We start from the raw sequence: 60,948 nt of genomic DNA on the forward strand, positions 1-60,948 counted from the left end.
CTAGAAGTAGGAAAATTGAAAGCTTGAGCTGAACTGTCTTCTTTCTGGCTTGCCTGACCCTCACTTGATGCCTTACAGCCTGCTTACATTGTTCACTGGTTTGAATATTCTAGCTTTAGAAAAGTCTTTGTCCTTCCCTCTTTCTCTCTGCATCAGATTCAAGTCCTGTTACTGAATATAAAGGTTTTGCAAAACTTTGTATTTGTCTGCTTTTCTATGCTTGTATCTTTGTACACCCTATGCTTATATCTTCGTACACTCTTCCTTATCCCTTTTACGTGGCTCAAGGTGCATGTCTAGCATTCTTTTAATCCTTTTACATGTGCCAACTTAAATGTAGTCTTTGTTGTACTTTCAGTCTTCTACTCTGCAGAACACTTCTTTTGTTATTTCCCTCCCATAAAACCTATATACCCCAAAGTATTAATGAAAATATAAACAACCTGCCTGTAGCTGAAGAACATCTCTACTTTATTACATCTCTGCTTCTTATGTTTCATCAGTACTTTGTAAAGTCTTTGAAGTAGAAGCCTGCTCAGGTATTGTCACAGAAGAGCATTTTAGTTTGCTCTAGGAGATTTAATAGAGTGCATGGATAATACTGTTCTCTCAAGGGAATACACAATGCAGAAGAGGTTTTCCTGGATAGTGTAGAACTTCCGTAAGAGCTAGAAAGAGGCCTCTCCCGGGTGAGTGCTGGATATGACGAGGTGAAACATTGCCAAACTGGATAAGAGGGGACAAAAACTTGCTTGAAATTGTCCCCTGTTCCACTTTTGCACTATATACAATGACACAAGTTGCTGTAAGAGAGAATTACATACCAAAGTGCTTTTTGTCACTGAGGTCTGTAATGGAAAGCCATCCAATAGCATATTACACTCATGAATCCACTTACACAAACCTTATGATTAAGCTGACACTTTTACATGAATCTAAGGGCAGATCTGTGAGTTGAACTGAGGACAGACCTTGGCTTGCACAGCTTGGTATTTGTAAAATAAAATTTTTAAAAAATCTTTCTAGTACCAGTATCCTGCAGTGGTTGAAAGACTAAACTAAAGAATGGATTTCTTGGAGAGTTTTTCCTCCCGTTTATTTCTGTTAAGAACAGAACCAATGAGCTGTGAGTTTTGCAGAAGACTGATACCTGTAACTAAGTGGCTTGTTGCTCTCTGTAAGCCAAGTTATTAAAAAGTGGAATATTTAGTATCTTTGAAAACAGTAAAGATTTATGTCAGGAGGGCATGTTTGGAAGGTCCTTGAACTGGCTCCACACATTAGCATTGCAGTCCTAGAAAAAGCTGGTGTTCTACATGCAGTGATTGTGTGTAGAACACAGTATGCCTGTTTTTACAGCCTCTGACAAACACTGGATAAAATAAATGAAAACCAAGCTATTATCAGCTAATAATCCTATTGCTGTCTTCTGGAAAAATGCATTAAAAAAACCCCCATGGTACAACATTTTTATATCAATGGTGCTACTTTCTGCTGTTAAGTCAGTGAATACTGTATGTGCCAAAATTCACAGTGACATAAGACTTTCCAATATAAGCGTCCTCCCTATTACATCTAACTTGCTTCAGCCAAAATTTAAAAATAACATAAAAACTTTACTACATTTTGGTTCCAGTCTGGAAAATATAAGGAGTTGATGGAAGAAGTCTACAGTCTTATGCTTCTGAAAGTAATTAAAGGCATCAAGAAGTTCTCATACCTGGGCAGTATGATGTTTCTCTTTCTCTTTTCTGCCTTTTATCATCTGGTATAGATTTGAATAATGCAGACTGTCACAGAGCAACAGCCAGAAGCTTGACATTCATTATTACACTCCTCCTCAGCAGGAAATTCTGTAAATTTGTGAAATATTTTTATTAAAATCCAAGATTTTAATAGGGGATAACTACAGAAGTAGACAGAATGAGCCCCAAAGACTATGGGTGAAGTAAGTGTGACTTGAACAAAACAGCTTGACGCGCTGCAGTAGACAGCATGGTTAGAAATCAACAAGTGATTGCTTTGTGTCATGGTTTCCAATGTAAGTTTCTTTTACCAATAGTTTATGCATTGGCAGTGAGAACCTGCTCTGGCTAAAACTTGTCATAAAAGAACTGAGAGTTTTTTAAATTTTAAAGACGGCCAGTAAATAGATAAATTCAACAGGAACTGTAAAATTTGAATGCATTTTTCAAAAAGTGATTTAACAAAGTACACTACAGCACAGAACAGCTGTATTTATGTTTTGCACTTTCTTTGGCTTTAAGCCTATTGAAAATATATCTGCTGTAATACAAGGCAAGCAGTGGCTTAAGGTAAGCCCTGTATCTCTTGTTATGTCACCTGTGGGTGCACACTTGGAAAGCAGTCCAGGTTTCTCACACTGCACTGCAAGTGGAGCTGCACCACGTAGTCCCCCTTGAGGCTGGTTTCAGAGGCATAGACTCCATCTCCTCTGCCTTCCAGTTGTTTGTAACACAACTCCAGTTTCCTGGGGCACCTCAAAGTCCTATCAATGTGAATACCTGTGACTGACTTGCTAGCTGAAGGGCTTTAAAAACATCAGTTTGGAATAATGTTACTCATCTTTCAGAGATACAAAGCTGGGTACAGGAAACAGCAAAAACCTTACAGGCCTTGGTTTCAATGGTTTTCTTTGCCTGCTCTTTTAAGTTGCTGTCGGCTTACTGTCCTTCATCCCTCTGTTCTGCCCGTCTTTCTGCAGCAGGCTCCCTGTCACTGTGTTTGTCTTGGTCAACCTGTTAGATTTCAGTAACTTCTCCTGCAGAAACTCTGTGCTCTTTAGGCAGGTAAAACTCCCATTGTGTTGAAAGACAATTCCATAAAAAAACTAGTAAAAAAGCATGATGTAGCCTAATTATTACTAATGATAAGAATACAGACTCCTCTTTATACCATCTTCCTGTCTTCATTTCCAGTAACCTCTTTAATTTCCAGAGAATGTGATATTAATGCAGAACTGCAGCATATATACAACATACAAAACAACCATCTAATTTTTCAAAGTACGTTTGTTTCATTTGTTTTAGGAAATTTCTATGAATTTTGGTTTCTTTTTCAAATTAATGACATAATATGAAATGTTGTGAAACCTGGGTACCAATGCTACAAAATTGTCACTGGTCAAAGTAGAGTACTCTTTATGGAGAGCAAGCAAGAGGGAATAGATTTATGCTTGAGCCCTTACTTTCTGTTTTCCAAATTTCCATTTTATCCACTGACCATAAAGAAAAGTAACTGATTATGCTCTCTTCTGCTTCAGGCAGTTAGCTCTTTGTAAATAAAAGTGATTTAATTGTTATTTGAAAATAGTAAGTGAGAAGGTAAAGACAGTGAGTTACATCTTTACCCGCAGTCTGTGCACGGAATTCTTTCCCACACTTGGGTGGCTCAGTAGTTGTGCTCAGTAGCTGTTGTACTTGATTAGATTTGCCTGATTTAGAAGTGAAAATTCATCCTACTGTAAAAACTATGCAGGTTCATGCTGGGCTCTCTGAGTCATGCGGTATTCACCTATTATAATGAGCAGTAACAATGTTCATTTGAACAAATGAACAAAAGGAGTAACATGAAAAAAATCACTTATACCTAATTCTATAATGTCCAAAACTATATATTTACAATTACATTACTTTTCAGGATCATTATTAAGAGTAGAGCTTTAGAATTCCAATACAAAGAAGGGCTTAAAAAAGTTTAAGAGAAACATAATGTCCAAATGTTTTGGGTAAAGATCATATGATCTTTATTTCAGTAGATATGATGAAATCATATTTTACATCTTGCTTTTTCTTTGAAAAAATCTAAAAAAATCTATCAATGCTAGCACCATCTTTTTCTTTGGTAGTGTCTAAACAGCATTGTTGCAAAAAGAAACACTAATGTTATTTTCCTAACTCTTTTAGTTGTATTTTTTATCCGAACATTGGAACAAATCTTGAGCTAGCAGAAATGTTCAAAGTCTTGAAGAAAGTCAGTTGAGCTATGAGCATGTCATGATTTCGCTTTATACATTTACTCACTTTCCTGCTATCTGGATTTTTTTGCTGTCCCTGGGAGCATAAATCTGCATTCATAGCTTTGAATAGCTTCAGAGTTCTTGATGTGACTGTACTCTGTCAAGAAGAAGCTGTGCTTCTGTCCCCATTTGTCTTTGCTAGACCCGTCTCAGGAAGTGAGAACAATGTCAAAAAAAACAAAGGGGAAAACAACCTAAATGTGCTGAAAGTATTTATTACAGCGTTTCATTTAAACACTGGACAAATATTAGCAAAGCTCACTCTGGAAGGCCTGAGTTAGAGGAAGGTCTGTTCAAACTCCTCAGGGCTACATAGCACTCAGGCAGAGCTGGAGTCAGAAACAGGAATTTCTTGGCTCCTGTCCTCAACTTTAGACTCTCTGAATGCAGTTGTTATTTCTGGTGGATGGGGCACTAATGTGATTGTCTAATGAGGTCTGCCAGACCAAATAGAAGGGACACTTGATGGTAAGGGAGTAAACCTTTGTCCTAGCCAGCTCATTTTGTGTATATCTCTTTGCAGAACTGAGGCTTAAGTGGGAAACTAAATGCAGGGAATGTAGGAGCATTCTGAATCAGCATTATACATGACACAGGGCAAGTAGTTTGCTTCAGTACCTACCAGCATCGATGGCTAAACTTGTGGGTGCCACTGAGTATTTTTCAGCTCCATCCCATTCGCATTTCAGCTCATGATGTCTAGGTAGTAAAGGCAAGGGATGCTGGAATTTGAGTTTGATTTGTTCTCTAAATACATCACTATGGACAGATAGTTTACTGAACAAAAGAAGAGTTTTCCTCATAAAATGGAGGAATAGATGTGCAGCTTGGTTTTGCTTGGAAGTGACTTAATTTGAGACTAGAATGGGAAGTGTGAGTAAGCAAAGGAAGGAAACACGGCTTTTGGATGGGCATCTCTTTTAACCCTAGTAAATTACGTTGTAGGTGGACAATCCTTGAAATTGTCAAATAGATTTAAGCATGGTAGTTTTCATTATCAGGTTCTTAGCATAATTAATGTAATTTTGCTACTTAGTTTGCTGACTGAACAACTTTATTATTACATGATTTTTAGGCATTCAAGAGAACCAAGCTGAAGACAGATTTGGACGTGTTTCCTGTGAATCTTTAGAAAGCTAGCTCACCTTTGACATATTTTGCTTTTTTTACTTGTTTTTGTTTGCTTGTGGTCTGTTCCTACATAGGATTGTGTGTATTAGCTATTGTTTTATCATCCCATTTATTTTCTCTTGGCTTTAGCGTGTTTGATTTTTGTATTCCTTTTATCAATAGCCTTTCTTCCTGCTGGTTAACATCTGCAGCACCCATGCAGATGTCATTCATGATGTTGCCACAATTTGACTGTTATTTCCTTAGTGTATTTCAATTTTAAGTGTAGCATCCAGAATCTGCAAAGTGGAAGTAGTACGTGTCATCATCCAGATTGGTCTGTTTCAATGCAATCAGTATGACCCTATTTTTCTGCTAGAAATATCACATACTGTGTAATTATTGAAAACACTGAAACAGTGTTGCAGTGTTTTAATTTTTAAAAAGCTTTTGCTTTGTGTTTTCTATGTTACATTATGTGTTATATGTGTATAATTTATTTGCATGTACGTTTAATCAGTTTCCAAAATGTCAATTACTTAGCAACTTCACTGTTCCTCAGTTTATTCCTCTAGCACTGCTCTTGGAGAGTTCAGCCCATAGTAACCATTTTATTCTATTAAATATCTACACTAATGTGAATGCTTGCAAAAAATACATTTTGGCCCTAACCTTAACATGAATTTACAACTCCTGAAAGAGTTCACAATTTACAGTCCCTGAAAAGAAGGGAAACTATTGCAGCCTGATACAGCATATACAAAAGTACAGTAAAGTTTGTGATCAGTAAGAGTGCTCACTGATACACATGCATCAAACCTGTGATGGCAAAGTTAAACTTCTGGTGTCATGCAGAATGCTCTGTTCTGCCATAAAGCTGATACACTGAAGATAAACAGTACACAAAGTTTACTGCTGTGTATTTGTTTCAAGAATTATAGAATCACTTGTAACTGTGTATCTCTAAACCTTTTTATTTAAGAAATAATGCATGGAAAAACCACATGAATGTTTCACTTAACGTTTGTTTCAGCATGCAAAATATTCAGAAGATGTACCTCTTTTGAAAAGATCTCTTAAAAAGATTTCATTCATGGAATGTTATCTGTTACAGTAGAAGGCATGTTCTTTTTCCACCACCATGTCCTACTGCTCACATTAGGCAACCATCACTAGGAAGAAATGTGGACAAACCAGGTTTTCATGATACTCTCCATGAACTTGCCACCCACAGTGACTTGTGGCATGTGTCATTTTTTTTCGGTAGTTTCTTGCCTGAAGAATGAGATGAGGATCAGGAATCAAACTCTTGCATCTTCCACAGGAGTTCACAGGGTTGCTATTAAAATGTCAGATGGCAGAACCTGTGCGCAGGGAACTGAAGAGATGCTTTCTGTATACTTACTGAGGTTAACAAAGCTTTTGGATAAGCTCTCCGGGCTTGCTCTCTGGCTGCTTTTTGTTGGGTCTTTTTGTGTGTGGATTTTTTTTTTTTGTTGTTGTTGACTGTTTGTTTTTCAGATGTTGAAAGCCTTATTTGTGCAAGGACTCATGGCCATGCTCTGATGTATTTGTGAGCCTTTGGAGAATTAGAGCTTGAGTGAGGTTTTTTTTTTTTCCTTTCAGCAAACAGCTCTTTCTTTCTCCGTGACTTGGCAATATAGAGTATTTGTACATTTCTGTACAATATATACCCAATAATATAACAGGGTTGAAAAGATTTACACACTTGGGTTGGAACCATAATTTGTCATAACATCTGCACACCTGCATTTTTTCTAGTCATTGTGGTTTATTTATTTTTTTTTTCTTCTAGAATGGTTGCCTGGGGAAAACAGCACTGCTGTGTTGGCAGAATACAGGACATTTTCTTGAGATTCAGGATTGTTCTAGCAGTCCTTTTATTTCATTTGTTCCTGGCTACAGCAGGCAAAGGTAAGAAAATTTTTTCCTGATTTATCTAGTGTTGGCATTCCAAATAAATAGCATTAGTCTTGATGAATAGGACTTTGGTATATATTCAGAACAGGCAAGTTTCTGCCCTCTTGAAATCAAGAGGAAAATCTCATTAGTAAGAAATGGAACTGTGGGTGCCTAATGCTTTGGATATATAAACCCTATGTTTACAGTATTTGTTTTCATAAAAATCATCTGTGGTAACTTCTGTTCGGCTATGGATGAGGAAAGGAGGTAAACACAATATGTAATAACAAGACAAATTACTTTCCTGCTATTTTTTTGAACTGGAAGTGTTACTATTTTCAGAACATGTTGTTAAATCTTTTACACTGCTCTTACACAAACACCACAAGATCCTTTGGGCTTCACACGGTGCACGTATGAGCATAGAACATCTCCTGCATAGCTCTTGGTTGTGGATGTGAATGTGCCTAAAGACAAGGTAGTAAGGTCCAAAACATGTAACAGAAATGATGTTTTTGAATTTGACAGTCTATGCTCTTTATGTAACAGTAAATGAAAAATAAATTCATAAGGTTCTTGTACAAATTGGGTAACTGACGTCATGACGCTTTTGTACAAGGTACAGTAGAATCAGCAATTTGTGTTTTATTCATGGCTGTTCCGTAAGCTATCAGGTACAAGTCTGTTACTACTCTGGACCTCAACTGATAGAAATAACAGTGCTTGTCATTTGTAAAACTTCCTTATATCAATAGTGTGTAATACATTTATCATGTTAGTAATGTGCATGGAATATTAAAAAATTGGAAGTGTTTTTTGCCATGTACTTAATGGCTAGTTTTCGAAAGTGCTTCCTGTGTCATGGCATGTTATTTTACTCCAGAAGGTCAGGGTTTCTTGCAGTTCAAATGTACTTAGTAAATAAGCGTGTTTAATGACCTTGTATCAGCAATGACATTTCATAGGTTTACAGACTAGACTAATTATGATTCTAATTCTCCAAATGTAGTAATTTTCATAAAATGAAGCTTTTATTGAGACAGAATTTGAGATTCAGGTGATAAAACTGTTACTAAGATGGTGAGGTTTTAACCTCATGTACTTTGAATAGTAAAAAGGACAGGGCTGCTCAGCAGATGGGCAGATGTCATACAAGAATTTTTCCAGGGAAAATTCAACTGCATCTGGAGTTCTGAGGAGACAAGCAAAGAGGGATTTCGTCTTTCACCTATGTATCACTTGCAAGTGTCAGTAATGCTTTAAGGAAAGTTAAACTGACACAAGGGTTTATTTATGGTTCCACCCCATTTTTTTAGTTTTGTTTTTTAGGCTGTTAGCACTGTCAGCAGCATCTCTACTCAGTTCTCTCCTCATCTAAGGTGCCAAAGTACGTTTGTGTTCTTCAGGAAATATGAAGAGAGAACAACTGCCTGTGTTCTTTCCGATGTCTAGGACACTCTGGATAATGTGGTGTAGTTTATCTCCAGATATCCAAATACAACTGTGAATGAAAAGGAGGGATGAAATTAATTTTGAGGAAACAGTTCTTAGCTTCAGATTTCCAGAACATTCAGCAGAATCAAGTGACCCACATGTAGAAAGTTTAGAGTTTTAAACTTTTTATAAAGAACAGTTATGAGCTCTAGGCAGAATACATTAGGAATCAAGATTCTTATGATGTCATTTTAATGGACTGTAGCAAGCCAAATGTGTTACAGGTGGCAAACACTTGCATAGAAATTAATGACTATTGTTGTTACTGGTGAAAGCCAGATTGCGCAGACACATAAACTTGTGAATATTTTTATTCAAGAGAATACTCAACTGTATTAATGCTCAACTGTATTGATACAGTAGCTATTAGTAATGTAAGGAAAATAACACTGGTGCTTATGTACTGAGAGGATCTGCTCCTGTATGTCTAATTCTTACTACCTATGGTTAGCTATCTCCTAAAGATATCAATTACTACTATGTGAAAGTGTTTGAAAAAAGAGAGATTACATTTTTGGTTTATGTTTGCATTACCTTGTCATTCTCAGAAAGTTATTTTAAATATTTGGAATATGTGCATACGTTACAGGATTTCTTTTAGGACTAAAGAGAACACGCTTATTAAGTGGATGCTCTTAGTTTTCATGAGGGTAAAAACCTCAGTCCTTGTATCTATTAGAGATAAATATATTAAGAAGAAACAATTTACATTTCTGAAAGAGGTTAAGTGCCTGAATACAGCCAATGACACTGAAAAGTCAGCCCACAATTCCTATTGTATGGAGTTTCCTTGACTCCAAATTATGATTTTTGCTTACTTTTCTTACTCTGGAGATGTTTTGAGCATTCTTCCTACTATATTTTCCGTGCTGTGGTGATAAAGGTATGTTCATGGCTAGGTTTCTGAATGTGATTTGTATTGTCTGGACCCAAAGGAACTAATTGTAAGCCAGGAATGCCACTGTCAGAGCACAGCCAGTTCCAGCTCCTCGGTTCTACGGTCAAGGGTGGGCTGCAGCCCACGAGTACTATTACTAGAGAAAGTAAGTGATGATTAACAGAACTTCTAAAAGCTTTAAAATAATGTCATCTCCTTCTTACACTGCATCCACCCACATACCAGACTTAGCCAAGATGATGTTGATAATTATTTTCTAACTAGTATGACACTGTACTGTGTGTGTTCCACTTCAGTGAAGTGCATTTTCTGACTATGGTTATGATTTCCTTTGTGCTTTTACAGCATTCTTTGGGTCGGCAAACCATATACAATTTTCCAAGCCTTTCTTGTAACAATTCAGAGAGTATTGGTATCTATGCTCTTAACTCTGGCACCCATTTGGCACCTTTTTTTTTTTTTTTTTTTTAACTGTTTAGAGCAAAGTGGGTCAGACTTTCCAGTTTCCAGAAGGGTAGAACTCTCTAAATTCCTTTCTTAGTTTACATTAATTCTTCAGGCCTTGCATACTGATCAACAGAAGTCTTTTTGAATGATACAAAGCAGACTAGGAGAATCATCAGCAGGATTAATCTCATTTTGCATCATTTCTGTTGGTTACCAGCCTTAAGAGTGTTTTCAGCTGCAAGATTATGTCCACTCTGTCTCCCTTGACAACTTTGTAGTGTCAACTCCCCTAAAGAATGTAATAGGATTTTGCAGCCATTTAATTAATTCACTGTTGGCACATAAACACTGATTTAGTGCTTAACATGAAATCAAACATCTCTCAGAATTTGTTCATTTCCAAGATCAAGTTTGCTGATGGTACCTCAAGTTTTGATTAACATTGTTGTTCAGGAATGGACTTTCAGTCTTCCAATCTGGATAGTTAACAGTGACTTCAAGTTTTGAAGCTATGTCAGGAAACTTCCTTAACTTTGGCCATCTCTGCATGCTGAAGATTGCTTCCAGGAATATTTGAGGGTGTATGAGTCGTGCAAGTATACTTCTGACATATAGTCTCATATTACTGTCATATACTCTCGTATTACCATGCCTTTCAGAATCCACCATCTGCTAGTTAGGATTTTCACCCAATTCAGCCTGTAGCCTGAGAGTTTTTTGTTTGGTCTGTAGCTTTGTATGGCACTTTCATGATGTATGTTGAGCTTCAGGAATGATTCAGGGTTGTGAAAGATGCCTATAGGTTTCTGATAATTAACATCACAAAGGGAGTCTCAAAGCTATAGTGTGCAACAAGATCAGTTATCAATGATTTTCCATGAGACTGGATTGTATATTTTGTGTTTTGAACTTCTCCTGGTAGCTTTTACCAATCAAGCTGCACTTGGAAGTCAGGAACTTCCTCCTGTTTTTCATTTGTTGCTATTGAAAAGGAAATTTGAGAGCCCTGTGGTTAAGAGACAGAAAAGTTGAACACATTCCTGATTCAAAATTGGCCTGATGAAAGCTGGTGCTCTGGTTGGTTGAGAAGATCAAGGAAGAGCTGGTTGTGATCCTCACACATGGACAGGACTATGAATGTAACCTACCTTGGAAAAAAAACCTGATCCGAGTTGCCTGGAAATTTGTCTTTTCACAGAGGAGCTAATGGAGAAGCTTTCTTCCATTAGAAGATTGGCTGATCTTTTCCTGCTATCCAACCCTGACCAATCATGATTAATCACATGCCTTCTCTGAAGGGTACATGAAAGCTCTGCATATATGGATACATAAATGCCTCCTTAAAGGTGTCAGGAATGGGTTCTCTTGCACTGGCTGAGCATCTACCAGGCTGTTTTATGTTTTCTGTAGCTCCATTTCATGCCCCACAGGTGTTTTTCTTAGTTTGGATTTATTGTGTTGCTGATGGGTGTACTATAAAACGAGCAATCATGATAATGACTGTGCAGTTGGAATGTGCATTTTTCCACAAAGTAAAGAGTCAGCTCCAAAGAGCTTACATCTACAGCCACAAAAACCTGTACTTTCCTGTAGTGGGACAACGGAGGAAATGAGGCACTTACAAGAACTTACCAGTTATGATCAAGTCCCAGTGTTTGGGGCATTCCCTGGCACTACTAGTTTTACCAGCATTGACAGAGTCTGACACCTTGTTTTCACCTGTAAATTTACTGTTAGCACCTAAAATTCTATTTACTGTCACAGTTGAACTCTGGGTTGCCACTATCTCAATGCCTTGGTAGATTTGAGATTCACGGACCAGATGTTTCTGCAAGTAAATGTCCTGATAGAGAACAGAGAATAGGGAATGGATGGGATTAAATTTAAAATAAACCAGTGTCTCCAAAAGATATTTCCTGAAAGTTAACTAAACTAATTGTCTTTTAGAATACGGCTATTTTTTACCTTTCTTGCCGAAACTCTGCCAGTATGCAGCAGAGGATTTAAGAATCTCAGGGTTGGAAAAAATGTCGTGGAGATGCATGATCTTGTTCAGAGAAGGAGGATGCAAGGCTGGGACATGAGAAGGCAGTAAGGGCTATAGCCCCTTCTTCTAGCTCTGTTTCTGTATTTTGTCCAGTATCTATTAAATGCAAAATACCTGTGCAGTCCTGGGAGTAGGAACCAGGATCTGTGATTCTCTTTTTGCCTCCCACTTGTGGTTTGAGTGCTGCCTTAGAGCGCTACATGGTCATCCTTCATTTTGTGCATGAGTTTTACTTCAAAGCTTTCATGAGCAGCTAGGATTTGTTGACTGCCTCCAAATTTGCTGCTTCCCCACCACAAAAAAAAACCCAACAAAAGAGAAGGATACAAGGTTGTTTCTTAATGTGTTGTTTTGAAAACTCTTAGGTAAATCCCTAGGAACAGTACTATATGGAAGAATAACATTCATATAGAAGATCCTTCTAAAAACGAAATCATTTTACAAATCACCTTTTCTTTATTTAGATCAGGAGGATTTCCTAGGACAATATAAAGCCGTCTTTAAGACTGCATGCGAAGATCCTTGGATTATGTCACCAAGAATTTCTCTGCGTCCCTTGAAAGAATTCATTGTATGTGTGGACCTCAAGTTATATTCCTTGGATAGTCCCTGGACAGCGTATGTGTACAATCAAGAAACACCTCACATCAATCGCTCTGCAAATAAGTATGATCTTGGACTTACAGGAGATCATGGCAAATTGAGGATATGGTTGTTTGGAAATCAAATAAATACAACAGCAAGACTTCGTGAAAACACTTGGAACCAAATATGTATCCAGTGGAAAAGTGAAGATGAGGAGATGAAGGTATTCATAAATGGAACAAAAAAAATAAACAAAAAACTAACTGGGAAAGTTAATTTCCCTGGAAAAGGGACATTCTTACTTGGCTGTTCAAAGTTGCCAGGTACAGCTACATCACCTAACCTGGGTATGACTGGGGAACTCTACATGTTCAGAATGTGGGATAAAGCAAATATAATGCAATCTCTGGACTGCAAAGATAGTGGTGTTATACGCTGGAGAAAGGAAGATTGGGACTACAATAAGACAGTAGAAGAGGATAACTCTTTGCCATGCGGTAAGTACCATTGCACACCTGTTTTTAAAATAGCATTCTTATCAAAAGTTGGTCTGAATGTGTCTAACATTTCTCTTCCAGATTTTACAAAGGCTTTGTCTATTAATCATTTCTAGCTAAATGCTTAATGAGATCATGTGACAATCTGCAACTTTCGCCAGCTTTTATAGAAATGTGAAAAACATAGCAGCAGTTCTCTAAAGACTTTCAACTTGCTTCAACTTTTGTGTCTGTCTACTGTCCATGTAATGATAACAAGAGCAGGAGGCATCCAACCCAAACTCCTTGAAATATTAGCGCTTTCTATCAATGTTATCTTAAAATAATTAATTTATATACCTCTGTTCAGGGAAGGTCTGTCCAACAAACCAGGACTCATGGAGAATGCCCGTGACACTGGGTCACAATGAATGAAATGCCTCTGCTGGCCTGATGCTGTAGTTGGGAGCACATCTTCTCTGTTGGGTTGTGTGATTTGGGAGAGGAGCTGAAGAAAGGATGTCTTTCTTTTGCTCGTGTGTGACTGTGTTTGAAAGAACACCATCCTAGGGCTGAAAGGGAGAACATTCTGGCTACCAGACAGAAGTTCGATTCAAGAAAGTCTGCGAGAGATCTCTCTGGATAGTGGGATAAATCCTGGTCAGAGTGGAGCATCAGATTATCTTTCTCTGAGGCACAGAAAGGACAACCTTTTTGTTTTCAGTTCCAGCGCTTTCTGCCCTGAATACAGAGCATCCTTGAGCATCACAGGGCAGCTTGGTTAGGCAATGCCCAACTCCAGCCCCATCTGATTAATGATTTTAGAATTAGTGATTTAGGATCTTGTGGAATCCTTTGCATAACTCTGTAACTTTGTAACTCTTTGTATAACTTTGTAAGCTTTCTAGTGGGTGTATAAGATGCATGGTTCCCAAAGCTCCATTACTTAGCCAAGTTGAATTTTAATTATTGTGACAGAGGTTTGTTTCACTACAGAGGCCATCTCTACTGCCAAATGTAAGTTATCTCGTCTAGATAACTTGGATGAATAACAGCTTTTCAAAGAAAAGTTCACTGGATTTTTTTTAACAGTTTATTTGCCTGTTTTCAGGAATAGATGCATTTTAGCTGATTGCCCTCCCTCTCCAAGTCAGCCTGTGAAAGGCATATAATTAGCAAATGTCAGTCCAACAATTAAACAAAACCAAAGCATTGACAGTAGGAGCATATAACAGTCAGTGTCAGGCAATTTTAATTGATGGTGATCCTAGTCTTACAATCTGATTTCTTTCTATAAGTTCCTCTGTACACCTGTGTAAAAATTATCTGATTTGGGGACTTCTCTGTTAAAACAGAAGGACTTTGAGTAGTAAGTCTTAAGAAATATCTGATTTTGCATCTGCAAAGAACATAATTGGCAAAGGACTAAAGCTTTGGAAAGGGCTATGCCTCCTCTGTAGGCGCAAAAGGTGAAAAGGAAGTGGTTCATTACAGTCATAATTGTGCCGGAGGACAAGTTTCAGAATTTTTTTTATGACCTGGTTGGCATTTTGTGCCTACATAAAACAACAATTTGTAAAATGTTCAGTCAAAGGTTACCATGATTTCTCCTTTGCTTAACCACTCAAAATCTTTGTGCAGCGTAAGCCATTATCTAATTGGTGTCTCAGAGGCAGTGATGCACTCCATTAATAAGTCTGGATTTACTTAACATCACATTATTAGCTTGTTTCCTTCCCTCCTTTTCCTGCCTTTTTGTTGGCTCTTCAGATGCTTTTTCTTTTGCTTTTTTAAAATGTATTTTTATAATAATTTTTCAGATTACCAAAAATGTATTTAGTTTTTTCTTAACCGTGTGAGGTCTTATAAGGACCAGAATCCTGATTCTGGTAGGATTTACGCACATGCTTAGCACTTAAAGGCATGCTTAACTTTAACCAATTAGTTCGCTGCCCAGAAATGGATGGGATTACCTCTGCAGTAGCTATGTATCTTATGCATCTGAAGATTTGCAAGAAAGGACATACCTGATTGCTTCCCAGTTTGTGATGAGGGCTAATCACATTTCTTGGACTAATGGAATTTAGCAATAGCAAACTTGTAGATCTGAGTGAAAGATGCAACTCTTGCTTCTTCCAGTCACAGTCTTCTAGTTCTCCTCTGCTTGGTGTAGCCATTGCATGCTGAGCCAGTGCAAATACTGCAGGTACGGCCAAAGAGGGAAGGAGGCCCCACACATTGTGCGTCAGTAACCTTCCACTTACATTCCTCAGGTTCCTTTGATAATTCTCCTTTTGCTGAGAATGAGAAGTAGCATAACAGCTGTGATACGGAGAAAGAGTGCCACCGATTGAATGTATCTCACTTTAAAGATCATCTCCTGGTATTTAAAAATATGTAAGTGAAGAAAGATGTGCTCACTGTTCCGAATGCCAACTCTGGAAAATTTCTTTATCTTATTCCTTGATGAATGGTTCCTATTTAGCTACACACTTTAATGTAGGCAATATGAATGTTACCACTATTGTCTCTGCATAATCCAAGAAAGAAGTGCACTAAGTAATATAAAGCTCTGCATGATTTAAGAGAATACAAAACCACAAGAAAATAGGTGAGTTTAAAATGTTAAATGCTTGAAAAGAAATTTTAGTCATCTGTGAGCACCAGCTCTTCACTTGTCATTTTTACATGGGATATTTGCAAGTTGCCTTTAATAATAACTTGACAACTGGAAGAAATGTACTGTTTAAACATTAATCATTTCAGTTACACATTAAGCAGAAGCATTCTTAATCCAAATATAAATATCCAAACTGTTACGCTGTGCATTTATGCAAGGAGCACAGAGATTTATGCAAGGAGCACAGGGATATCTTTTACAAATGTCATTGAATAAATAAAATAGGTGATTTATGGCATAACTGTAAATAGTATTACTGACAGTAAAGCACTGTCAACTCATTTGTGGTATCAGTGCCCTAACTTTTATCAGGAGCCCAGTGCCTGTTGCTTTTGGTTGCATTTTTTGCATAAATACTATTCAGTGTTTACACTGTGGCATTTTAGATTTTTCTAAACTGTCCTGTCCAACCTTCAAGATGAAGATGTTGTCCCCTCTCTTCCATGTATCCTTTTCACTCCCAGTATTGTTGAGCCTGCTACTGGTGTTTTTGGAGGAGGTTTCCAGGCTTGAGGGAAGAAAGCAGTTTAATGCTGACTGGAGAAGTGGGAAGTGACTGGTGCCCTGTGTGACTATTTTGCCTTTGCATGCTCAAGGAAGAGGAAAACTTCAGTTTGGGCTGTTGTTCTAGTTTGCAGGTGTGGGCAATAGGAGGTATGATTTAGGCTCATGTGATCCATTTTAAAGATTTCCCGAGCTGTGTGCACTTCTGATGACAGGATCAGATTTCCTGGAAGGGAGGGTGGAGTCCCAAGGCTTCACCTCCTCAGGCAGAAGGTGGAAGTGTAGCTGCCACTCACCCACTCATCCAGCCTGCATCCCAGACTGTTGGGTACCAAGCTTTGGGCCATATTGTGACGTTTACTGAGCAGATCATGAAAGCTGGAGGTGAAAGACTAAACTATTTGCCCCAATACCATTTTCTTTCTAAAACTGTAAGGACAGAATACTACAGAAACCTTTGGAAGCTCTTAAAGGAAGTAAATGTGACAAGTAAAAATACCTAACTTTGGAGTGCCTCTTTGATGAGTCATGTACCACTCTACTTTTTACCTATTAACAGAAGGCATGTTTGACCTTCCCTTTCTTTGCTCTTGTTGCCTCCCTCTTCTGTGATACCAAAGGAAGTCACTTTTTGGAAATCAGCCTGCCAGAGAAGAGGTGATTTGATTTACCTCAGTATCTAATGTAAAAACCTGTGTAACATCAAAGCTGAGTTAAAAATATTGCACCTACATTTTCTGTTAATGATACTGAAATGAACTGGCTGAAGTGACAGACCCTGGTGTGAACAAGCACTTTCATAATTTTCTTACGTTTGCTTCTGTCCAATAGCCAGAGATAATTCATCCTTTCTTCCATGGTGCCATTGCTGAGTCAGAGCAGACATAAGGTGTCATGAGAGCCACCAAAACATAAAATTAAGATTGCACTTAGTTTTATGCTATAAACTTATACAATGTGCCTCAGAATCTAACTTACATAAAAAGTTGATGTGGGCTAAAGCCTAGAGTGGAACAATTGGGGAGTATTTTTATGTGTTACTGTTATTAATGCCTCCTATGACAGGATGATTCATTTTGGCAGAATGTTTATCCAGCTGAAAGGTTTATCAAATGTTAAAGGGACCCAATCTCTTAATAGAAATAGTTTTAATTTGAACATGAGAATTGAATGTCATTTTTTTGGTGCCTATTTCTCTAAATAGATGGATTTTAGAACAATACCGTTTTGAAATTTTGCTGTTCGGGCTACTCAGTTTTGTTCATGAGCAAGTCCTGTGAAATGTATTAATGCCAGGCACTTTCCTATAGTTCTATCCTAGTAACACTGAATACAAATGGATGGTAGTTGCTGCACAGTACTGGTGACTGATGTAATACATACTGATAACTGTTGCCTGTGAGAATGTTTAGAAGAGAATTTGTATGGACTTAAAAATGCAGTGTGGAATTGACTTTTTGATGTAAAGTGGTTTTAATTAGGTTTTTTTTAAGCCAGAAAATTATATTATGTATTGATTGGGAATGAAAACTTCCACTTCAGCATTTCTGATGAGGTTTTTTAATGCAAATCAATTCCCCTGCCTGAATCAGTTGAGTTTTTGGTGAAAAAACTTCCAGCACTAAGTTTACTATCACATCTTATTTAGAAAATCTAATATTTTTTAAATTTCCTGGTATTTTTGTGTGTATTTTAAAGTTAAAACTGATATTATCAACAATCACAGTCATGTTATCTAATGCCATTCTGTGGTGTCAGCCAAGTACTGCGGCATGGAGAGACCATATTACATAGCCACCAAGGTGTCCCTTGGGATTCTTCCATTCAGATTCTGCTGTTGATCTATTTGTGAGTGCTGACATGGTCGAGGGTACCTTTAGTTTGAAAGAATAGTCCTGGGTGATAATACAAACTTCTCATTTTTGGCATGTTTTTCAATTAATATAAGTAAAATTTTAGGCACATCATTTCATAAACCTGTCATCTAGGCCACAGAACATGTAAGTCCATAAATGTATGTTTTCCTGCCAGTAATGTTGTCTGTGCTTCAACGGATTGCCAGGGCTGTTGCTGATCCTTAAGATGTCTAGTGCCTATTTCATGTCTGGACCTGACTAAGAAAGCAACTGCCCCTTGCATTCTTCTACCATGTCTCCCAAGCGACAGAGGCCAGCAGGCACGACCCTTTCTCTGAACCATCCCCTGGCCCTCCACACTGCACAGACTGGGCAGGGTGGGTGTCCATATGGAGGCTCTAGTTCACTACAGTTCAGATTCTTTTTCTGCTTCTCCTAAGAAAGTACTCTAGTTGCTGTCTCAGGCTTGCTCAAAGGATGCTTTCTGCAAAAGTTTAAAGGCAATCACAAAGTGTTAGGTAAAACAGTATTAGTCAGCAGCAGTACTGTTCCCCTGAGATAGGGGAGCAAGAAGCAGCTGCCAGTAACTTAGTTCTTGCACGATGTTGTCTGCAGCCAGGTTTTAGCTGTGTCTCACTCCTCCACCCTGGAAAAACTGAACTGCTTCTGGCAGAGTGGGTTGCCTGAAGACAGGTGAATCAGAAAGGGTGTTGCCTTTCCAAAAATTTTAAGAAAGAGTGTACTGATCATAAGTTAGGGAGAAAAAGAGGCTATTTTTCAGTCTTCCAGTTGGAGATAGAACATTGTATGCTGTTCATGTTTTAAGGGCTTTTTCTGTATCCCGTGTCTAAGTTACTGAACAGAAGGCATGCTATGGGTGACAGTGCTTTTGGTGCAGGGACCAGAACCATCCACCCCATCTTGACAACTGTGTTACAAAGCCTCCTTCTCCCTTTCTTTCCCTTTGGCTGAACTGATTTGAATTCTGCTTTGCTTGGTGGAACAGCTCCAGCAGGACACGTATAGACCACAAGATTATTTTGTAGACAGGGCCAGGCACTGGTCTGTCTCAGAGCTACATCAGTTTGTGGACCTAGCCTTAAGTACTGTTATTAATGGATTTAGTCTTCTACCAGACTAGAGCTGTTAAAGTTACACTGGTTCCCATTGTCATACAAAGTCATTATGGGAATTGAAGGTTGTCACAATGCAAATACTGGTTCCCAGGTGAGCTTTTTGCAGCTGTGGTATGGAGCAATGGCAAGAGTTGCTAAACAGGTTTCATATCAGTGGAACAGTTTCCTCTGCCTACACTAGATGGGATTCTCAAGTCTTGGCTTAGCTAGCTAATTGTGTCAGAACAGTACAAAGTGGTATGAAGACAGTAAGGGACTTGCTGCTTTTGTTTCTAATGATGCATCTTAGTAACAGAAACTGGTGCTTGTCTCATTTAATGGAGTTGCCTTTTCCTTCAGGAAAAAAACAGTTCTTGTCGGGACCTATTCTGTCTCCCTTGCAGCAAAAGCAACAAATAATACTGAATAATGTTATTTGCCTATTTATTTGCTGTTTGGATCCTCAAGAATGTTCTCTATTAGAGAAAATGTAGAAAAGTATTACTACAATATGTAATGTCTTATTTCAGAATAGGATATTAGTTATGTTGATTTGATGATCCTAAACTAACAGTATTGCAAATAAAAATGCGTGGAGCAAATAAAATGAGGTTTCATATATGTAAGGATTTTTCTTGCTCTTGTCAATAGTGAACAACCTAAGGGAAATAAATTTTCTAGTAGCTTGTAACTAGCATACCTTGAGTTATTTTACTTCCCTTTTTACATGTCAACGTTAGGGATATTTTAGGTTGGACTTTAATCCTCCTCCAAATAAACTCTATTCACTTTCTTTTCTAGTTCTCAAACACAACAAAGGAGGAGGGTTGACAAGTGTAAGTGAAATTAAATAATGTATGACAGCCTCTCCTTCTTCCCTCTTTCTGTATGCAGAGGTGATTCTGATGAAAGACTTGATTAATGAACTGGATCAGTGACATGTCTCATTCTCACGGATAATGTAGACATGCGAATATTGTGCTGTAATAGAAGTCATGGTTAGATTTGTGTCCAGAAAAAAGTGCCCCTCAGATTATGCATGCTACCATCGCTTCCTGCATTTGCCAGCTCCATATTCATGTGTTTAGCTTATTTTGCTCCCTGTGCTGCTGGATTTGTTATTAAAAGCATTTGACATTTTTAGAATTCACTAACTTCTTACTAACCTACAGTGCTAAACATGTAAGTGGACAATTTTCTTGCCTACCTCAGGATACCACTTGTATTCTCAAAAATTCACAAAGCAGATTGAAGGAATATGGAGGATGGGAAATGCAGTTTGTCTACAGTGACTATGTCTAGACTGACTCCTCAAGAGTATGTGAGAAAGACCTTAAGGTCAGATTCCCCAGGCAGATTTTTTTTATTTTTTTAATGGGCAGAAGCAGCAGTGTGGTGGTCTTTTCTGTAAGATGCTGCATACTTCAAGAGGTGGGTTCCTTTTGAGAATTTAATTTCCTCCAAGGCCCTTTGGTTGGAGATGAGGGCTTTTGCGCAAGGTGCTAACCACTTTGTAAGACAGGAGAAGTGGCAGGTAAGTTTTTGGAGGTGGAATTCACTTCCTGTGGTAGGAAATCCAATTTGCCCACATGTGGAAGGATATGTTCTCTAACTGAAAGGCCACTTTATGTAGAATTGACCCAATTATTTTTATTCAGCATATTCTACCTTAAAAAAACGATACTGTTTAAACAATACAGAACAGTTTTATCTGACTACTGCTTCGGTTCTGCATTTATTTAAAATTATTTAATAATATTATTTAAAGACAGTATTGTACCTTAAGAGTCTTCCCTAAATCCACACTAGATGTTAAGAAAATAATTTTATAGGTGCCATAATACCTAATCACCATACAATGTTAAAGTAACAACACTTCTACATAAGAGCTCTAGAACACATACCTTATAGGATCATGTATTTTAACCAGACTTACCAGATAGTGAGAAGTCCTAATTTTCCTGAAAATTGACTGTAAAAATTAAGGTTATAGCCAAATTTTCATGATCTGTGAAGTTCATACAGAGCCAGGTGTTAAAAAGACTAATTGTATTTCTCTGTAGGGAGTATCATAGTTGTCTCAAATGAGATGTTTGCTGTAACTTGGTTTTGTCTTTACTGAAATTTTTCACAGAAAGAATGGTCAGACAGTGGAATAGGCTGACCAGGGAGGTGGTGGAGTCACCATCCCTGGATGTGTTTAAGGGTCGTTTAGATGAGATGCTGGGGGATATGGTGTAGGGGAGAACTTTGTAGAGTAGGGCTGATGGTTAGACTCGATGATCCCAACGGTCTTTTCCAACCTGAATGATTCTGTGATTCTGTGAAATAGTTTAAATTCAGTAGGCTAATATGTATGAAGGTGTAATTTTTTACTTACACTTTTTACTTAATGGATGTGTATTATTTTACACAGAATATTGGTTCTCCCTCCCTCCCCCTCTCTCTCTCTCCATGAGAAAATTTCTAACCGGGATACAAATCAACTAAAACTAACAGTTAATTTCAAGGAAAACTCCTAAGAAATTAAACATAGTTAATCTGATTTCCATGTATTCATCCTGCCATATTTCAGAGTTGTTGGTTTTAGCTTCATGCAGTGTATAACATTCAACAAACGTGAACTGACATTTCTTTACATCTTATCAAGCTCTCATGTACTCTTACTCCTGATCGCTGGCCCCGGTATCCCAGCATTGGAGCAACCAGTCAGCAATCTGCTTCCCTGGCTGGCAGCTATAATCTTTGCGCAGCTCACTCAGGAATAGGGACTGGGTGGTTTCTGTCTCTTTTATGACTTCTGTCACTTCCCCCTCCTGTTCTTGTGGCTGTCCTGCTGCAGAACAGGCTGCCTCTTCTGAGTCTTCTTCCTGCACCCCCTCAAGAGGAGCTTCTCCTTCCTTCACTAACTGGGTCAACCTTCACTTCCATTGTTTCCTCTTGACCGCAGGAGTGACTAATTATAGTTAGGGTTGTGTCTCTGGTTTAGTCACAGCATCCATTTGTATGTCCTTAGATCCAGAGACCCTCTTGCTCCTTTCAGGCCTGGTAGGCATAGGCCAGGTCCCAACACAGCACCAGAAGTCTCTGACTTCGGTGTAAGCAAGACATCCTTCCTTCAAGTGGTCTGCCATTTCACCAGGATTCCGTGCCTGTTCAGATGTAAACCCCCAGGCCATCACAGGTGAAAACTGCTCTAGGCACCTGCCCAAATTTTCCCACACACCTTGCTATCCAGGAGTTTGCTGCATCAGAGCACGTTTCTGTGTGTCATCCCCAACTGGTTGGTTACTGGAGGTCCCACAGAGATTTGAACTTGGATCATTGGATTCAGAGTCCAAGGATGGTCTTGTAGACAACTGATGCAAGTGGACCACCATTGATGGAAGAAGGAAGGTGTCCAACATCTGAGTAAATTAGCAGTGGTGGAGGTGGTCTACAGCAACTTAGACAACAACCAGGTCTCCAAAGATCTGGATGATGACCACTGCACATAAGCCATGTGGCAGAGGTTAGTACAGTACGCACCAGTGTAATATGCCAACACCTTGGTGAGGATGGGCTGACCGGATATCAAGTGTGGAGAAACTACCCCACCAGCCCCAGCAATTCAAAGAGAATCTCTCTTCCTCCGTGATTCTGTGGACCTGCATCTTGGCTGTGGCTAGAGTGTCCCACCAGGTTCAGTGACTTGAAGATAATATCTCTCCCTCCTTGCCCCAACAGCCAGGGTCTCAGCTATCAAGGGTGCTGGAGTAGATGACAGTGCCTTAACTGTATATTGTGTTTTGTTGCCACTTGTTTTTCAAGGCCCAGGATGATGTTTTGGATGATGGCATAGGCTGCAGGGTGCGCTTCTAGCCACCTGCTAGTTGGCTCCAGCATGGGAAGCACATAGCACTTGCCTTGGTGGCATGTTTGCAGCAGTGGTCAGATGTATTCTATCTGCTAGGCCTCATCATATCGATAGTCCAGTCACCATCTTCTATTCCAGTAAGACTTTAGTCACTTGGCTCACTTGATTACAGCACGTTTCACATTCGTGGGTAGCCTGTGTAATAGCTTCAACTGTCAGATCCACACTGTGATCAAGAGCCCATCTGTATGTTACATCTCTCCCTAGGTGTCCCTAGGGACATGTTTTGTGGAGCCATTGAGGTAGAAATAGCTCCCCTTTTCATTCCCAGTCCAGGTCCACCCAAGCCACTTTGCTTCTGTCAGCCTGATTTATCTGCTCATTGCTTAGATGTTCTTTGGTGGTGCAGCTCTTGGGCATGTGAGCGTCTACATGATGTAGATGCATATCACAATGTAGATGTATTCTCAAAGTACATCTCATGTCACTTATAAATATGTATGGAATAAAGCATCCCTGTTTTACCCAACTCTCCTGCTCCCTGCTTTTCTTTGGTTTAATTTCTCTCTTTTTCTTTGTATTAATAACACCTCACTTCTTGAATAATTCATCAGCATTTCTTTTCCACATTTGTGCAAAAATAGCAGTGTGAAAACACAGTTGTATGTGCCGGCTATATTTTTGTTGCTGCTGTTTAGTCTACTTCATCTTCACTCAAGCAAATGTGCTGAAAGGGTTTCTGAAGACATTAGCAATGGAAGGGCAGTGGGAAAGCTCACAGCCTAATCTTCTGTAAGTATAAAAGTGATAAACTGAGTAAAAAAAATTGAACTCAAAAGAGTTCAACTTCCAGCTTTCAAAAAGACTCAACACACATTTCTCAATGGATGCAAAGTAGTTTTGCAAGCCACCTTGAATTGAGGTGAGTAGCACATCTAAAATGGTTGTATTTTAAAAAATGTGTATGTATGCATGTGTACAAATATATATATAAAAACATCTGCTCCTAAAATACCTTCTTCCTTTGTAGTTGAAACTACTGCTATGTTGCCTGGCAGAAAACAGATAACAGGTGTATGGGCATTCTGTGTAATTTTTCCACCATTGTTCTCATATTTTAGAAAGCACGTAGGAAGATTGCTGCTGCTGTTACTTTTTAATTAATAGAGATAGTTAAGAATATGTAAATATTTGCAAATTAATTATCTATGTCTTCCTAGTGGCTTATTAACATATGCCATGGTACAAATAGCGTCAGTCATTTTCCAGAGAAAATGAAAACAAGGTCACTGAGATGACTCCAAGTCTCCTTTCATTGCAGAAATTATATTTACATTTATTGTTTGGAAAGAAGCTATTACTAGTTTTCAGTAAGGCAAACAAAATAGTCTGAGCAAGGAATCATGTGAGTGATTAGCATTTCAGAAACTCCTTGTTCACTATGTTTAACCAAAAAAATCTGTGTTTCTACAGAGCCTTTTGGTATCTCTGACTTAATTCATACGACAGTAGGAAAGGCTTTACAGTATGAGTAGTGTTATAGGATGACTTTTGAGTTTTGAGAGAAGATGTTGAAATACCTTAAGTATATTTTTAAAATAGTGTCTCATATTTGCAGCCAGCTGTTCTTTAGATTATATTTCTGTGATAACTGTGACTTGATTTGTCTGTGGCACTGTCAAAAACCACTCAGTGAATGAAAGGGCTAACTTTGAAATTGCTGTGTGAACCAGATATCAAATTTCCTAATTTCTTTTTGATCAAAATACTGACTGTAACAACATCAAAGATTTAGTGGCTAGTGTTTGCTGTATAAATAGTTGGCTGGCTCCTATCAAGATCAGAGGTTCAACTTGAAATGAATTAGTTTTTTGTAATGCTGCTTTTTGCAGGATAGAAAAGAGAACAGATATGTATGGGATAAACTTTAAATGGCAAGTCTCAATGTTATTATACAAAGTCTGAGAAGAGTTCTCCATACCCAGCTACAGCCACCTTGTTATGTACGCTTGAATCCCATTAGAATTAGCAAGATGCTCAGGGTAGGCATGTGGCTTTTAGGTTAGCGTGACACATAACTTGGGTCAATGATTTTTGGTCAATGATTGTATACAATGCAAACTGTCCAGTATTTGTTGAAAATAAATAATCTTCAGTTGAATTCTATTTGAATTCATAAACATTTAGATTTTTTTTAATCAGAGATTGTTACATGCCTCTCTTTTGACAACCTGGAACTGTTCTTCTGATAAGCAGGTGTTGCCCTCTTCTGGTGAATGCAGTAAAGTTTTGATAATATAAGGAAAGGCTGCTAAGGATGGTTATGTATGTGTCTGAAACTTCATTATGGTCCTTTTTTTCTCTCTTTTTTTTCTGTGTGAAACAAAAGCTGCAAATTCAGGAGAATCAGCCGGAACAACCATTTCTGGTAAGAAAATCGGGACTTTACTGATTGCTGCAATGTTTGTTGTTTCCTGTTAGGTAAATCTGTTTTTATCTGACATAATTCAGAAAAGTCATAATGTAAATGAGTTCCAACATTAAGTGTTTTTATTGTTTATTTTTCGAAGAGAAAATTAATTTCTTCATTCTACTTTGTAATGAAATCACTTACCTTATAGGATCACTCATGATTTGTGACAGTGATGTTTGGTGGTGAAGCAGGTGCAAGTTGTTTGATCAGGAGCCTTTTGTCCAGTAACCTAAACAGTGAACAGTTTGCAGAGATGGCAAAGGAGGGACACTGTAGTGAGAGAGCTCCCTTACATCTCCTCCCACCTGAGCAGACGTGCACATGTCATTTCATACAGTGTGGTATACTACACACATGCACACATGCATACACAAACACACACAAGACTAATGACTTCTGGGACCAGAGGTGATGAACGTCATCTGTGAAAACATTTTTTAAGAATTAAGAATGTAGACACACAGAAATAGCTGTGTGAAAGCCAGTTGCTTTCTTGCTTAATGTATACTGAGAGAAGCAATGATACAGACACAAACACACATGCTTTTGTTCTTTTACAAATTCAATCTTTCTCTGAGAATGGTTCATCTTTAACAACTGCAGCCAATTCAATAGCTGTTGTAGTTTATACCAAGCCAAATAATACAGATGAAGTCTGCACTTAGTTTTCACTCTGATTCCTCATATTTTGGCTTCTTTTTAGTTGCCTTAGAGAATCAGTTGTCTTCAGGATTGTATTTAACCAAATATGCTTAGCTTTTACTCTGAGTATGGAATTAAGAGTGCACTTTTGAAAAGGCTCAAAATGGCTAGTCTAGTTGAACTACATATATAAGAAAGAAAAGCTCCCTTGGCCTTTCCAAGTAATGAAGTAGATTGCTTTTTTTCCCTTGATATGCAACTGTCTATGCAAAGCCACCAACTTTTCTTTATTATACTTAAGATATTGCTTCTGCTAATGACAATGATGATTTTAGTAGTTTGGAAAGCATAACGTTATTCTGTTATGAAGCTACCCTGGCCCATTTTTAAAAAGTCACTAAGTTTTCATATTGGAGCAATATAAAGTGATCCTCTTTGTATTCCTGCACTGACATCTAAGATACACTTACTAAGCCCATCCTCCCTGAGCAATCTTTTAAATTTTCTTCTGTTGTCTTAATGTAATTTTTTTTTTCTTTTGATGTAGCTGAAAAAAAATTTGCATCCTCACTCTATTTATATATGGTTACTGGCAAAAATAACTTTATTGGAGAGACAGTTTGCCAAACCCAGTGTGTCATCTCTGCTCATGAGTGTTGTGAGTTGGTGCAGGAAAAGGTCCTTCGGGCTAAGCAGTTATTGCTATTGGATATGCCAAATTCATCTGCATCTTCTAAAAGAATGAAATCAATAAAAGGAACGTATCTGAAGGAACTCGATTACCAGATGTTTGTATTCAGATACTCAGATTTTTGAAATAATGTGAACATTATTTCAAATATTTATATTGAAATAATGTGAACATTCTTAACAAGCGCTGCAGTTGTTCTTACAATGGAACTTAGATAAATAATATTCAGTTCCTGTTTGAAGGTTTGCATGCTTGATCTTTCTTTCTTCTCCAAAATTCATAGAAATAAAATGTTGTATTAATACCATTTTTACTTCTTTTCTCTTTTTTTTTCCCCCAGAATCCTCTATTGTTACTTTTATCACCTATCCTATTAATCCTTCAGGCAAGATTTTATTAATGTTTCTCTTATTTAGATTTAGGTAGATTTAGATTTTTTTTATTTTTTAGATTTTTATTTTAGTTTTAATGTTTTTCTGCTATTAATTTTTCTTCTTCAGATATGACTTCAGAGGAGACTACACAAACTGCAGGTGAGAATTAGCATGAAGAGAGTAAGGTCTGAAGGGAGATATTTGTTGCCTTTTTTTTATTTTAATAACTGGGATTTGTTTAGTCCAAATTCTTTTTTTACATGATCTTAAAATTTGTATTTATCTCCAATCTGTTTTTAAGTCTGCATGGGTAGGGTTTTGAAGCACATTTAACTGACACCGAGCTGTTAACCTTTCTTTTTTATTCAAGATATTACATTGCTTACCAAAGACCAAACTGAGCATATTTATTTTTAGCAAGTATGTAGTTTGTTGCTATATCTATAGATAGAATGTTTTCTATACTTTCTGATACTGTATAAAGTATTTTACAGAACTAAAATGTAACCTCATTCTTTAAAGACACTTACATGATACTTGTTCTTGCAATGAATTGCCAAATCAGATCAGAAGAGACTCAGTCAGAACTTGCTACCCCTTTTTTCCCTGATTGCATTTGAAAACAAGGATTAGGATCATCCCTTATCAGTACAGATTCCTACATGTCTGTATAGGAGCTAGACATCCTGCTATTCTTTGTAGTTGATGGAGAGAAAGACACATTTTTAGAACTGAGGTGCCCATGTAGAATAGGTTAAATGGGCATCACATCTTAAAAGCACCACTTTCTCCACTGAATAATAGGGAGCCTAGAGTGACTGGCTCATATGGGAACTCATTGGATGGATCTCATTCAGAATGCTGCTTTTTCATTTCCCACTCTGAAAGTAACTTAATTCCCTTATGTGTTTACACTTCTCCTGGGAAGACAGAGTCTGAAGCAGAAATTAGGAAACTTATTTTGTGACATGTATTTCACAGGCTTTTTAAGTTACAATGTGAAAACTTAATTTTAAAACTTTGGGTTTTTTTAACAGAAGCTCTTGACATCACTGATTATTACTCCACTCTAACACCAGGTAGGATTCATATGTCACCCCTGTTCTTTTATGCTCTTCAAAATTTAAGTGTGTGAGTTCAGGAAGTCTGCTCCCAAATATCTTTAATCTTTTTTTCTTGGTATTATGGTGTGTCATATTAGCAGTTTGCATTGCTCTCCAATCTGGTAGAAGGTCTAATTCTGCAGTGCTTGCTTAGATGGCCGCATATAGAAGAGTTTGGTTATTTTGTAAGTCAGAGCGGCAGATTACCACAAAGATGTAAGAAACACAATCTCAGGGACCATTCTTACTCAAAAAAAAAAAAATCCTCATACTTTTTAGTAGGTTGAAGCAGGTTGAATCCCGTCATGATGTTCTCAGGGCAGATTCAGTTTATTGGAGTAGTCGAAATTTAATTTTTTTATTATCCATGTAGCAGCCTGGTAGACCAATTAGAATGTGTTCACACTGAATTAGTAGAAGTGGTAGAAGAACTGGCTTGGAGCCACACTGGCTAGTATAATCTAACTGTGTGAATGTGACCTGCAGGAAGTTTGCAGCTGTATTATCTGATGATCTTTGGGGGCTGGAAACACTAGTGATTTTTGATCAGTCTTTTATCCTCCACACTGTTTATCTCTTTTGTGCATTTTGGTGGCATGCAGAGATCCTAAGCAAGACTAGGTGGCACACAAAAGTTAAAAAAAGAGACTTAGTTTTGTGTCACTCCTGGATTTTGTGTTGGGTTTTTATAAGTGTTGTTCATTTTGTAGTTAATAATTTTGACAAATTCAGTTATTTATGAACATTTTATTTTTTTAAGGATTGTTTAAAAAAAATAGTGCTGATACAATTTTCATAACTATTTCACTGACAACTGCCAACACAAAAGGGAAGGCAAATTTATTTGAATCTAAATTGCTGTCTGAATTTTTTTTTTTCTAATAATTTGAATATTGCCACCAACTCACAATCTGTACCCTCTGATGGCTGTTTGTTGAGGTGATAAAATTGATGAAACATCAAGCTATAACAGGCAGATGGTTGTACCACTGAAAAAGTAAAAAAATTTTAAAAATCCAATCTCGTTTGGTACTGGCTAATGATAACAGCAGAGAAAATAGCATTTGTTTTTCTGTTAATGAAGGCCAATCTATCTGCTTAAGTGAGGAAAGTTTTGCTGCCACGTTATTTTTATGAACAAGTGTAGGAGTTTTGTCTTGGATGCAAATATATTTCCGGTCCTTTATTTTGATTTTGTACAACAGAGCGATCTGTTTACACTACCCTTAATTTGGGATTAGTATTATTTCTTCGCAGTGTAGGTAGTATTAAAAATATGGGAGCAGCCAAAAGCTTGCTGTAACTAACTAAAGACATGTTCTACTAGATGAGAGTATACATGTTTGCTATTATCATAGTTTGAATTCTACCAGGTAGAACAGTTTTAGTTTCATGCTATCATAAGTAGCTGTAGTAGGATACTCAGAAGTAGATAATATGCTGCCTAATGATTGAATACTGTGATATTTGAAGATCTTAGTTATGGTGTGCTGATTTCTGTTTTATTTGGATTTAAAAAAAAAAAAAAAAGAAAAAACTAGAGACCACTTGCATGTAGGTCTTCTGTGGAAACTGTTACAGAAAATTATTCAAAATTAATTAATCAAAACCAGCATGTTTCACTCTGAATACTGTGTCTTGGAAAATGTCATGGTAAGTGCCCTAGAGAAGTGAAGCCTAGACAGTATGTGAAATATTTCTAAAAGGTAAAGACCTCTACATTTGAAACATTGAAATGATTGTAAATATGTATGTTTGTCAGTACTGGGTTTAAGTACAACTTTTTTACTCACTAGATTATTTTTTTTTCCCCCAAAAAAATATATCAGGAGAAACCATTTTATGCAATGTAACACGTGTCTGCAATTTTTCAGGTTAGTGGTTTTCTTTCTCCTTTTTTTCTTATAAAAAACCATGTCCAACTATTTTCTATTCTGAGTAATGAGGCAACTTTTAGTTGCTATGTAAAAGGTAACTCTGTAATAAATTTTCTTGCTAATTTAGAGAGATTTTGTATAACCTCTACAAAATTAATATGTAATGTGGGGTTTTTATTTAAAAGTAATGTTTAGTCTATTGTATTTTTAATCTTTGGTTTCTTATTAAAGAATGCACAGTTGCAGGTAAGAATTACAAACCCAAGACAACAAGAAACTAGTATGCTATGGTACATGCTAATGTCTGCCATATTGAGCCTAACTCTATCAGGAATAGAAGCTGAAATAATGTTTAGGAGAATTATTGTAAAAGCCTGCATATTTTAAAAGTGCAATGTGACAGAATAGACAAACAAAGGGAAATGGGAAAGGCAGTGATGTTCCCTTTATGTGTCTAACACAAACATAATGAAAGAAGATTTTGTTCATACATGTTACTGCCTTCCAAAACACTTTGATAAATGGCTTCTGTGAGAAATGCTTAAGAAAATGAAGTCCCTTCTACCAAGTACCTATATGCTGAATTGTCTGTAGATTAGAAAGAGGCGAAGTAAGTATGTGTCCCCCCTCTATAGATTTTCCCTACTGATTGACACAGTAGACTGCTAAGATGATTTGGGTGATGTCATGTATGCATTCCTGTACTAATCTGTATAGCCTGCACTGAATGTGTGGCTGCAGGAAGAGAAGTGTTGTAGAAGTTCCTTTTTGTCTCCAAAATGGGCCTACCAGCTTTCAAGGACTTTTGAACGATGCTCTGAATTATGGTATCCTGAAAGTTCTTTAATACTCAAGGGAATAATTTTCAGAGTATCACTTTGCTTTTACTCACACATTTTACTCTTGTTGTGGGAGTTGGAGTTGCATTAATAGTAATACGCAGTGCAGTTTTTCTGTTTTGGCAAAAAAAAAACCCCAAACTAGAAAGAATTTAGAGACAGCCAGCAAAAATAAATATACAGAAAATAATGAAGGTATTGGACTAGTTCATTTGTGGAAATAGTAAGTAAAGAGATGGAAGAACAATTACAAAAATAGTGAATGATCAGAAAAGCTAGTTTAAGTGTTCTTATTTCCCTTCTATTTAACACAAGACTGAATTTTTAAATTCTCAAATAATTTCTCCTTATGTGGTTTAGCACTGATTTTCTTAACTTTTTTGCCTTTTGGTTTTAGTGTTCTATGTGGGCAAGGTAGAACTTGAGGCAACTGAAGAAAGTAACACGTCACTAAACGTAGAAATAGTAAGTGTTCTCTCTTTTAAAACTTTATTGTAAGTAAGGCTGAAATTAGTTTCTTTGTCTACACTTAAAATCTGATACCCTAACATTCTTATTATGTTTTTTATAGTTTTATTTTATTTCAAATACAGTTTGCAGTACAAATTAATATTTGCAGTGGATGGATCTACTCTTTCTCTTAAACACCTGCTTTGCAGCTAAATTTTAGAATTCCAGCTAAGTAAACTTCCTACAGTAAGGGCCTCTATTCTCTATATAACCACCAAAAAGAAGGGGAAGCCCTGGGAAGTCTGGAGAGAAGAACTGCCTATTTAAGAATCTACATTTGGGCAGATCTTCCTTTGGAGATTAATTTAGGCACTTTACTTTAGAAGGTGAGCATCATTAGATGGCAACAGTGTGGGCATAAATTAAGTTGGATTGCATCCTGGGAATAATGTATGTTGAGACTCTCATAAATAGGGTATCATTCTATGCTTTTTGGCATGTGGTTAATCAGTTATTAATTTTGCAGTAGGCCTGTGTGACACGACTGTGTCCACTTATATGACACAACAGAGGTTTAAGAGAATGGTGTCATGCCAAGCAAGGATCATATAGATTATTCAGTATTGAGGTAATACTAAGAGAATGAGAATGTTTAGTCATTATAGATGGAAAACTGAAGGGAGGAGAAAAAAAAAGGACATTAGCTTGTAAAGGACATTGTACCTTTCTCCTACACATCCCTGTCTGCACTCAGTCTGAGATTTCACATGCCAATCTCTGCAAGCATGAAAGTAGTCAGCAAAATCACCACAGAGAACTACTACACAGGTGCACATGGAACATTGAGTTTTCACAGGGGTAGGCCCCTGGTGAAAGCCACCTCTGCATTGTGTTGCGTTTCAATGGTGATAATGCCTGCTGAAGCCGTCCTAGTGTATTAATGTTAGGTCTACAGCTATTAGAAAAATAAGCTTCCTTTCTCCTGAACCTCTTTTTAGCACAGTATTTCTTAGGTAATGTCAATACCATATATGTTAGATGATGTTTTCATCATGGTGCTTGCTGCTTGCATGAAATGTAAAAATAACCAGTAATGATGGCAACCAGAAGAACAGAAGAATGCAGATCTATAAAGGGCCTTTAGATAAACCTTACTGTATACCCTGGCCCTAGAGCTATATCATATATATTTAGATCATTTCTACCATGCCTTTTACCTCAGTTCTTGACTCCTTACTTTCAGGATTCTATGTTGTCTATTACTTGTCTATTATGGAGCTTGTCCCATTGCTGCACTTACAGTTAGAAAGTTTGTTCAATGTCTGGTCTAAACTGTCCTTGTTGCAAACTAAGCCAAATTCCTCTTTTTCCAACATGAGATATGGTGAGGGCACTATCCTCTTGCCCATATCTTTCACAGATCAGATCCTGTTATTTGGTCTATACTAGATGAGCCAATTCCTTCCATAAGTTGTGACAACAGCGTCATGGTAAATATTTGTTGAAGTGTATTCATGAGGAAATGTGCTTCTTATCTTTGGAATTTCAGACTGTTAAAATGTGTGAAATGAACATGTTTCTTTTAAGGCTAAAAATTACTGGTTTTACTTAGCTGTGAAATATTTGTTTCTAACAGATTAATAACATAACCATCAACAATCAAGTTACAAAATTAATTGCAATTCCGGCACCTACCCCACAAGAATTGAGGTAAGTAATTTTGAATAAGGATTGAAATCTTTGTTATATTTGAAAAAAGGTAAAGTGAAGCCTTCCATGTGGTTAGCAGACTCTTCATTTTGCATTATTCCTGCACTTTAAAAAATTTCAGTTATAAGTTAGTGTTCTTTAACATAAAGTTCATATTGGTTAGAATAATCTTAAATGTACCACTAGAGTTTGTTTTAAGAAATGGTACACTTGCTGATTTCCTTTTAGGTACTTCACTTTCCTTGGGGCTCAACAAGGCCCAAAGGCCTTGTTGTTTATATGCTGATGATCTTAACAATAGTAATAATAGTGATGATGATAGTAATAGTAATAATAATAATAATAATAATACCTGAGGACATGAGCTGTGGATTGTTGAGAATGCCAGTCTGGCTGCTGCTCTTGACGAATAAATGTTTTTTATAATTTCAGGGATTTGGTCTGCCTCTTAGGAAATTACTAAGAGAACTTTCATAGCTGCATGTTTTTTAATATGTATTCTTGCAGTCATATCTGTATTTTTATTTTGGTGTACTTTCTTCTTTCACAGTCTTTATAAGGAGAGGTTTGAATGAGTGAATATTTACTGCTATTCCCAAAACTTACCCTGGAAATCAAAAAGATATAACTGGCCAACAGGTCTTGTTTGTAGAAGAAATACATATTTATTACTTATTCTATTTCTGTGCCTTTGAGTATAAATTTAGAATTCTGTTCCAAATGCTTGCTTGCCAAAAGGCAGCATTAAGATTTATCTTTTGCTCTTTGAAATAACTTTTAAAGATGTGGATTGATGTTAAAATACAGGATGACAGAGGTGCCTAATAAAAGGCAGATGATGATAGATTGCCTAATAAAAGGCAACTTTTAAAATGTTTAATCCTTTGAAAAGTGGTTTTACAATATCATAACGGGCATGATTTTAAAAAATCACGGATCAACTGGAAATTTTTTTTTCTCAGTAATTGTTCTTTTCATTATATTATTGTAATTATCTTTAGAAACATAACTAGAAATCTTCCATAATGGTAATTTTTTATTTTAAAGAATTTCAGAGTTCAACAAAACCTTGCAAGCAGTAAGTGAGGTAAGATTACTAATTGTTGTTACTATTTGGAAAACTTTTTTCCAACTTCTGATAATGTCGTTATCTAAATGAGTCCTCTTTCCTCCTGACAAAACAATTTTTTTCTATCTTCACTTGTCATTACAGTCCTCTGTTATGGAATGCAGTGCAGAAAACCAGAGGTTTGTTGTTAATTTTTTAAATGCTTATATATTTAAAAGCTCATATATTATCTTGTGATATATCAAGTATGAATGGGTATGTAACAGAAGAAAAACCAAATGTTCTAAGAAGTTAAGTTTGAGAAACAGGCTGGAGAAATATACGCAGGCTGACAAAGAAATTCTGATCCCATTATTCTCCTAGTATTAGTGATTATTTTTTTTTTAAGCAAACTGTATTGCTTTTCATTAATCTTCTGGTGAAGCACAGGCTTGCCTGCCATATTTGTTCTGCATCTTTGTATTAATTGAGTCACGTAACAACTTAACCACTATGGCTATGGGATTTGGGACCACCAAACTTCCAGAGCTTATGAATACAATGCAATCTTTATGAGGGAATTGCTTCAGACATCCCAAGTTGCTGTTCTTTGGCTTGGGAAACCAGCCATCCTCATGGTAGGGGAAGCCTGAGAAAGTAACCAGTTCAGAGTTTGGAAGCCATGGGGTATCAGAATGGCAAGGCTGCTCCACAGAGGTGGTCCTGGAAACTCTAAAATGTAGATAATGTCTGTCAATTTAATTGCTACTCACCACTAAATTGCTGGTCCTTTAAAATGATCAGCTTGGAAACATTGTATTCTAAAACAAAAAGTGAAACTTCCTTTCCCCAAATACTTGAATTTGGGGTTTAACTTCCTGGGTTAGGATAAAAGAAAAGTCAAAAATGCTCAAATAGTAATAGACAAAGTCAGATCACAGCTTCATGTCATATACTGGCAGTAGTTAGGGTACTCTTTTCATTTTCGTTAGCTGGAAAGAAGCTTCACTTCATCTTTGATGTATTGCCTTTTCATTCACCTGTGTGTTTGAGTTTGCTGAATATGAAGAATTCTTACTGTAGGTTTGCTAGTTTAGGCAGGGTTTCAAGTCATGGAACCGTAATTGTAAATGTGTAGTTACATGCTTATGTGGGTCATTTAAGTTCTCTCTGGAGTCAACAGAGAGAACACTAGATTTCCCCAGGTGATGGAGATTTCATAAACACTGACATAGCCACTTAGGACACTTACTAGTTCCTTTTTGGAGTTTCTTTACAGTAACAGTGGAGATTGTGTTATTATCTTTACAGAATTATTATCAACTCTTTAATAGCTAACATCAATTAGGGAAGACTCCATTTAAGAATCAGCAGTGTCTGTAGAGAGAAGAGGAAATAAGCTGCCATAAACTGATGTATTACTCTTCTATTTAGCCTGGCTTTAATGTTTTATGTGCATTAAAAATATCCCCAAATCTGAAAGACCCTAGGAAAAATGTGCTTTCATACTTAGCATTTATGCTAATGTGCTTTCACTTAGCATTTGATGTCAATTTCATGCATTGTAAAGATGAGGCAGATCTGTTTCTTGAGTCTAAAGCTTTTTCTTCTCATTATAGTATACACTGCAATTTCATAGTGAAGCTGGCTGAGAGAGAGAATATAAGCAGTTTAACAGACAAAGCAAAAATAAGCCAACTTGGTAAGTTATGCTTTATACACAGTCTCATCACAGTTACCCTTTCAGATTAAATTTCATAACTTTACATGTGACCTCCAAGTAGCTAAAAGAAAAGACTGTTACTTATTTTTAGATACAAATATTTTTCTGTTGAACAATATAAATACATCAAAAATGCAGCCTTATGATTTTTGGGTGGGGAGGGGGAAGATAGAAATATGTTTAGAAAAACTTTGGTATAGAATTGCTGACTACATTAATAAAGCAGACCTTGAAAGGATTAGGTGTAAAATTACTTGAGAACATAAATGTGTTACTGAAAGGGTGATCTGAATTGAAAGGCTTATAAAGTAGCCAAGCTTTCTTAGTGATATTGTGATAGTATGGAGTGGTGACTCATACCATTTGTCTCTTTGTTTCAAAAGGTGTAGCTTTGCATTTTGGTTTGTTTACAATAACAAAAAGAGAAATCTGTACTTGTTAGGCGTTGAGCAAAAATCTAGGGGTATTGCAGTATTCTGACTGGTCAAGATCTGTTTTGCAAATGTCATTTCAGAAAAAAACTCCATTATGCAATAAACACTATTGTTTAAAAAACATAAAACATGCCTATTTGAATATCCTACCTAACGGTATTAGCAATTTTTGTGCTTCAGGATAAAATAGGTTAATGCTTCTTTGTCATCTCAGACAGGTGCTGCTGTTCATCACTGAAGTATTGTTTCTTGACTGCTGAAGAATTACAAATGTAGTAAGTATAAATACTAAATTTCCTAATGCATTAATAGAGTCAACTTCCATATTGCAGTGTAATAGCCAGGAAGGACTTCACAAGAACAACCTGACAGTCATTTTCCTATACAGCTTCCTCCCCATTCCTCCCTCTTCCCCTACCCTCCCTTCTCTTCTCTTTCCTTTAATTTTTTTTTTCCCCTGAGGCAGATAGCTTTTGTGTTCAGCATCAGGTCACCTCCAGAATAGGCAGCAAAAGCAGTAGTAGTATCTATGGACTTGCTAGTTAACAACTACAGCAAAATAGAATGTAAGAACCCTCAAAATGTTATGGAATTCATATTTGTTACTGGAGCGTGAAACATCCAATCTGATTGATTTTAAAATACACATTATTAGTAGTATGTCCATATCATTCATATATATTCCAATGCTGTAACTTGTTTTCTTTAAAAATATAAACAATGTTAAATTTAACATGCATTTCTATGCCTTTTTTTTTTTTTTTGCAGTAATATACAAGTGCCACCTCATTCTGTATGGGTTCCTTTCCCTCGTTCTCCTCTCCCTAAAAAGACTTTCCCCCAGTCTAATACTTTTATTTCCCCCACTAAGCTTTCTACCAAACAAAGCCCCACAATTAGACCACTGATCCCACCATTCACAGAAATTACTTTTTCTGAAACTCTCTCCACATCTCCCACTACAAATCCTCTCTCTGAAACTTTCACCACATCTACTACTGAAACTTCTTCTGAAACTTCTGAAACTTCTGAAACTTCCACCAGTGTTACCACTACACTTTCCTCTTCTGAGTCTCTTGCTCAACCTACCATGCCAACTTTTCCTTCCATAGCTTCTAATAAATCTGTCACTATTTCCACGCCTGCAACAAAATCTGTCACTAATGCTTTTTTCTCAGTTAAATCTGATGCTGCATATCTTAGCAAGCCCGTTAGAATAATTTCTTCTTCTGTAGGTTTCACTAAACATTCTGCAGTTTCCTCTTCTAAGCTTCCCCCCAAACCTGCAACAGCAATTCCCCGCTTTGAGACTACCACCAAATCTGTTGCACAAATTCATCCTGCTACAGATTCAACCCAACCTGTTTCTGGTATCAAAAATGTTACTACAGCACCTATTCTTCCCCTTACTCCTTTCACAATAACTTTGACCCCTACTGTTACTCCTGTCAACCATTCTGTCTCAGCTTCTCATCCTCATTCTACTACTGATGGCCATGGTAGCCTGCCTAAGGGGAGCACAGGTAAATATGACAAATAAAATGATGGTTTTTTTTTTTAATGGAATATACTGAATTTGCTTTTAAACTTTATTAAACAACATTATATATCTAGATGTGACCTTCCAGTTACTGTGAAAAACCTGAGACAACTCTCATGAGGTGTATACTTATTTTAAAATATGTTCTGATGCCTTTGGCCATGATGAGTGATACCTCACCCTACAAACTGGTTGGTAACTGTGATAGATAGGTACTCTGCCAAGTTCCCAACAGGTACCTTTGGCAGAAAAAAATAAGTCACAGAGCCAGGTAGCTATTTTTTTTTACTATGTTAGTATTTAAAATATTGCAAATCAATGTTAGATCTTCTTTAAAATATTGTTATTGATTGGGAATAGTTTTAGTGGCTGTGTATTTTCCTATGAAGATTATACACATCTTTACAAGCTTCTTTTCAAATTGCTTATCTTATCTTGATTTTATTCTACTTTCAGGCATCCAGTGGCTAAAAATCCAAAGTAATAGATTATTTAACATCACTAATAGTTTGATGTGAGGAACTCTGTAATCAATAAAAAGTGAAATTAATGCTGGCAGCTTGAAACCTTGCTTTATGTTCTCATGTGATTTAAAGAATTGCTATCTGCAAAGCAGCCGATAGGGAGAAAAAGAGATGCTGTCTCACATAACATGTTGAGAGACCTTACAAATTATGATAAGGTTTGTTGGTTATGAGAACTGCTTAATTTTTCTGCTTCTCAAAGCTTACTTCATTTCTTGAACATGATGTTTAAATAACTGCACAACTTTTTTTTTGTCACAGGAAAGATACTATCAGCTACCACATACACAACTTCTGTATATACCACCATTAGTATCACCACAGCTGAGCAAATTGTGTCCAAAATAGAAAATGATTTAGCGGCTGGAAAAGTAGAGCCAAACGATGTAGAAAGGATGATCAGTGAGGTTAGCAAAGTCCTGAGTGCTTCTCAACCATTACCACCCCGAATTTCTAACAGGTAGGTCATTGTAGCAGTAGATTAAACGTGTGTTCTTTTGACTGCCTTGATGAATTGGCTTCAGCAAGTTTCAGTTTTTCACAATCATAATCCAAAAGAATCTTTCTTGTTCTTTAATGTACTTACACAAAATGGAAGAAGTATCATTCTAGTGTTACCAGCTCTACTATAATATAATGCCATGGAAAACAGCGTATATTTTGTGTTGACAGCACAGTAAGTGAGCAGAGTCAGCTGTATTTTACACTATGCTTGTATTGCTGCTCCATAACCACAACTTGCCTGAGAATTTGGGGTGTATGTGTTTGGTAATACTAAGTATCTCTTTTTCTTAACAGAATTATAAAACTGGTGGATTATATTGGCTTAAAACTGAACTTTTCAGCAACAACGGCTGATTTTGCCTCCCCTTCTTTGGCTCTGGCAGTTGTCAAAACCAATAGCATCCGCTCCAACCAAATGTCTTTTGCTGTCCAGGACTCAGCTGATCTCCAGGTTAAACACTGATAATTCTAAATACTTGCAAATTCTCAAACATTTATTTTTAAGTATTTATGTTTTTATATTTATATGTAACATGAGTTTGTTGTGTTTGTCACAATTTCAGGATCTTTTGTTCATGTTAGTTTCAGAGAAAAAAAAATGTGGTTTTGAAGCCCTCCATAGTTTTTCCTTTCATTTCCTGTTGTTCAAATAAGCGGCAGACTTAGCAGAAACTGGCATTTGACTAATAAGCCGTTAGAGAGGGTACAGCCAGAACACCGGAATGAACAGAGTGCTTGGCAGAATAACTTTGCCTCAAAACCCCTGAATCATGAGTCACTTAATCACCCACTCTGACAGTGCTGAAATTTGTCAATGAGTGTTGCCAGATGGCTTAATCTGTTAGAAGGAGATTAATTGCAGAGGGTTCCAGGAAAGAACTATTATGTTGCTTGGATAATGACATTCATACATTTGTCACTCATGACTATTTGGTCTCGCCAAGAAAGAAGTGCTTAAAAAGTTTGGATCCTCTTTGTCTCACTCAAAACCTCCCTCCTCATTGAGGAAACAATAATTTGGACATTACCAGCCTTGGAGGCTTAAGCAAGGAGAGATGGAAAGTTCTGGATAAATTTTGGCACATTGTCTCCTCTCAGAGAAGGAAATAGGTTAATGTAGTGTGAGCTGTAAGTAGTACTGGAACTGTTCTGCGATACTGAAAATTATATGAAATGTTAACATTTGAGTTCTTTTCTATTTTCTCAGCAATATGTGGTGCACGAATGTGAGGTGACTAGGAGGTGGTAGTGCTGAAAAACAGATCTTTGTTAAGTAATGATTTTCTGGAAATCTCATGGCACTGGCAATGAAATACAGAGAATTTTAAACAAGTATCACCTAGTTCAAACCAGAGCAACAGGAATGCTTTTGTGGAATTGATTCGGGATTTCTTTGCTGGCTGTCTAAACCAGTGATCTTCAAAGTGGGGTGTGAGTACCCCAGCATGTGCACATGACAGTCCATTGGGGTGCGGGAAGAAAATATTTTTTATATGACTAATAAATAAAAAATATTTTTTTTGAAAAATAATGTTTAATCTTTATCTCATCCTTTTTAAATTTCTATTTATGTCTATGTTTTATAACATGCATAATATATTAGTAGAGTAGTACATGCATGTACCTTATAAACATATATTTTGGGGTGCATGGTCAAAAACTTCTGGGGGGTGTATGATCAAAAAAGTTTGGAGACCACTGGTCTAAACAGAAGTGTTAAGCCATATTGTTAGGGCACTGTGGGGAGCTCACACTATTATTCCTATCACAGCCATTCTTTGAATACACAGATAATTTCTTTCTTCAGTTCTTCTGATGTTTCACATCTCTCAGGAACTCTGAAATTATGATATTTGTATGTAAAGTGACTAATGTGCAACAAGAAAATGTTGGAGATTTTGTACTAAACAAAGCTCTCTGTCCTGTACGTGTAGCACAGAAAACTGAGTGAAAGTTCAGATCTTTTTTTTCCATAATGTTAGATCACTAAGCTCTTGAGATATCTGAACTGTAGCCTACACAGTTTATGTTTGTCATTTTTGCCAGATGATCATAAAGTTTGGGTTTATGTTCTTAGATTCTGCTTAACTACTCTACTTAAAAACTGATTGACAAATAATGGCTATTTACAGTTTTTCTGAATTCTGGCATACTTCATATGGGTATAAAAATTCTTTGCTTTTGCAGGCTTCCGTGCTGTGAAATGTTAATCTCCCTACAGTTACATAGACCTACGTAGGTTGTTGCTCTTCAACTTTTTCAAATCAATATTATCCACCACAGTGATGTGTTCTGTCCCTGTAAGCAAATGGGTAAAGCCAGAGTATTTTCAATGGCAGGCAGACCTGAAATGAGTTGTATCCTTTTCAGGCCTGCAGATGCTATTTATTCATTGAGCAGGAGAGGAATGAGAGAGCAGCAGTGAGTTCCTGACAGTGATTAGAGAGAGATGTATTTTGAAGTTCTAAACTGAAAATAAGTCGTAATTTCATTTTTTTGTAACTGAAATGAAGCATAATCCTTGCATTTATTTTTCAGATCTCTCTAGGCATTAATGCAATTAATGATTTAAATAATCTTGGATCAATTACACTTCCTTCATCATTGCTGACAAATTTACCCCCTGAAGAGTTGGACTTGGCTTCTAGAATTATATTCAACTTCTTTAAAAAGACCACTGTGTTCCAGGTATCTTTTTGATCCTCTGTTCATAAGGATTTTAAACCTAGAGCAAAATAAAATATAAATGGACTTTTTTCCCAGAAAACACATTTCAAAACTTCCTGGTTTAAAAAGTAATTTTTTTTTTGTCCAGTGCTCACTCTGCATAATAACTGAGCTTGTGGGTGCTGTGCTCTACTATTGTTTCCTTTAAGATTTTAAAATCTGATTCTTTTTTGTCATTCCAGGATCTGTCCTTGAAGAATGCATCTTTAGTCAGCAATGTTATATCATCAAGTGTTGCTAACCTCACAATTCGCAACTTAAAGGCAAATGTTACTGTCACTTTACAGAATATCAAACCTAATCAGGTATGATTTACCTTTTGGCAGACTTAAAGTACAGAGTTGCCATGGAAGAAATACTGTACTAAGAATACAGATCAGTTGGTTCCGCTTTACTAGTGTGGACGTTTCATCTCCATCTGGACTTTCAAAATCAATCATCTTTGCTTATTTATCACTGGTATCAATTTTTGTTCTCAGATGGTTGCAGGTAATTTTTGCTCTATCACTTATCCATCCAGTTAGTTTTTATCTTTCCTACCTACCCTTCCATTTTATACTTCAAAGTATAAAAACTCTTAGATGAAAGCATGATAGTGGGGGTTGCTACGGAGATGCTGCAATCATGACATTTGTAGATGCTGCATGGCAGAAAGCAATATTTATTTATTTTTTTTAGGGGGAATGTTGTTCCTTTAACTGGAATGCGGGATTGTCTCATCTGGAAGTATTAGGGCTCATATACAGCATCTCTTTCCTAAATGAGAATCAAGGATTAAAATCTTCTGTCCCATCTCTTAAAAGAGTTTAAAATACTAAAATATTCTAAACTGAAAAATGTAGGCATTCCACTAATGTACCTGAAGCTTTTTTCAAGAGCTGGCTTAGTGTTGTCTTTACTTGAATTGATATAATACTGAGTTTTGAGATACAACTGTAGAAGTATTAGTATTCATGGCAGTATAGTGTATTGCTGCTACTATTTTTAGGATTTTCATGTGTGTGGGAGAAATCTATATGTAAACGTTTAACATCATGGTAATATAATGTGATCAAATGTTTGCAAATGAAAAAGTTTTTCCTTTTCTGTGTGGTCATGTTCTTGATACAAAATCAGGAAGGATGAGGAATCCCAAGAATTTGTATAGTGTAGGAAGACAATGAAAGAGCATTCATAGTGTTCTACCAGGAACAGAATCTTACCATAAGCATGAGAGCTAGCTCCTGTATGGTGACTTCAAATTTTTTCATCGTATTTTCACTTGCATATTGCAATATTAGTCCATTCTATGCACCTAAATTCATTTTGCATTCATGTAAAACAGGTATATTTGCTGTATACAGTATTTATTCTTGCCTGCATTTTGTAGATAATTCATAAATTGCTTGATCATAAACTCATAGTTTAGTAAAATGTTTTTTTTTTTACCTCCTAAACAGGATAATTCAACAGTTAGATGTGTTTTTTGGGACTTCAGTAAAAATGGTAAGTACAAGATGTCGTGCTGTTTTAGCTATGTTAACTCATGTTAATACAAATAAATGCTTTTATGAGTAACAAAGCTGTTGTCTTTAACAGGTGGACATGGAGGCTGGTCATATGAAGGTTGCATAGTTAAAGAAAGTAGAGTAAATGAAACAGTCTGTTCATGCAACCATCTCACAAGCTTTGCAGTTTTGATGGTAATTATTAAAAAAATTATGCAATCTTACCCTGATTCAAGAACACATTTAAGCATGTGTTATCTTAAGCAAATGAGTATTCAGTACCACCTATGAAATACTACTCAGGTTCTATTCACTTCAGTGTTAGTACACATAGCTATACAATTAGTCACATGCTTAAGCTGCTTGTTGAATGGGGGGCCATGAGTTCCATTGGAGTAAAAAATTCCTTAAGTGCTTATTAACTGCAGCTTTTACATTTAGGCAGTTATTTATATTGTAGGAAATAAAAATTAGGATAAATCAAATTTAAAATGGGTTTTTAATCAAATGGGATTTCAATTAGAATCGTAGAATCAGAATATCTCAAGTTGGAAGGGACCCAGTAAGGATCATTGAGTCCAACTCCCTGCTCCTCACAGGACTAGACTGGCTTTTCTGTTCTTCAGATAACCTTTTATAAGATCCATGATGAAAAGACCTGTTATCTTTTTTTTTTTTTTTTTTTTTTAATTGCAGAGGGGAAGGTGCATTTTGAGGTTTTTTGATCTTTTTCCATTTAATAAACATGCCTCTCAAATTAACTTCTGTTTCCATTTTAGAACTTGTATGGAAATACTCCTTTGAATCCCACACAAGAATTGGTACTGACTTTTATATCCTATATAGGCTGTGGCCTCTCTGCAATTTTTCTTTCTATTACTCTTGTGACCTACATAGCCTTTGGGTAAGTACCTGTTCAACTAAGCTCCCATTATTGTTCAGTTATGACTGCTTGTAGTCTTCACTGCAAAGTCCTATCCAATAGTTATGCATTCTGTCTCCATTAATAATTCACAAATTTGTCCAGTTTACCAGGAAGTGTTGATTCAGTCTTCAGGAATGTTAATCTTGTGGACAAGTGAATTAATCATAAGACTGTATGCAGTAAGAAATGAAGAAGTAGCACTCTTAAATATTTTGTAATGGAGTATCATATAGAAGTGTGAAGGAATGTGCTGAAGATACAACATATATAGAACAGTGCAGAATGATAGCATTTTTAACTGCATTTGTATTCTTTGTTGTTTGTCGGAATGTTTTCTTACGTTTGAGCCTTAACTATTGAATCCTCCATACTGTGTTTTGGAAATCCTCCTTGAAGTTATTCAACACATGTTTATTCTCTCATTACCCTGTCAAGGACTTAACTTGCCTCTGTTGAGGCTTTAGATGCCCAGTCAAAAGCCTAATCTAGCTTATCAATAAAGAACAGTCACATTTTGGTTTTGGAAGTACTGTAACAAGGAGAAGTCCAACATACAATGTTAAAAAAAGTAATCGTGGTACTAAACTCTAAGAATCCGAGTTATTGTTTGTATTTATGTAAGCTTATTACAACAAACTTTATTCATACAGACTGTTAATTTGGAAATCTTTTGTAAATTACTCTTTCCATGTATAAATGCAATATATGAATTGTTATATATGAATAAAAACATAAATATTTTTTTTCTTGGCATTTGTGCACTAAGGACTACAAGAGAGGAAGTAAGCCAGGGATCCATGGACCATTGATGTCATCTCACTAATTTGCTTTTTTTAGGAAAATCCGGAGAGACTACCCCTCCAAAATTCTTATTCAGCTGTGTGCTGCATTACTTCTACTCAACTTAGTTTTCCTCCTTGATTCATGGATTGCACTGTATGATACACGAGGCCTGTGCATTGCAGTTGCAGTATTTCTTCACTATTTCCTCTTGGTTTCCTTCACCTGGATGGGCCTAGAAGCTTTCCACATGTATCTGGCTCTTGTGAAAGTCTTTAATACCTATGTACGGAAATACATTCTTAAATTTTGCATTGTTGGATGGGGTATGTATTTTTTATTGTTTTTTTTTTCCTTTTGGATGCTAAATAGATAAATCCATAAATCCTTTTATCAGGTATTTCAGTGAATGTTACACAGTTCAGAAATGAAATTGAAGCAGCATTATATGTTATGACCTTGAAGTGATGAGGTATTTATTATCAGTAAACCTGATCCTATATATTCCACCTTTCTGAGGTAGGGAACTCCCTGCTAACTGCAGAACTGAGGCTGCTGCAATGCAAATTGATAATGAATTTTCCTCATGCAAGTACAATAGAACCAATTTTGAATGTGCATACTTCCATTTCCATTTACCAGATGGATGGTGTTAGTTGTGTTTTGAAAATAAATGCCAATCAGTATATATATTCCATATATAGCACTGTTGCTAACAAAAGCAGCAAAACAGATCTAACTGAATAAAGGATGAAGAAATTCTGGACCTGGTTACTCTCTCTGGCCACTTGAGTAAACATGAGTGAAGGCACTAAAATCAATAGAATTGTTTTCTTAAAACAGATGTAAGAAAGAAAATCAGGTATCCAGTATTTGATGTTTTAAATCAGTTTCATGAGTGATGGTATTTGTTGCCTTATTCAGAAAGATTTGGAGCTAGCTGTGGAGAAGAACTCTTGTTTCTTTGCAAGTTACACTCCTGAGCAGTTTGCATGCTCCAGTTTTTGGATTCTTTCAACTAGTAGTCAACAGAATTCAACAGACAAAATTTCAGAAACAAGTTGTAGATTTCACAGAAAAATATAATTTCAAGTCCTCATAATACTGTCTTTGTCATGATTTTCACTTATGTGTTTGCTCATAATCTTTTAGGGTTACCAGCAGTAATTGTGTCCATTGTGTTGGCAGTATCACCAGATAATTATGGACTTATAACCACTGGAAAGGTTTCAGTGAACAGACCTGATGAATTGTGAGTTAAACAGAGGTGCTTTTTTGGGGGGATGGGTGGGAGGGAGGTCCTACAAAATGACTTTCTTTAAAAGTAGAGGTGGGGAAGGAGACAATGGGAGAGCTTTGAAATGGTATAGCTCTACAGTATGTAATGTGTTTTGTGGTTATTGCCTATATGAAACCTCTTACCCTTTGGCCAAAAAAATACTTCTTACTAAAGAGGCAAAATGGTTTGCATGTGCAACAAACTACACCTTTATCTCATGTTTATTTTACTTAATTTCTGTTTCTGATAATGGTTGACAGACTGTTCTTGCATTCTAGCTGCTGGATTAAAAATAGAATTGTCTTCTATATTACTGCTGTGGGATACTTTTGCCTGATATTCTTGATCAATATCAGCATGTTCATTGTTGTGCTGATCCAGCTCTGTCGTATCAAAAAGAAGAAACAACTTGGTGCTCAAAGAAAAACCAGTATTCAAGACCTTAGGAGTGTTGCTGGCCTCACATTCTTGTTGGGAATTACTTGGGGCTTTGCTTTCTTCACAGTAAACGAGGTATTTACTTACCTCTTTACCATTTTCAACACTTTGCAAGGTAAGTTTATCCTTCATGTGACAGCCCATTGCATACAACATAATGAACAAAACATTTGGAAATGGCATTTTCTTGATTCAGCAATAAAGATGTAATTTTGATACGTGCTTTAACATGTTAATTAAATTAGAGGTGATACTGCTTTACTGTAATCTCAAGTTACAGTTATGTTAAAGTAAGGTACAGGAAAGCTAGCTACCATTTATAGCTATAGTATATTTGTATCTATAAATATTATAATTTTTAAAATGTCTGCAAACCAGACACCACTGGAAGTGACTGTATTTCTCTAGTCCACAGATCAATTGTAAATACTCAGTTACTGTAAATGTTCACATAATAATGCAATTAATGTAGTGAAAACTGTGTCATTTCTCCACTTACTCCTAAGGCTTAGGGTTGAGGCGTGACATTCAACAAAGGTGCATTGAGACAGGCAGGCCTGCAACATCTAAAAGTTAGTGGTCTAAGTCTTAAGTATGGCCATTAGTACTTAAGGCCATATAGGAGGTAGGTATGAAGGCATGCAGCTTTGCAAAGGCCAGGATGCTACTGGACATATCCAAAAGCAGAGTTTCAGAGGCTGCAACAGCTTTCATATAAATAGGAGGTACTGTAGGTGCCTACAGTTATCTAAGTATACCTAAATTGTCCTACTGAAGTTTGGAACCAAACTTCTGATTAAATGGCACTTTAGATGACTGGCTGGCTGATTTCCCAGAGAGACTAAAGCAATGAAAACTGCTGGTCAATGTATGTACCCCCTCCCCTATTTGCTATGTTGATTTTTGAGTACCTTACTCTTTGGTAACTTGAGGGGTTGAACCCAATCTTCCCAGGTCTTGCATGGGATTGTGTTGAGCTAAGACAAGACTAGATTCTGTGTGGTCAGAGTAATCTGTTACATGAGGTTAAGTTCCCCTTTTACCCAGTTTTAAGTTAGGTGCTGGGCAGATTTTGATATTAGAAGTAATAAAGGTGCATAAATGGCATTGACTTTAATTAAGCTTATGCCAGTGTCTCAAAACTGTAATTGAAAATGGTATAGAACCATCTGTGTAGAGCAACACTTAGTTACATTCAAAAATTCATCCTAAAAGGCAAGTTAAGAAAGATTCTTAAGCAAAGAAAGATGTGAGTGATCTCTTCTAGTGGGATTTTACATGTTTAAGAGGCCTTAAAAGCAGTGTAAACATAACATACATGTGCGTCTGCACCGATCTGATAATTTAGTTTTCCTTCATGTTATTTTCTGTTCACTGTAAACCTAACACTGTCTGTTCTCAGGGACACATTGCAGCTGGAAAATTGTGCAAAGGCTGAGTGTCGCTTTTCCTTAAAGGGGGATGATAACGATGGACTTTTAAGCAGGGAAAGTTAGGTCCCACCCTGTGTCAGTCAAAAGTGAATGAGAAACAGACAGTAAGTCTGTAACGTGGCACTGGCAAGAGACAGGGATGAGCCCCATCCCTTCTAGAAAATATTTGGCTTTGAATTTATGGTAAAGGGGCTACCATTTACTATTATTTTAGATACAAGTTATTTTCTTTGTATGAATGCTCAAAACTTTGTAGCGTTACTGGGTCTGTTACAGTTGGTAGTAACAGGTTAGCTGCTAATAAAAGATGGGACAGTGTCACATCATGTGCTAACAGCTCATAGCCTGACAGTGACAGTGACATTGCTGTGAATTCTTTTCCAAAAGTGCTAAGTAAATTTCAGGATCCACAGAATTTCTCCCTCTTATTTGATAGAAGGAAACTTTATGTACTTTGTGGATTTGGTTATATTTGTTGCTCTAGCATTTGTGTGTCTGATTCCTGTCATCACTGTAAGGCAAAAGTACTCTTCAGTGTTCAGAGTTTTAAACTTTTTCACCAAAGAAAGATGTCATTATCTTTGATTATAAATTTAAAAGAAATTAAAGAAAACCAAAACATTGTTCATTAAGAAGTGGTAAAAGTCAATTTTGAAACATTTTCTAACATTATTGCTTTGCAGGGTTCTTTATTTTTATCTTCTATTGTGTAACAAAGGAGAATGTCCGTAAACAGTGGAGAAGATATCTCTGTTGTGGGAAATTCAGGCTGGCTGAAAACTCTGGTAAATATGAATATTTCTTTTTTTTTACTTCTGAATACTTATACTCAGTGTTAAGTTCCTCATACTTTTTAATACTTTAAAAAAAAATTCAGTAAATCATGAAGCTGCAGTTGCAGTTCTAATTTATTATCCAAGGTGTAATAAACCTCCAATATTATACTCTTTAAAGGTGGTAGTTGATGCAGTTCTTACATGCTGTTGCGTTAAGCTGTTAACTGCAGTTGATCTCTTCCACTGCAGTATAAAAGACATGTTTGCAGAAGACTTTTGATCAGTTAGAAACTGTAAGATTTGTTCCAGCTTCTGCATCAACTGTAGTTTTACCAGTGACTTCCACAAAACCAAGATGAAGCATAGTTTAAATAAAAAAAAATATAAATGATTTTATGTTATTATTCATTAGTTGACTTCTCATCAAGCTATATACTTTCTATACACTTTAGAGGATCAACTGTACTTTAGTTACTTTTCTGATCTGGTCTGCAGTTGTAAAACTATGACAGTTGGCTGCTTGTATTAAAAAGGGGACAAGAGAAAAAGGGAACTAGATTTTAAAAATTTTAAACCTCAAGAATCATGAAATTCTTAGGAGAATATAATTCTGTCTAGAAGGCTGTGAGGAAAGTGGGCAAAGCCCTGTTTTTATTTTAATTCAGTTGCATTATTAACAATATATATATTGCTTGTATGAGTTGTGCTATTTTCTGTAACGTATCTATTGTAGACTGGAGTAGAACTGCTACAAATGGTTTAAAGAAGCAGACTGTAAATCAAGGAGTATCCAGTTCTTCCAATTCCTTACAATCAAACAGTAACTCCACTAACTCTGCAACATTGCTAATGAATAATGATTATTCAGTGCACACGAATGGAAATGGTATGTATAATGCAAAACAGTATTTCTCAAGCTATTTTTTTTCTTGTCTTAAAACAGAAGTGCCATGCTCTTTCATGCTAATGTAAAGTGAAGTGCTGACAAAATATTATTCATAAGTACAGGGTCGGAGTATTTCAGGATGTCCTCACAAATACCATACATCTGTTTCAGGGAACTATAAAGTTTTAAAATACCCATTTCTCCTACTCAGTGGGAACTCTTGATTTATATATCAAATAGTAGGTAATACTCATTATTAGAGCAATTACCAGAAGCTGCCGTTAACACTTTTGTCACCTGAATATATGACAATAAACTTCAAGTGTATTTTAAAACAGTTCACATTTTAAACCTTATTAAAGCAAACATTTCCTGAAGAAGAAAGAAATATAGGATAATAATATAGCTTGAAATTATGAAGGAAATAATGTAGGAGATAATATGAGGAAGAACATTAATGCAATGCTAACGTGGAGGTTGCTTATGAGAGAAGTAAGAGAAAATGGAGACTGTAATTTATAAAATCACCTCAGTGAAGAGAGCACTGCTGAGAGGGCTGCCTCACCGCTGGCTACAGAGTAAGTATTAAACCTACTTTCTCTATAGCTCTTTATTTCCCCTGAGGGGTTTTTAAGGATGTTTCTGCCAAACAGAAATCTATCTTTGTTGCAGGAAACAATTCTTCAGAAGTAAAATTTCTGTCCTTCCTGTTCTAACAGAGTACTGTCCTCTGAGCTGCTACTCTCTGCGCTGTTCCTAGGAAGTTGAAATGCAGGTGTATATAGCGTAGCGGCCAAAATAATGAGTCAGAGTGTTCTCTTTTTTTTTCTGAAGGGCAGGGACCGTTTATTCTTACAATAGTACATACATATGCTCTCGTTAAAGCTCTTACTTCATAATTAGCAAATCAGCAATTAGACAGCTATCCACCTTTTCTCCTATCAGCATAAGACCGCTCTAACACGCGCTGTGCAGACCAATCAACTTCTTGTTCACGCGCTGTTCACGCAGCGGTAACTTCTCACAGTTCAGTGTTGCAGCTGTCCCTTGTTTTTCCCTGCCACCTTGGCACAACTCAGCAGTTTCTTATCTTTCTTCCAAGGCCTGTTTTTCATCAAAGGCCTGTTTCTCATCAGAGCCCTGCTGCTTCTCGGGGGCTGCGCAGAGCTGACAGGCCGATGTCTCTCCCACATATCGCACTCCAGTCAGTCTCACCTGGAAAACTTCAGTTGCTTATTTGTCTATTGAGAAGTGTAGATATGAATCTCCACTGAATGTACTTATTAAAAAATGATCTTTTTTCAGTGGATATAATCTAGTTTTTCACACTTGCTGGATACACATGCTGCTTGTTTGAGCTCTCAGTAAAGACAATTTTTCAAAGAGAAAAATAAGTTATAAATCTGTAATGTATAAAAGCCTAAGTTGAGTAAAACTTATAGGACATTACTCCTGTGTGCCTGAGATATTTTTCCCAATTGATCAAGAGTTGAGGCTAAGAAGTCAAGCCATCAGGTAGATTGTTTAGCATGAAGTTGTAGAACATGTTCACAGAGGCTGTGGTGTTCCCGTTTCCTGGCATATGCCATCAGAAAACAGCAGATAATCAATGGGATAATCTCAGCAGATAATCTCTTAGATGTACAGAGTAAAAGCTATGGAATTCATATGTGCTGCCCCCTTAATAAGTTCCTGTCCATTTGGATGTACTAACTGCATATTGTAAAGAAATCACAAAACTTCAGGAAATGGCATTTGGACATGCCCTGAGCAGCTTTCCAAACTGAGCTTTTAAAATCTGTCATTCCTTTATAAAACCTCACTGTTTGTATACCACACACCGCAATAATTAACATACTTTGTATCTAATGGGTCAGTTGAGAACCAGAATCCAGTAACTCTCACTGTTATTAAACAGCAAGGCAATGTTTTTAGGTAGAAGTAATACCTTTCAAAGAGAGAGAAATTTTCAGACACAAAAGCCTGCATGTCTTGTAGGGGTTTTTTTCCAGCTATGTTAGTTACTCTGATGAAAGATGCCATCTCTCCCTGCAACATTTGACATGCTTGTACACAGCTACAAAAGCATTTTGGCTACTTTTCTCAACAGAAAGAAAGATAGTAGAAATGTTTTATTGAACTTGTTTGTTGTAGCAACTGAGTGAATGGTCCTGTTGTGACTTTCTGGAACAAGTTTTTGTTGATTTGGGTAGTATTTTAGAATGAGATGCAAAATTGATGGTCTAAACCATTGAGCAATGCCAATTCTGTGGGAAGTGTTCCAGTTCTGTCCTAGTTTATTCACATAATTAGGTCTTTCCAGTGTGAGAGTCTGTATGTCCTGTGCCAACAGCTTCTCAGACAAAGCAGCTGAAAGAACTTTGATAGAACTTTGTTCCTATACACTCACAAACACAGATGTCTCAGATGACCCACCTCATCTCCTCTTGTCTTTTATTGTATGTTTTCAATGCTGTGAACTCTGCACCGCATCCTCCATTCATATCAAAAGCATTGTATGATACCTTGTCTGCATAGTTTGATTGACTAAGTAATTCTTCTGGGTCTTTAAGACTTCCACAAGAAGAGGCTAAACTTATGCCTGGATAAAGTTGGTCCTCCCAGCAAAGCACTTTGAGACAATTCATTACACTTAATCTTCCAAACACGGGGCAGTTGTATCTCAGAAAAGCTGGGCAAATGCCTCCGAAAGGTAGTTGGCTGGTGTTAGATAGGAACATGGAACCTTCTAATTTGCTGTACCTGATTTCCCTGATCTCACAGCTAGAACTTTGAAATAACATTGCAGTGCTTCATTTTAAAAAGTGAGCTTCGAAAAAAGAAAACATTCTGGAAATTAAGACCTATGTCATAAATGTACTGGGCTGTAAACACTTAATGGGTTTGGCCTCACTAATTCCACTGAAATGCTATTCCAGTTGCGGGATTGAATGACTTGCCATGGTAAGTTTGCGGTGGCCATATGGCCGTGGCTTTCCTTGCCTACTGGACTGTGTAACTTCATCTTTTCACGGCATACTAGTATTTCTTTGTTTTCAGTTTTGCTCTGTACAGGTTTGCATGTTTGGGAAACTACCATTAGATATCACATGGCTGAACCTGAAGATTTCCTTACTGAGGAACAGAAACCACCTTTCTGAATTTCTTCACAGAATAGTCTATATTTTTCCCAGATTCTGCCCTAATGTTAGGGCACAGCTATTTTGAACACTCCTTCTAAGTGAGACAGGGGATTAAACAACTGCATAGGCACAGTTACAGTGTCAGCAAGTATGGTTATTTTGTGTCATTTCAGTCTTTATCTGATCTGAATTGATTAACAGAGCTCTTCTGCTCATCTTACCCTTTTTACATTTGTGCCTGTTTTTAAGTATTTGACGGCCTTTTCAATTAATAATTAAATATTAGGCTTTATATTTAGGAGGTTTTGATGAATCTGTTGGGCCATTGCTTCCGTTTTGTGGCTCCAGTGGCAGCTCAGTAGTTTGGCATGGAATTTGTAATCTTTGTTTGACAGCCATCACCACAAACACACTCCCTTAAACTCCCATCCTGAGATGTTTAAGTTATATGCATTACATTCTCAAACTGGTAGTAAGCTTTATAAACTAGAAATACATGTTCACGTTTTATTTTAAAAATGCCATCTCTCATTCCAAAGAGAAGTTTGCCAATGAGACTTTGATGCAATTGATATGCTGACATCTGCTTGAAACAGTAGGGTAACTGCTGAAAGATATGTGGTCCACCTAAAGTGAAGGATGTTTCTAGAGGAGGTGTTTGGGTAGACTGATACTAAACCTGTGTGCTTGGGGGCCCTGGCCAAGGCATTATAGAGAAGAGCAGTCCAGCCCAGTCACTCAAGCAGCAGAATCCTTTCTGGGGGAGGGATTAAGTGCAGGGGAGGGATGTCGCCGAATACTTCTCCCTCTGGTGACCCCAACAAGAAGTAGCTGAAGAGCATCCTGTAATGTGGCCCTGCCCCTTCTGAAAGGGTTTAGAAGCTTGTGGTAGTGAGAGAGTAAGAAGGGAGGACAGAGCCAAAGCAGAATTCTGCTCCAGGATATTTGAGGTATTTGATGGACTGAATCCAGGCATACTAGAGAGGATCAGATTTTGATCACTGGAATAGAAGTCATCTTTCACTGCCTAGAGGTTTCTCAGCAGTGTTTTTCCTCCTCCTAAAACCATAAACCTCAAGCAGTTTCTACCTTCACTGTTCTGTCTTTTTCAGTAGATTTACTGAAATCTACTGAATCATGGTGATGTTTGTATATGAAGTGTTGTGAATATTAACACAAATAGCAAATCTGGATGTTTTATGGTTTTTATTAATTCTGTTTCTGGTATAAATGACAGCTCTGCATCTGTGTTTGTGAACTCATTTCTCCGTGTTTGACAGAATGATCCCCTCCCCAAAGAAATACTAGTTCTGGTTTTGGTTTCCCCATTGTGGTATTCCTTATAATTTACTCCTACTGATATCAGGATCCTGACAGATCTTTTAAACTTGCCTGCTTTGCCATAGGGAAAAAAAAAAAAATCCAACCTGAAGCACTTGCACAAATACGTACCATAAAAAAAATTGTAATCCTCATCAAAATTATCTAGAACGTGATGCATAGAGGTAGGAGATTCTGTCCAGTGAACTGAGCATTTGTGGAGCATTTCATTAACAGGTTTCAACCAGCAGTGATATTATACATGTTAATTGTAGATTCACCTAAATGTGTAACATTCTCAGACTAAATATGGCTTAGACCCATGACTGGACCTGGGCCATATTCTGATTGTCCTCCAGAAATAAATGTTGCAAGTTGAGTGCCTTTCAAAAGAAAAATATGTCCTTGTTTTCTCAGACACTTTCTTGTTTCAGATGCATGGCAAACCTGAGAAACCTTTTAAACTTAACTTGTTAAAGCAAAACTAGAATGAGAAGTATTTTGCATCTTATCTAGTGTTATTTATTTCAAGTCAAAGTCTACATTCTGAGAACTGTGACCTTCACTGCTTAAAATACGGAGTCCTGTTGTGCATAAATATATTAACATCTCTCAAACCTCTTACTGATTTCACACAGGAAAAAAAATATATACAGAATATGTACAGAAAAACCCACATTTGAAATTGTTGCAGGGATAAAACGAGAGTGCATGAACTCCCTGCAGTGACTGAAAAAGTATGGGAGGCTTGATTCTGAACCTTTCTGAGAGGACATGCACTTTTTTGTTTCAACAGGTCATCATTCCAGTGAGAAGAATGGTGTTTCTTTCAGTGTACAGAATGGTGATGTGTGTCTCCATGACTTTTCAGGCAAACAACTTGTATTTCAAGAAAAGGAAGATACAAGCAGCCAAAAAAGCCATATCTCTCTCAGAAGGACTTCAAAGAGGGGAAGCCTAACTTTTATTGAGAAAATGTGATATCTTTTTAAACAGCACATTGTTTTACAGTGTGAAGTAGAGATTTACTTTAACAGTTTTACATAATGTGAGCAGACCAAGAACTGATTTTATTTAATATATGGTACTGGAACTTCAAGGCAGCCATGCAATGGATTGACAAGAACAATTATTAAAAAGAAAAAAAAAAAAGGAAGCTACTGTTTTGACAAGGTATCTTGGATGTCAAATTATAGCTGGCACATTTCCATTTTGATTCTTCATTAGAGGTTTTTTGAGGTTGTTTTTTACATTTAAAGGAAAGTTTTGTTTAGAGTTTTTTCGTTACAACAAAGTTTATCTGTATGTAATGCATGGTAGTATTGTATAAATGTAGGAAGTTACAGCTTGTGCATACAAACGATGTTATCTTTAAGAATGTTAGCTACACTGTCCTCAACTTTTTGTATGTTGTAGTAGCAAACTCTATAGTGATGTACATAAACAGAAAAATACCAGCCTTTAAGCATCTTAATGATACTTTTATATTTATTTCTTGTAATATAAATTTAAATATTCCTATGTATAGAAAAAATAATTGGTATTTTGTTTTAACTTTTGTTGTAAGTTGCATTTTTCTTTGAGATAATTAACTAACATAGAATGATACAAAAAGTCAATTTGTTCAGTAAATGAAATCACTTACAGTGGTTTAAATACATTCACTAGGTACAGAACTGTAAATACAAACACTATTGGTCTTGAACCTTTAGCAATCTTTTAGTACACCACAGAGGGATAGAAACTGGGTATCATCAGAGTAGAGTGCCATGAATGAAGGAGCGATAGATAAAGTAGTCAGGAGGTTATTAAATACAACTAAGTTATGTTAGTGGCTTCAGTAAGTCAGTGGGAGCTTTTGCCATTGATTTCAGCAGGGTGTGACAGGTGCCCCCACCCAATGAAAACAGAGCTTCTTGGCTGCTGAAGTGCAGCAGCTCCTGACTGCCTTTGTTCTCAGGGCTTTGCAGTAATTGGGGCCTTTGGCCAATGGGAGCTGCTATTGACTACAGGTCAGATTCGGCCTGGGTATAAATGGAGTCCCCTAGGGGAGCCATTTGGAGATTGTCCCCTGGAGCAGCACGCTGTGGTTGAGGACTCTTCCCTTGGTTCAGGACGCTGCCCAAGGAAACTCCTTGAGGGGCCTTGGGTTGGGACGCTGCCCTGAGCAGGTCCTCGAGGTTGAGAGTCCTCACTTGTCAGGTTGTTTTGGGTTGCCGTTAAACCCTAGAAAGTTGTTCTGTTCTCCTCTCACAGACATTCGAACTTGTCATTTACGGAGAGTTAGTTAATTGTGTTAATAACATTTTTTTTAATTTTTGGTGGCTGGTTGTTTGTTTGAGAGCCTCTGTAACAAATTGGTGTAGTCAGTAGGATGTTGATAGAGGAGTTATTACAGAATTATAGTTGTGTTCCTTCTCCCCCAGATGTACAGTGGCCGAAGGAGAAGTGGTTTGATCTGGTGGAAGTTGCAAGAAAGTTGGAACAAAGCCGGGGAAGTTGGTGGAATAGTGGAAGTGAAGGAAAAATGTGTGCCATTTTAGGTGCCTGCTTGATTCAGGCACAGGATTATTTTGTGATAGTGGAGAAAGATAATTTAGAGGAACGGTTGGAAATGGATTGTTTGAAGACAGAACTGTTATGAGAAAGAGAGAGAAGGCAGTTATTAGGAAAAAAAATTGAAATTATGCTGGCACAAGCAAAAAAGCCTCCTAGTGTTGCTCAGATTTGAAAGTTAATTACAAGTGTAGATCTTGAGGAGTGGGATGGAGATATTTGGGGAGAGTCTGATGAAAGTGGCTTGGAGGAAATAGAGGAATTGGAGGAAAAACAGGTGCGACTTCTCATTAAAACAGAAAGGCATACAGGTCCACAAGGTGGGAACCCCCGAACCACCATCCATACAACCCCCTGGACAGGACCCGAGCTTAGTGACCTTCAGGTTAAATATTTGCGTGAGCCACGTGAAACTGAAACCGAGTATTTGTGGAGAGTTTCTTTAACGGGGGGGATTGAATTCTGTTGAGTGATGACGAGGCGGAAGGTTTCTGGGGTCCCTGAGTGTTTTTAAGTGATGGACCAGTGGGTAACCAGTCAATAACATCTCGAGTGGCTTACTGGGCTGGGGGTGTGGACCCGAAGGAGAGGGGGGAACCTGTTACCATTAAGGTGAAGGGACTGTCGGAGCTGGCAGAAAGAGTACAAAAGGCGACTGGCATTCAGGCGATGTATGAGAGGGGGCGGTGCGGAATACCGCTTGCCTCGCTGGTGGATCCCAGTCGCCCCTTGCGTGCACGTGTTAACGTGGGCAGAAGTGTTACATGATCTGGTTACTTATGGGCGAGAAATGGGCTGGACTGACCTGGGTGGGGGCGAAGATGGAAGCCGGAGGGTTCGGCAAGTCAGTCGGAAACTTCCCCCTGAGCAGCCTCCTCATAGAGAGTTTAAACCGCCCCAGGATAAGTCTGGTCAATTTTATGATTCAGGAAGGAATCGTCTTTGGCAGAAGGCGTTGGCACTGGGGGTACCCTGAGCAATATTACATGGGCAATCTACTGGTAACATCTCGAAGTTGTTGCAGTTGCTGGAGGGCAGAACTCGAGAACAAAGGAAAAATATTAGGATTTGATGTTTTGGCAGGTAAACAGTGGTGTTTACCAGATGGCAGAGTGTGGAGTTTTGGAGTTTGGGGGACAGAAGTTACCTGTGTCTCTCAATATCCATTGCCAACTGCTGCCAAACAGAGAATTTTTGAGGTGATTAATGATACTGAAAAAAGATTATAAAGCGTACACATTCCCCTTATAATTCTCTGGTGTGGCCAGTCTGCAAACCAAACAACTCGCCAGCTCCGAGATGGGGTCTTTGTGGTGCTTTTGTCAGAAGCAGAGATGGCTTTGCTCCCACGTGGGACGGCAGGCAATTTACATTTGCACGTCCTGTCTGGGGATATCGGCACTTGCCGACAATTGCTTGCTATGCACTGACTCAAAAGCTCGCTAAAACCACGCCTGGAGAAGGGGTTAGAAACCCCCCCCCCCCGCCTCCTGTGGGAGTCAGGCAGTGAGAAACTGCGAGGAAGCGCTACGTGCAGTTAGATCATTATTGCCACACATGGCAGATAGAGAAGGAAACACCCAAATCAATTTAATCAGGTAACAGGAGCCACTTTACTGCCGGGGTGGTCCAGGAGTGGGCACACAAGGAGTACAGTGGGTTTGCACACCCCATACTATCCTCAGGCTAACGGGCATTGTTGACATGCTTGGGAAGCCTTAGATAAAGGTGGAAAAACTCACCGAATCAGTGCCCGATGGATAATCCCTGATTTCTAACTTGATGCCCGGGTTCTGATCCGAGGCCTAGTTCTGGTTTTTTGTTAGGATCTTGGAGGAACAGATGACTTTGACATCCTGATTGGTGACGGGGATCCCTATGGACAATCAACACTTAGATGACAACACGGCGGCGAATGAATCCTGTGAAATTGGCAGCATTCAGAAGAATGTGGTTGAACTTGGTGCTATTGTGTTGATGTCACTTTAGGTCAACAAATGAAGAAAGTGGCAAGAGACTTGAGGCAATTGTTGCTATATTAAGTATTAATTAGTTAATTGGATATGTTTGAATCTTCCTTGTTAGAATGGTTAATCAGATTCCTTCAATTTTGATTGTAATACATTGTATGGTTGGAGGTTTTCTTTAAGATTTGATTGTATAATCATCTAAGAATGACAATCCACAACAAGTATAGAGACTCACCAGGACCGCACTCCCTTTTAACCTTGGAGGCAAGAGGTGACTGCACCACCACTTCAAGGAAACCAGCCGAATCATGACTGCTGTCACGGGGTGGATTGTGGCAGGTGCATCTGCCCAATGAAAACAGCTTCTTGGCTGCTGAAGTGCAGCAGCTTCTGACTGCCTTTGTTCTCAGGGCTTTGCAGTAATTGGGGCCTTTGGCCAATGGTAGCCGCTATTGACTACAGGTCAGATTCGGCCTGGGTATAAATGGAGTCCCCTGGGGGAGCCGTTTGGAGCTCGTCCCCTGGAGCAGCACGCTGAAGTCGAGGACTCTTCCCTTGGGTCAGGACGCTGCCCAAGGAAACTCCTCAAGGTGCCTTGGATCGGGATGCTGCCCTGAGCAGGTCCTCGAGGTTGAGAGTCCTCACTTGTCAGGTGAGTGATAAAGCGTTTTGGGTTGCTGATAAATCCTAGGGAGTGGGGCTTTGTTCAGCATTTGGGGTTGCCAGTTAAACCCTGTAGAGTTCTTTGTTATGTGTTTAGGGTTGCCGTTAAACCCTAGAAAGTTGTTCTGTTCTCTCACAGACATTCGAACTTGTCATTTACGGAGAGTTAGTTAATTGTGTTAATATTCATTTTTAAATTTTTGGTGGCTGGTTTTGGTGGCTATTTGAGAGCCTCTGTAACACAGGGTCAATATTTTATCTTGACTGGTGGTTCCAGAGATTAAACACACTGCCGTTTCTCATTTGCAATGATAAAGAAAAGTAGAGAAGTGTTATTTTTTGAAGAAAAAATGCAGAGAATAAATGTTAGCTGCTATATTTAGTAGCCAAGAAATTTTGTGTGGCTGTTTTTTAAGGGGCAGCTCTTGAGCTATTCTGATGGGTATTTCTGCTTGTACTTTGGCCCTTGGTTGGCAAGCCAAATCCTGAGGCCCTAGCTCAGTAATTCCTGAAGCAAAATTTCATTCCCTTTGTGATATTTGTCTGAAAAAGCTGGATTTTGGCTCTTCATGCACAACAGCCAGAAGCCCATACAACTTTATGAAGATTCTTCGTGAACAGAAATTAGCCTGAGCCCTGGTTGTGCGTCTTCTTCCTCACACAGGTGTGCAGCTGTGGCCATTACTTGTTTCTCCTGTGTTCTTGGGCAAAGGTTGGATGCTCCTGGAGCAAGAGCTAGAACGAACTGGTGCCACACTGCAGAGTGCTAGACCCTGTAAAGAGGATTTTTTGAGGCAGATGCACGCTGGAGCGGGGCCAGGGCTTTGCTTTCCCAGAGGACTTGGTAGGGAGCCCTGGAAACACTCTTCTCAACAAAAAGCATCAGTTAAATGCCTCCTATCTGGGGCTCTGTTGTAGTTCAGCAATTGAACCTCTTCAGTACTCAAACCCTCTTGTGGTTCTGTATGCAATGTGTGGGTTCTTTTGGTCACCTGTGTCCAAGACTACTCTGAATATGCTTTTAAAGTGAGAATTTAAAGTATTGTTGTGTTTATCCACAAGGTTTTAACTGCATGTTAATAAAAGACCATACTGGAATGCTAGTAGCTGGAATGTATTTCTGTGAATGCTTTAATTATTTGGCTAATTGCCTTTGCACTGTTTCTTGTGAATTTATTTAATGTTCTTGTATTTATGTTTTCAACTGTAAAAAGCCCTATTAAATTTGCAGCAAGTACAACAATATATAAACTTTGTCTTTTAGATATATGTGTTATATCGGGCTGTGTTACAACTCTTCAGATTTCGAGCTGCAGTACATAACCCCTTGGGAGAAAATGCTAGGGAGACCTCACCCTTACATTTATTGTCTTCCACATATTTTACCTTTCATAGTTCTAGCAGATCTGGTTTTTAGCAGAGAAAACCCTGAAATAAGTCTGTCCAGCCAATGCTTGCCCAGAAGTCTGCTGAAGCTCTTCCACAAGAATGCTATGAGCAAAAGCACATAGCTGAGTGGCTTCAGTAATTAAGTTCCCTATGAAAATGCATATTCCACTGTCACTGACCTGTTTGTAGTCTTCCTTTGTTTTTATTTTTGCAC

General features: G+C 37.5%; 1 protein-coding gene across 2 annotated transcripts; it reads left to right on the forward strand.

Moving 5' to 3' along the window:
- Window positions 1-6,443: 6,443 nt before the first annotated feature.
- On the forward strand, window positions 6,444-55,710 carry ADGRG2 (adhesion G protein-coupled receptor G2). Of its 2 annotated transcripts, XM_074858687.1 has the most exons (26): window positions 6,444-7,084; window positions 12,423-13,040; window positions 25,420-25,458; window positions 27,337-27,369; window positions 28,248-28,289; window positions 30,143-30,187; window positions 31,427-31,494; window positions 33,116-33,189; window positions 34,237-34,276; window positions 34,403-34,437; window positions 35,857-35,939; window positions 36,609-36,669; window positions 37,163-37,917; window positions 38,720-38,918; window positions 39,257-39,413; window positions 41,501-41,650; window positions 41,872-41,994; window positions 43,129-43,174; window positions 43,268-43,371; window positions 43,956-44,080; window positions 44,939-45,207; window positions 46,034-46,133; window positions 46,439-46,713; window positions 48,715-48,816; window positions 49,541-49,693; window positions 54,953-55,710. In XM_074858687.1, the coding sequence occupies exons 1-26, from the start codon at window positions 6,967-6,969 to the stop codon at window positions 55,135-55,137; spliced, it is 3,999 nt and encodes a 1,332-aa protein (XP_074714788.1). In that variant the 5' UTR covers window positions 6,444-6,966; the 3' UTR covers window positions 55,138-55,710. The 2 variants fall into 2 exon arrangements, with proteins under 2 accessions (XP_074714788.1, XP_074714789.1); XM_074858688.1 differs by lacking the exon at window positions 12,423-13,040.
- The last annotated feature ends 5,238 nt before the right edge of the window (window positions 55,711-60,948 follow it).

Source organism: Strix uralensis, chromosome 2 (assembly GCF_047716275.1).
Source record: "Strix uralensis isolate ZFMK-TIS-50842 chromosome 2, bStrUra1, whole genome shotgun sequence".
NCBI lineage: Eukaryota > Metazoa > Chordata > Aves > Strigiformes > Strigidae > Strix > Strix uralensis.

Coding starts and splice junctions, on each gene's coding strand:
- ADGRG2 (XM_074858687.1), top strand. CDS start 6,967: ATGGTTGCCTGGGGAAAACAGCACTGCTGTGTTGGCAGAATACAGGAC. Junction 36,670..37,162: donor GCTGAAGAATTACAAATGTA/GTAAGTATAAAT, acceptor TTTTTTTTGCAG/TAATATACAAGTGCCACCTC. Junction 37,918..38,719: donor CCTGCCTAAGGGGAGCACAG/GTAAATATGACA, acceptor TTTTTGTCACAG/GAAAGATACTATCAGCTACC.